General features: G+C 34.2%; 5 protein-coding genes across 9 annotated transcripts; 2 read left to right on the plus strand and 3 right to left on the minus strand.

The window, feature by feature from the left end:
- The first annotated feature begins 23,497 nt into the window (after positions 1–23,497).
- On the plus strand, positions 23,498–25,744 carry LOC140005230 (uncharacterized). The gene has a single exon (XM_072045887.1). It carries the CDS (start codon positions 23,548–23,550, stop codon positions 25,369–25,371), a length of 1,824 nt encoding a protein of 607 aa, XP_071901988.1. The 5' UTR covers positions 23,498–23,547; the 3' UTR covers positions 25,372–25,744.
- A 9,234-nt stretch (positions 25,745–34,978) lies between these two features.
- On the minus strand, positions 34,979–36,908 carry LOC140005231 (CASP-like protein 1F1). The gene is made up of 3 exons (XM_072045888.1): positions 36,435–36,908; positions 36,202–36,310; positions 34,979–35,450 (listed from the first exon to the last, which is right to left on the minus strand). Exons 1-3 carry the CDS (start codon positions 36,614–36,616, stop codon positions 35,229–35,231), a joined length of 513 nt encoding a protein of 170 aa, XP_071901989.1. The 5' UTR covers positions 36,617–36,908; the 3' UTR covers positions 34,979–35,228.
- Positions 36,909–37,587: 679 nt separating this feature from the next.
- LOC113738382 (CASP-like protein 1F1) lies at positions 37,588–38,858 on the minus strand. The gene is made up of 3 exons (XM_027265564.2): positions 38,388–38,858; positions 38,152–38,275; positions 37,588–38,003 (listed from the first exon to the last, which is right to left on the minus strand). Exons 1-3 carry the CDS (start codon positions 38,585–38,587, stop codon positions 37,782–37,784), a joined length of 546 nt encoding a protein of 181 aa, XP_027121365.1. The 5' UTR covers positions 38,588–38,858; the 3' UTR covers positions 37,588–37,781.
- Positions 38,859–41,375: 2,517 nt separating this feature from the next.
- Positions 41,376–48,481, minus strand: LOC113740084 (uncharacterized). 2 transcript variants are annotated; one of them, XM_027267595.2, is made up of 6 exons: positions 48,006–48,481; positions 45,653–47,303; positions 45,259–45,510; positions 43,854–43,934; positions 42,724–43,197; positions 41,376–41,799 (listed from the first exon to the last, which is right to left on the minus strand). In XM_027267595.2, exons 2-6 carry the CDS (start codon positions 46,901–46,903, stop codon positions 41,758–41,760), a joined length of 2,100 nt encoding a protein of 699 aa, XP_027123396.2. In that variant the 5' UTR covers positions 46,904–47,303; positions 48,006–48,481; the 3' UTR covers positions 41,376–41,757. The 2 variants fall into 2 exon arrangements, with proteins under 2 accessions (XP_027123396.2, XP_027123395.2); XM_027267594.2 differs by having other exon boundaries at positions 41,376–41,786; positions 48,006–48,478.
- A 4,836-nt stretch (positions 48,482–53,317) lies between these two features.
- On the plus strand, positions 53,318–60,032 carry LOC113739997 (uncharacterized). 4 transcript variants are annotated; one of them, XM_027267456.2, is made up of 10 exons: positions 53,318–53,536; positions 53,641–53,751; positions 54,689–55,069; positions 55,514–55,649; positions 55,749–55,818; positions 55,945–56,038; positions 56,633–56,846; positions 57,958–58,099; positions 58,827–58,997; positions 59,657–60,032. In XM_027267456.2, the coding sequence occupies exons 3-10, from the start codon at positions 54,712–54,714 to the stop codon at positions 59,846–59,848; spliced, it is 1,377 nt and encodes a 458-aa protein (XP_027123257.1). In that variant the 5' UTR covers positions 53,318–53,536; positions 53,641–53,751; positions 54,689–54,711; the 3' UTR covers positions 59,849–60,032. The 4 variants fall into 4 exon arrangements, with proteins under 4 accessions (XP_027123257.1, XP_027123255.1, XP_071901990.1 ...); XM_027267454.2 differs by having other exon boundaries at positions 53,319–53,536; positions 53,641–53,723; XM_072045889.1 differs by lacking the exons at positions 53,318–53,536; positions 53,641–53,751 and adding an exon at positions 53,754–53,809.
- Positions 60,033–61,747: the final 1,715 nt, after the last annotated feature.

Below are 61,747 nucleotides of genomic sequence, written 5' to 3' on the forward strand. Positions count from 1 at the left end.
GTTAACTTGGCCCCATAATTACTGACAGATTTTCAGCATATTGTTTGCTTTCAGACCTCGTACCACAGTTGACATTAATGCTATTATCCAATTATGCATGAGGGAATAGATTCCACTAAGCGGTAGGGACCAATCATACCCAGTCCATTTCTGGATTTGAGATTGGAAAAATAGCGTCTAAAAGCCACATGATCAATCCAACTTGTGCTGAATCTTAAGTCCATGCAAGAGCTAAGCCTGGTGCTCTTTAGTAGTAAATCTTTCATGGTAAATTGGTTAAAATGTTGTGCAGAGGTGGGAAAAAGTTACCCGTGGACTGATATCCAGCAAATTACTGGTCATACATGCCCAATTATTATTAATAGGAATCTTTGGCTCGCAAATTTTGGTCTCATCCAAAAAAAAAAACTCACCTGTGTCACTACATTGTGGAGTGGGAGGTCAATGGTTCAAATACCTTGTAATCACGAGTAAATCTTATTCAGGAAATAACGGTATAGCCTCAATAATTAAAAAAAATTTCTCGAAATGCTTATGAATGGAAATTCATGTATGGAAGCAAATTAAGTGCGTTAATCGCATTACATATTTTGATTTTGTACTACAATATTCCTCTTGATTTTGTAAGTTCACTATTCCCACTTTCATCTAAGGAAATCTATGCCATATGTCCATTGTCCAATCAACAAGTAACAATGCCAATACGCTTTAAATCTCAATAATGACCAAAAGCTTCATCTAGCTTTGTTCTGTTTGACTTTTAATTATTCAAACAGTTGGGATTGAATACGTGATTCCAAGCTTCTCCATCAAAAAAGTGATGGAAGAGATGAATTTCCATCCCCTAATTTCTTGAATAAAAGTTGTATACTTTGGTTCTGTCATGGGTTCGCCAGGGACACAAGAATTCTCCATGGAGTTGCAACGTGCCTTTGAGTTTACCCTTGATTTGTAGTCCCACTGCATTATTGATGCGACTTGTTAATTAAGAATAGGTTTGCTCCTCTTCAGAAAGTTTTTGTTGGAAATAATTTATTTTATTATTAATTTTTTTTTGCAGCGTCTGATAGGAATTGATTGAAAGAGACATAATAACAACATGATTGAAACTCCAAACCTTTTTAGAAAAGTTTAGGTTGTTGGAGTATCATATTATCCCAATGAGATAGTTCCAATAGCTTGTCTTGAATTAAAAAGGGATAATTTTAGAAACCTCTCCTAAAATTTTTAGCAATTTCACGAAGCTCCTTCAAGATTTTAAAACTATGCTCACCTCCTCTAATTTGACACTTTTAGTGACCAAACGTTAAAATAGGTCAAAAATTTAATGAATACCCTAAAATGCTCTCATCTAATAAAGTCTAATTTATAATTCTAAACAATTACTTTGTAATTTAGCACAATTACAAAGAAATGAGTTTCAAGTATTTTGTGTCCGATATTTGTTATTTGATAATAAAATACAAAGATAAATTTCATTAGGATAAGCTTCTTTTAATAGTGCATTATTAAAGATAGAGATTCTTTTTAAGATGGAGAAAAAAGTGTCGCCATACTTTTTTTTAAAGTTTGTGGATTAGTCAAGTGGTAGAACTATTATAGTTTATTAGTGATTTTGGCCCATTTATTTTTGATTTATTATTGAGTTTGATATCAAAAAAATAAATAAATAAATAAGAGCTGAAAAAGAATAAGATGATATTTAAAGTTATCAAAAAAAATATTACTATTTTGACATTTGATCATGGTGGAGGCTAGGGACTGATAATACTGTGATTTTGCTGACAGAATATAAGAATAATGAAGAAGAAGAGAAATGGGAAAAAAAAGTATAAAGCCCACCCTTTTTAATATTATTACGCATACCAACTTCTTATGAAATTGGTACCAAGAAATTACACATGACCAATTTCTTTGTCTAATAGATGTGCTTATTGGACAAATATATTCTCTAAATTGTAGATAGATCTAACATGCAATTCTATTAGGTTCTTATATTGCTTAAGACATTTCCAAAACACTTTTTTCCTTAAAATTTTTTCTCTTTTTTAGCAAAGATTCTGCTATTGCCCTTTGGCATTTAGTTACTTTTTACCTTTCAAGTTTCCAGAAGTTCTTTATTTCTAGTTTCAGAAAGAAAATGTTATATCATGAGTTTAAATGCAAACACATGTACCTCTTTAAAGTCTTGATTAAAGTTTTCTTAATACTAAAAAATTATTTTCGTTAAGAGCCCATCAAGGTGAAAATATTATAATTACTTTCTCCATATTAATTATGAACAGATTTATACAATTATCCTTTTATCAATTATTCTAGAGTAACATTTTCTTTTCCATCAATTAGGACACATATAACGAATATTAACCCTTTATTTGTTCAGTTTAAAAATTGGATAAATCTTATACACAGAGGAATCTAAATGCACGTCACATATGCAAAGAGATACGGGCATAGCATATGCAAAGTTTAATATTCAAATTCAAATTAAGATAACATGGCATATGTATAAACCTATCAACATATATTAATAACGTAGGAAAAATTAATCCTTAAAAATTACCTATGAATATCATTTCAATGGAATAGTGTAAATAACGTTTAGAAAACACTTTTTGGTACACCATCATGAACTATCTACAGTGAAAAAAAGCGAATGATTGAATCTTTTATAAGTAACCGCAGGAATATGTACAATCTTCTCATTTTATTCATAAAAGTTACATGGTGTGAACGTTATTCCCCATGTTCTACTTTCTACTCCTCAATAGATTAGAGGCTTGTAGAAAAGTCTCTTAGGAGGCAAATATCTTACTGTTTAATCTAGCGTTGCTATTTAAACTAAGTTGAAAATTCAGTTAAGCGTTGGATTTAAAATTATGGGAGCCAAGTTCATCATTTGAAGGTTAAAAATTATACCCCCGCACATATATAAAACTGTAGAGTGATAAGGTTAAGACAATTCTATATGCATCACACGGCCAAATTCTAATAAAATTGATGTCTTAAATTACTGACATAACATCCATAAAGCCTTCTTCCGAAGCACCCCTGATTTCTGACCAACCATGGGAAGAGAAGGTCTAGGATGATTGACAAGAGTCTATCAGGTTAAGCCAAGGCAAGGATGACGCCTAAGATCCACTTTTATAAGGTAATTAGACACTTCGAAATGCAAGAAATGAAACAGGTACATTTTTAGCTGAGTGGGTTTAGGCAAGTCATCCTTGGCTTACCAGCATGGTTCTTTATCTTCATACAAGACCTTCCTTCCTCTATTTCCAAATGATGCTTAGAAGTTAGAAATAATGCTAAGATAGAAGTGGAAATTTATAGGCAATAAGAAGTGAAAGAGATGAGATCCGAGAATCCACATAAGGAGCCCTCTTGGCTCCATAACCAGAAAATTTTTATCTCTTATGGTTTTCAAAATTTTCTTGTATAATTATCCCCATATGCATGGGATGAATATGTTCCCGCTCTTGAAAGGAAGAACCATGTCCAGTTGCAGTTCCAGATTGGAAAAACTTGGTGGTAAAGCAACATACTACTTTATTTGTTCCAACTTGGTTGAATCCCATTCTTGCGCATTATAGAAAGACTATCCGAGAAAAATACTTTATTAAAAAAAAGGAAAAAAAGAAGCCAAGCTTGATTAGTTATAGAAGTTGACAAATAAAATAACAAATTGTGGGATTTTGTTATTGCTCAATTTATCTATCTATAAATCCATCAATGTAACAGTTAGAGACTATAGATAATAGATTGTTGACATTCTAATCTGTTGACTTCTATCTGGTTTTCTGCTTTGACATTCGATATTCTATTCTCATATATGTTGATCAATATTCCCCAAGCAACCAAAATCCATCACAAATGTCGACTTGACTTAAAATGTCAATGCTCCAAGTAGTAAGCAAACATTGGTTAGTATTATTTTGCTTCACTTTCAAGCCTTCAACTCTTGGCTTTGAACTATTTCAGTACCGGTTTTGCCAATACATATGTCCACATCGATCGGCATGGACGCTGATGTAGAACATCCAAGAACTAAATTTTAGCACTAATCTGTTCCTGTAATTATCAGCTAAATACCCACCACCAAAAAAAAAAAATTGCAAATGAATATGGATACCATCTTACCTTGTGATGGAAACTTCTTAGGACTCTCTTGACGTTCATTACAAGGAACTCTTGGGCTTTTGAAGATATAGTATTCCCTTCTCAAGTTTTACATCAGATCTTTTGTCATTTGCTATCAAAATGTTTGTTTTCTGTAAAGCATTAACATGGAATTTGGAGAGGGAATGGATCCAGGGAAACCAGGAGGAGCCGCTCCCCCCTCCCCCCCCCCCCGGGGGTGGGGTTTTAGATTTTTCAGTTTTTATTCCTTTTAAAATTAGAAATTTTTAGAGCATTCTTTATATATTTAAAGTTTCAACCTCACAAAAACTTAAAAATTAAAAATATTTTTTGTTATGCATAAAAAGTTTAGGTATACTCTTTCGAGATGAATTTTGTGGCTCTGTCTATAATTCGGAGTGTAGTGCAGAAGAAGTTCAATCCAATATTTGAAATAAATTAAAAGCCGACGGTGTTATGACAACCCAGAATGAGTGTTATATCATCAACCAAAAAGTGACTTACATCCCGTTTGGCCTTGCAGTATCTTATAAAAAAGCACTTCTAATACAAGTTTTTTTTTTTAACAAAATTGCTTTTAAGATAACATAAACTGGACTCCTTAAATTATGAGAAATTAGTTATCAAACACCCTAAAAGTACTTTTAGTACTTAAAAGCATTTTTATTTTTGTAAATGCACCGCAACCCTAAACGGGATTTTAGTAGTGAGGATTAAATATATAACTACTTTTAACTTTCTTGCAGTACTTGGGAAAGGGACAAAAAAATGTCTGACATTAAAAATTGGGAGACATAGAGATGTGTTAATTGTGTTACGATTGTTGTCATATAAATACTTTGGACGGATGCATTTAGGCGTACTAATGCAGAATTGGGGTGCCTGTGTATGTCTAGTACGAGCATGGTTTTGTTTTGTACATGTTCTAGGTAGAAATTTACTCAACACGAAATGTTTTCTTTTCCATGCTGGCTCTTCTTTGTTGGGGATACTTCTCTATAAACTGTCCATTTAAGCAAGAACACCTGTAAAAAGCCGTGATTATAAACCAAAATTTTAGATATTCGGGTCTCAATCTTTTCTTTCTATTCTTTTTTCCATCAGGTATGATGGGTCCCTAACCACCTAAGACTACATATTTATCTAATTAGGATTTATATACATACTTTCATTTCTCTTTCCTTTTTGTTAAAAGTCGAAGAAAATGAAATATGATCATGCACAGGAATTCAAGCAGACAAAATTGGCTGATCCTGCGGTAAACAGGCATCAGATGTGGTAGTAATTTCAACTAATTAAGATCGTCAATGAACCAGACAAGAATCGGATAAGCAAATCAAAACCAGTTTTGGACTGGATGTACAATTTTTCTCAAGGGATTTTTAGCATTTTGACCTGAATGGAACCGCCGGTTCAACCTGTGATTTGGCTGTTTCCTTTCTTCTACATGTTCATGAACATTTTCCTGAAGCTCTTCACATTCTTTATTCATCCCACCTTTTAATTAATTAAGTTCGATCAAATGTTTGGTGGTTAAGAAGGAGTCGAACGTACTTCTGCTGTTAAAGATTTTTACTTGCATGATGTGTTAAAAAAAAGAAATCAACTTTCTTGATTCACCAAAGAGAAGCAAGAAAGGTGTATCAAATGAATAATATTAGGAATCAGAAATGCCCCATTTATAACATAAGTTGTATCTACATGTCATCTCTCTCGATACATACATCTATGTATTTGTGTGTACAATTTGTGAGACAACAGCAAGTTACATATCTAAGATATGCTTCTGAAATAAAAGGCGAAGTAAGACCTGTCTGTACAATCAAGATATTGTCTTCCCAGTCAGGAATCCGCATGATCCATCCATGGAAGAGAGAGCCTAGCATGGTTGATAAGATCTGGTTTGAATAGCCAAGGATGACAGGCCCTAAAAGCCCCTTAGGTCTCCAACCTTTTTTTTTTTTTTTTTTTGGTTAAGGCTTAGGGCTCCTAATTGATTGCTAATTATATTACGTTTCGATTAAATTTATGTTCCGTTTCGGCTTTTTGTAGTTTTGTGGACAATTCTAATACTGCGTTTGAGTACTAAAAGACCATTAAATTCTGATTTATACGAAAATGAAAACCTCCCTAGTCTCCTCATTACACATAAAAAAAATTTTTTTTTTTTTAAGATATAACCAAAAGAAAAAAAATTTTGAAAAGGGACACCTTGTCTTGCCAACCCAAACCCTTGAGTAAATTTAGGCAAGTCATCCTTGGATATCAGACAAGGCTCTTTATCTCCATACAAGACTTCTCTTCCTCTTTTTTCAAGCTCTGCACTCACCCTTAAAATAGTGGTATAATAAAACTGACTATATATATGGGCGAAAAGGCAAAGAAATTAGATCCGAAATGCCGCAAATTGAGCTCACTTGGCCCTGTCATTGTTTTATTTGGTTCAGTTTTCATAACACAGTTGACAATAATGCAATTATCCCATTGTGCATGGGGGAATATATTCCACTCTGCAGTAGGTGCAATCACATCCAGTCCACATCTGGATGTGAGATTGGAAAAATGGGGTCTAAAAGCCACATCGTCAATCCAAACCCAACTTGTGCTGAATCGTCGAGTCTATGCAAGAATAAGCTAGCCTGGTGATCTTCAGTTGTAAACCTTTCATGGTAAGTTGGTGAAAGTTTGCTTATCAAAAAAGAATAATGGTGAAGAATTTTTGCAGACATTGGAAAAACCCCTCAACTAATATCTTGCAAATAATCAGTGCCCAAAACTCTTATCTCAGACAATTTACACCTTGGGAGGTATGAACCGTATTTGAATTACAAACGCATCTCTCAACTATTCATTATTACTTAATGCCGCTGAACTATTTGCTTAATCCGTAAACTAAACATCTTCTCACCCCTAAACATCTTCTCATCCGATTTTCTAAATATCAGGCGATGGAGAGTAACAATTAAGAGTCATATGTGTCTTTCACTCTCAATACTATCAATCGTACGCCTTAATGCTACCCATGCATTCCAAATTGGCGAAAAATGCTAAAAATTCTGTTAATGTTTGGGTCGAAAATGTTGGTGCCATCTTTAATGTGCACCAGTAATTTTGTCCTGACCAAAAGTTGTGCACTGCCTAGGTAAAACGTACAATATATCTTGGGAGCAATAAAATAGATGTGAATTCTGTATGATGAAAAATATCACTAGCTTTGGAGGCATTATGCATGGAGTTATCTTGAAGTTGATTTTCTTGTGTATTACTTATATCTATGATTGATTTTTTTTGCCCATCATTTGGATTACTGAATAGGTCTCAAGGAGGCTATGGTTGGATTGGACCAGAGCAGTGTAATTCCCCTTACCAAAGAGAAAGGAAGATTACGTATGAATAATTGGAGAAACAAGAAGCAACATATATGGTATCAAGGGCGCTTATATACTTTTTTTGTACGTAGCTACGAGATGACACATCCCTACCTTTTACATGTAAAACATAAAGTGACAGCAGTTATACTGAAGGAATTGAGAGACTGGTTGCAGAATTTGCTATAGTGAATTTTCTTGGGAATCAGAATTCTACATGGGCAAAAACTTAGTTGGATTATTTTTTTTTCCCCTCAAATATCGGTAGGTTGAGTGGAATTTACAGATAAAATTACGTTTATACAGTTTTTTAACTCGATTGATCCGCATGAAATTCAAAGGGCAAATTATACTTTACCGCCTGTAATATAGCTAATTTTTACATAATCCTCCTATAGTTTTAAATAATCTCCGCTCATAGTTTGAATTAAAGTGTCAATGTAACGAAAATAATCATTCGTAATGGAACCTATGAAAATATCAAAATTATCTTGTTTAAAAACTAAAATGGCTGAAATAACCAAAATATATAAACATAATATGCATGACACTCTAATCTCGTATGATTTTATATTTTACCATATAATTCCCTTATGATTTAGTACTTTACCATATAGCCCCTTATAATTTTCAATATATATACATAACCTCCCTATGATTAATAAATAATTTTCAAATTTATATAATGGTATTTTTGATATTTTAGTTGACTCCATTATGGATTGCAAATTCCGTTACTTTAATACAAACCATGAAAGGGTTATATATAGCTTTTGAAACCATAAGGGGGTTATGTAAACAAACACTAAACCACAAGGGAGTAAAGTGTAATTTTCCCAATTCTAAAAGAATCAACAAAGTGCTGAAATATGAAGCGTAATACCATAGTGTAAGAACTCGCACAAAAACAAGTAGGTCAATTAATATAACCGTGTTTACGCAATTCCATTTTAATAAATTAGTCATACCCGGTTTTAATTTATGTAATATCTCCAAAAAAAAAACAGATAACTATACATGCGAAATAGCTTGGACAATGATATATTTCCATTACAAGCTGGTGTAAACTTGGGAAAAATAATAAATAAGTTGACCTCAAATACAATTTTCGAACTCATTAAAGATGAGACATACTTTTTTTTTTATATAATCATCATAATTCCACTGTATCAAATGCAGATTATTGGCAGAAATATATCAAACATGCAACAGACCAAAAGATCTTAAAAATTACCAGGTCTGAAAAATTAAAGATGACACATACTTGATCTGCATCAACTTTGCTCGGCAAATATGAATCTAGACCAGAAAAGTCAAGACTAGTTTAACTCTGCTAAGGCAGACTTTCTTATGTTTCTTTACAGGGAGAACAAAATTACAAGCCTAATTCAATTGATCGAAGTCAGATAATTTGGGATTCGAACACAATAATAATAACCTTTTAGTGAAGGGTGGATCTTATTCAGAAAATAGAAGTGCTAGAAAAGTACAACCTCGAGATTTGATATATTTTTCTTGAAAAAAAAAAAATTTTTTTTTTTTTTGGTCAACCCCCACGATGCATGGAAATTCACGTACCGAAGCTCATCCAGAATTATTCATAAACCATTTCGGATGGAATGCTTTCAGAAAGAATTCATGGAACCCTAAAACAGGATATGAAACTTCCATAATAGGATAGCTTGCATAAAACCTGTTGTTAATGGAAGTTAAACTCGAAAGAAACACACACACACACACACAAAGAACTTGAAAGACTATTCATATAAAGTTGGGAAACAGAGAGAGAGATTAACCATGTATGTAGAAAGTGTAGTATCCATTCTTTTCGTTTTAATTATGATCAAGTTAGAGCAGCAGAGATAGGGGTGATGAATATGTGAAATAAAATATATTTAACAAAACATTTCTGGACAAATATTCACTTGACAATAAACTAGGAATTTTTATGAACAATTTAGGAGTATTCAATGCGTTACATGTTTCCATTTAAAAATGATATTAATTATCATACTTTGAAATATTTGCAATCTAGAATAATATTATGTGATTCATTTCATTGTTGATACACTTTTACGAAATTGAAGATACAAAAATGTCAATTAAAAAGCTCAATTTCTCGTTTGTTTGACACAAAACGTTTGTATGCAGGAGATTCTAAATTCAAAACCTTCCACTTTATTCTTATTATAAAAAAAAAAAAAAAAAATCTTCCTGCGAAACTTGTAAACCGATTTCATTATGTGGCTGATTCAATAATATGACCAAAAAAATGGAAAACCCAAAACCAGCTCGTTGATATTCCCAGTCCCCTGACTTTGACAACCCGTACAACCAGGCCCACTTTGGCAATGGGTAATGATGCAGGCCCAAAGATAATCAAGAAGCCATTAGTCATCCATCCATTTCTGGATTTTCCTTTATATTTATTTATTTATGCATGAAATATCGTTCATGGCTTCATGCAAATATCCTGGTTGTCCAGGAAAATGCATGTTGAATTAAAAAATAAAACCAACCAACTAACAAATTTTTTTTAAAAAAAAAAAGTAAAAATCAACCCAATTAACTCTTTTTTTTTTTGGACGATCAAAAAAATTAAGGTATCTGTGCTCAGAGTTGGAGAAACTTCAAATGGGACTTACCTCTGTTGTGAGCTGCAATTTATTAAACTGCAGAGCTTAACAGAAAATTGAATGACATTAATTATGCGAAAAAGAAAATAAAAGGATGGATTAAAACCTGATTAATAAGAGCAGAATTTACATAAGAAGGTACTTGTTGCTCCATTAGTTGCTTCCATCCATGGAAGAGAGAGCCTAGCATGATCAACAAGAGCCAGTCAGGATAGCCAAAGGATGACGCCTAGAAACAACCTTAGGGCTCCTAATTCAATCATTGGATCCTACACTTCGATTCAGAGGGGCACAGCTAAAACAGTGAGATTGAGAAGTATGTACTAACAAGAAAAAAAAGGGGCATTAAACCCTTGAGTGGATTTAGGCAAGTCATCCTTGGCTACCTAACAAGACTCTTGATGACCATACAAGACATCTCTTCCACCCCATTTGAGCAATGCATTTCTGCTTACCAATGCTGAAGTACCAGATGGGTATTTATAGGCAGAAATGAGCCAACAAGATCATTACCAGGCGCAGCATGGTGGTTCGTTCCCCATTAGTCCAATTGACACTCGTTCAGCATTTGTATCTCCTCCTCATTTCTCAACATCTGTTGACCTAAAAACGTAATTTTCAAAACCACTTGTCACCGTGCGACATGGTGGAATATATTCCTCATTTTAGAATAAGGACCAACTATGTTTCTGGGGCATACAGGAAAGGCTTGGCAAAATATTGGGTCAAACCTCTTGGCCTGGGAATCTGAGGTCCCTGTAAGATTCTGAGGTTCAAGCTTAAACAGAAATTTTGGCTTAGGAGGACTTTTCGCCACTATCTCTCAATTGTATCTCTACATTTCCTTTTCTTTTTTTTCTGACTCAGATAAAAAGTGGTATACAAACTTATAGTTCTTAGATGATTTACTTCTAGATATCTATTTTAGTGATGATTTACCATTAGGTATCTATTTTAGTTTCAGATCGTGCAAGTGACAATTAAGCGGAGATTGAGCTTCTTTTTTTTTTTTTAGCGGCAAATCCTGTACACAGGGTGGGGATGCCAACCCCTAATTTTATTAACCAGTAGCATGAATACAAAGAATTTAAGAAAGAAGCAGTATAAAGCCTAGACGTAACTACCTAGCTAGATTACTCTTTGACAACTTACATGCGTACTGAACAAAACTCTCGTGCTAGATGGTATAAGCGGAGATTGAGCTGATACAAGCTTTTTGGAAACATATGGCCATCGTGCTACATGGTATTTTATGATCATATACTATACGATTTTGATCAAAATTCATCAAAAACAAAAGAAAAAATGTCGCATTGTATATTGTATAATTGTATACAAGTGTTGTCTATTGCTTGGTACTGAATCCCGATCCAGTACTGGACTCAGATTGATGCAGCAACTTTAGCCCTCTAGAATTCCATTTATAGCCAGTCTTTGTCCCTCCACTAAAGGACTTTGTGGTTACGAGACTTAAAATCTTATGGAATATGGATTGAAGCTGTCACGTCCAACATAGTTAATCCAAATCCCTTTTGACATGCCTTGAAAATTTTGACCTTACTTTGAAGACAAAAGGCGAAAAGAAGAATAAATTAAGGGCTTAAAAAGCAGAAGATTAGGCAACTTCATCATTCTAAAGAGACAAATTGACACTAGAATTTTTCCTCGTGATTTTGTGAATTCATTATTATTCCCACATTATCTTCAGACTATGCCATGTGTCCACTCAACCATGTCAATGCTGTTAATAATGACCCAAAGCTTTAGCTTTGTTCTGTTTGACTTTCAAGCATTAAACAGTTGGGATTGAACGGACGTGATTCCAAGCTTCTTCACCAAAAAAGTGATATGTAGTACAAGAAAATGAGGTTTGATCCCATTTCTTAGTGCAGTTGTAAACATTGGTTCCATCATTGGTTCATCAAGGACCCAAGAACTCTTCATGGAGTTGTGACGTGCCTAGAGTTTACTTACCCTTGTTTTCTAGTCCACCTGCATTATTGATGCCACTTGTTGATAATAGGTTTGCAACCCTTCATAAAGTTTTTGTGGGAAAGGGTTTTTTTGTGCAGCGTCGAAGAGGAATTGATTCAAAGAGTATGCATAATATCCGGGACAATAATATGTGATTCTAAGTTTTTGTTGGAGTATTGTTTAAAAAAAAAAAAAAAAAAAACCCTATGCAGATAGTTCCAATTGTTTATCTTCAATTAAAAATGCAATTGTATTAAATATGAAAAGCAATCAGCTTTGTAAAGGGCTAACTTTTTCTTTTCTTATAACGAAAAGGATTAATAGTGGTTCGCCACTTACTCCATTTATGACTCGATCTCGTATATCCCGTAAATTTCAAGTAAAGCGTCTTACCAACTAGACTGCATTTCGTTGTAAAGGGCTAAACTTTAGAGATGTCAAATTCATTGCAAAAAGAAAATTAGTACGTGAACCACATCCATAAGACTAGATTTAGCCGGCAACTTTTTTAAAAAAAAAAAAAAACAAAAAGTTGGAGAAAAAGAATAAACAATAAATGAGTAAAGCTAAATTTGGGTAGACTGACAAAAACCAGTAATGAAATTGGACCAAGATGGATCAAGTTTTCCGGAAGGATTTCTATCTAGAACAGCGCACTGTGTTTTCCGAACAAGCCACATAGTTGGCCTACAATTGCTTCATGGACAATGAATTTGCCCAACTAATTTAATAGGGTCTGGCTCTGCCTTGGCCCATTATCATTTGGTGTAACAAACTTACCTCAGCCCCTCAAATCATATGAACCCAAAACATGCTCAATCTTGGCCCATTGCAAAACATGCTCAACTTCGTGGTGTTGTTAGTTTGTTACTTTAGAGGTGGCTGAGGCAACTGCTGCTAGGGAAGCTATCTTTGTGGCAAAAGATTTGTTCATCTTCCACAATTTATTCTTGAAGGTGATGCGCTGAAAATCATTCATAATCTGCGCTCTACTGAGGATGCCTTTTCTGCAATCGGATCTTTGATTGATGATATTAGAACAGCTCTATCAGATCATATCTCTATCAATGTAAATTGGGTTCCTAGGGATGCAAACAAAGCAACTCATGAATTGGTTCTTCATACCAAATCATGTAACTATGCTAAATCCCTCTGGAATTCTTCCATAATTTTGCTCGACGATTTCCAGCAATTTTAGTAATAAAATTTATTTTTCTTATCAGAGAAAAAATAAAACCATGTCTATCATTAAATTTATTGCGATTGCAACGTAATTCCGAATGCACATATTTTAAAGATTTGCATATATAGTTACATATCGAAATGTTTAAACTTAAAAAGTTTTATGAACCTGAGGTCCCAATTCGTGGTTACGAACAGCTCACCAAATCATTCATTAGTTGGGACTTATCTATGAGTGGATCAACGGGCATGACTTGGGATGGCTACACCCGCCCCGCCGGGGGCTAACGGGGAGGTGATTGGGGCGGGGGTGTACCCCCGGTAGGGCTGCAAACGAGCCGAGTCGAGTCGAGCTTTGAGCTAATCGAGCCGAGCCTCGGCTAAATTTTATCGAGCTCGAGCTCGACGAGCTGGCAATTTTCGAGCTCGAGCTCGACTCGAATCAAGTCGAGCCGAGCTCGAACTCGAGCTCGAGCTCGAAAAAAATTAAAAAAAAATTATTTTATTTTTAAAAAAATAAATAAAATAATATTTTTTTCTGAATAAATAATAAAATATTAAGGATATATCCGTAATTTCACTATGAAAATAAAAAATAAAAAAATATATATATAATATACGTAATTTATTATTAAATAAAAATAAAAATAAAAAAAATATATATATATACTCAAGCTCGCGAGCCGGCTCGCGAGCTAACGAACTTAATATTCTGAGCTCGAGTTCGAGCTCGAGTTTGACTCGAGCTGGCTCGAGCTCGACTCGAGCTCGATTAATGTCGAGCTCGACTCGAGCTTGGCTCGAGCCGCTCGCGAGCGGCTCGCGAGCGGCTCGATTCGTTTGCAGCCCTAACCCCCGCCCTGCCACCCGCATTAAAAAAATAAATATATAAAATATATATGTATATAATTATATATAATATATAATTTAATTAGTTACAAACTTATGATAATGATATTATTAGTTATATGTATTATATAATGTCTATTAGTATATATAGTGTAATTCATATTATTAATTATACTAATAATTATATATGTGTGCTAATACAAATTATTAATTGGGTATACTAAATTTACTAATACATTTATACTAAATCTCTAATTACACTAATACAATAACATTTTTTCTTAAAAAAAGCACAAGCATAATAATGAATTAGTGATTGTATTTGTGCCAAAAGTGAAAACTTGACTACTTTAGTTATATTTATTTCATCATGTTGGATTGTATTCAAATAATTTTTATTTGATTGTTTTTATAAGTTTCAATTGTAAAATTACAATGAATAATCATTTGATGATATGTTGATATTTTAGTACTTGATTATTTGCTAAAATTTAACCATAATAAAATTATATAACAAATTTTTATTAACCTCCGCGAGGAAAATGGGGCAGGGCAGGGGACGGGGGATGGGGCGAGAGCAAGGGGAGTTTGTAGGCAGCAGGGCGGGGGATAAGGGAGGGATCCCTCGCCCCAACCCCAACCCCGCCCCGTTGCCATCCCTAGGCATGACCTGATCCAATCTATCCCACAAGTTGTGGGGCATATTGCAGAAAAAAATTGAATGTGGAATATTTTCTTCATCGTGTTTACATGGCCAGCCAGCACAAAATTTAGCAAGTGTTGCATACATTAAAAAAAAAAAAAAAAAAAGCACTTAACATAAATTTTTGGAAAAAAAAAACTTACATTAGAGGGGAAAAAAAAAAAGAAATCGTCAGAGGCAACTGTTGTATACATTACATCAATTGGTAATAACTAGCTTTTGCATTTCTTGATTTTGTTACGTAAGATTTAACTGCTCTTACCAACCTCACCAGCCTCAACATGATGAATAAGCATCAATTTTCTCCAAATTTAAAAACACTTAACGTAATTGACTGTTCCATTAATATAAGTTGAGCTAAAAAATTGGTTTAATAAACAAATCTTAAGCAAATCTTTTGGCCCTTAAAATCTTAAATCATCTTCCACACATGTGAAATAGATAATCGTTCCAAAGCCACCAATGTCAGAGAGCCTTGCCCACTAAGACGCTTTGGTATACTTGCTCTATATTAGTTAAATCTAATAATCTAATTGTAATCAATTCGCGTTGACGTGTGATAATAACTTGTACCAATCTATATATATTAAGTTTAAAAATATTGAAGTCAATGGGACTAGTATACATATAAATCAAATGAACTATGATTAGGTCATCATTGAGAATTCAATTTGTATACATTAATTAACCATCGTAATCAATTAGTTGATAGTATATGCTTTGCTTCACACCACCCAAAGTCCAAATAATCTATTGCATCATTATTGTTATCATCATGGATCTCTGATTAAATTAACTCAAGAAATAGTCAACAAAATGGGCCTGATCCTCAGCGTGTCAATCAGGCAAATTATCATCAGTTATATAAAGTGTAGATAGCCTTGTAAACAGATCTTTTGTTTCACTCTTTTGTTTCACTTTCAGTCTCGTTTTTTATTATATTGTTATTTCTTATTCATAAACATCATTTTTTAATTCTTTTTTGTTTCCTTATGTTCCAATAACTATTAACTGAATGATACACAAATTTTAACAAGCTCAAAAAAAAAATCAAAGTACATAGAAAATGAGATTTTTTTTATCAATTTTTTTGTCACATTTTTGTAATTTTTATTATATATTGCTTTTTTTTTGGAACTGTTGTATTTATTTTTTATTATATTAGTAGTTATTTAATAGTAAGAAGTACAAAAAATTAAAATATAGTTTATGAAGGAAAAGGTATTTATGTAATAAAAAATGAAACAGATAGTAAAACAGGAAGTGAGGTTATCCTACTGTGTTCAATGAATCATGAGCCTGCGGTCAGGTGTACACAGGAACATGGGAAGTAATTTCTTATGGAATTGTTAATCTCACCAGTTGGAAATTAGTAGAAACGTTTAGTGCTAAAAACAAAGTAGCTACCTAATTATACTAACAATTTTACCTGGAAGCGTGTGTAATTTATTTATTTAAGAAAACGAAGACTTCCATTTTCATTGTCTAATGAAACTTCACAATAATATCTCCCTCGAATGGACTGTAAATCCTCGCATGTGGCTAAAAAAGTTGTAGAAGCCTTTATTTTGTATTTAAGCTTTAGGATGGACTTTGACCAACTAATCTGCTTTTCTTTGTTTTTTTTTTTTTTTTGTTACTGATTCTTGATCGGTTGGGTACCTCAAGGCTCAAATTAATTTGTCAAGTTTATTGCAGAATTTGTTATTTTAATTATTTGACAACTTGAAAACAGCATTGCCTTCCTGACAAAATTGACAATTAAAAAAGCTTCCCTTGTTTCTAAACTAGTCCATAGAAGTCTTTTTATCCTCCAAGACAAAAAGGTGCCAAAGGAAACAATTACTTTATTTACGTATGAAAATTTTGATCCATCTGAATTAGGATTATTTTATGACATGCTATAAAAAAGATTCGCACGTTTTACAATTTTACAAGATTGAAAACTACTTGTGTTTTTTTTGGAGAAAATGTTGCCTGTCAGACATCCCCATGATTGAGCTAGGACATTTTATTTCTTGTGAAGAGGGCTCTCAAAGCTACATAACCGGACCATGTTTTTCAACAGATATATATATATATATATATATATATATATATATTACAGTTTTGTCTACAATAATCTTTTAAAAATATCTCCAAATTTTGAATATACACACTCTAATATACCCAAAAAATCCACAAATTTTTTCTTTATTCCTTTCTTCTTCTTTTTCTTCCTCCTCTCTCAGCATCGACACCCCCTCCCTCATTTCTCTTTTTTGGCTCCTCTCCTTTTCCTTTCCCCTCTCCTCCTCCTCTCCCCACCCCTCCTATTATAGAGAGAAGGGGTGAGAGAAAGAGGAAGTGAGAAGAAAATAGAGAAGGAGATTGGAGGGAGAGGGAGAAGAAAAAAGAGAAGAAGGTGGTGGCGTTAGTTAGCTGGCGGTTGAAAGAGAGGAGGAACGAAGACCAATAGCACTATAGAGAGGAAGGAAAAGAAAGAGAAAAAGAAATTTTTTCTTCAAACTTTGAAATACATGTTTTTCTATCTAGTAAGTTGCAATAAAATTTTACCATCCCACATCGTAGATTGTGGGGTATTTACCCTGAGCTTAAGTTTTATGGGTGCACCGTCCTGTCACCAATTGGCTGGATGTGTGTGCTACGTGGGTCTCGCTTAGGTTACCTTTGGGTCGGTTTGCTGATGCCTGCTGCGTGTATGATATTATTTGGGTGTGTGTGTTTCATTCTGATTCCGGAAAAAAAAACTACTCGCCATGGGTGGTGCATGTTGCGCGGGAGGGGGTTGGGTCACCATCCCACATCGGTAGATTGTGGGGTATTTACCCTGAGCTTAAGTTCCATGGGTGCACCGTCCTGTCACCAATTGGCTGGATGTGTGTGCTACGTGGATCCCGCTTAGGTTACCTTTGGGTCGGTTTGCTGATGCCTGCTGCGTGTCTGATATTATTTGGGTGTGTGTGTTTCATTCCGATTCCGGAAAAAACAAAAAGTTGCAATAAAATTTTATCTAAATACCCAAGAAAAAAACCTCACCAGTCAAACTAACCTTTTACTATTTGACTTTTGACCAAAAAAAAAAACAAAACGACCTTTTACTATTTGAGGTTCACCTCACCGGTGCCTCCAGCCTTGGAGCCCGACTTTCATCAAGTCAACCTACGCTCGAGTTGACCTGCGTCAAGATAGTTACGTGCCAGTTAAAAAAGTTACCAACAGTACCAGCACTTTTCTTTACCTTTTCCATATCCTCATACCAAGGACTCTTTTTTCTCACTTTCAGCAAAAGTGTCTGGCAGCCAAATCGCTCCTTTCCTTTCTCTTCCTTTTTGTATTTTAATATTCATTAACCCTTTTTTTCACTGCCGCCGCTTAAAAGAATCAGCCCGTGAAACCAGTAAACTTTTAACCTTTTAAGGGGCACTGCGAGAACAGAAAAATGCCGACAAACGTACGCTAAAATAACTATTTAACTGACTGGAATATAATACCAGTACGTACTACTTTGATAAGGTCTATAAGAAATTCACAATTACAACTGTAAAGTGTATGAATCCCATAACAACCAGATTCCTTCGCGTAAGGGGAATTTATATCACCCGCATGCCAATACCCAGTTTTAGTAGTTATTATTAATATTTTAATGCACGACCCAATTCTCTTTCATTTTTGAGTTTGGATTTGCTTAAGGTTTAGGTTATAGGCTAGCTTGCCTTGTACTTATTCGTGTTCTTAGATCAAGTATCTCAGTCCAACTAGCCAGTGACCTTATTAATTAATTGTTATCAAATTATTGATTCTTTATCAGTGAGCTACCCCACTACGATATTTTCATGTTTGTTGATGCTTTTGTAAGTTTAAATTTTGCACCCCATTAATAACATTAACCCATGATTGTTATGAAGGGGAAAAATAAATAAGTCGTTAAATTATATGTATATACATGTAACGTAATTTGAAAATTATCTGAGGCTAAAGTTATAAGCAAATTAAGTTACTTCCAAGTTATACTCGTGTAGCTATATCAAATGCTTGACAATACTCGGACTTTGATCGAAGTTGAGTTCGAGCTTGAGAGGCATTAGAGTTTAGGCTGATATTTTTAACAACTTTAAAGATTGGTTGATCTCACTTAAAACTCAATTACCATAATTCATATGAAAAATCTATAATGTCCTTAGAGAAAAGAAAATTCTCAATATCAATTAAGTTTGATAGAGCTCAACCACAAGTTAAATTGAATTTCAGTGATGATAGAATATATGCTCATTAAGCTCGAGTTTGTTAGTAACTCAATGGATTTTGAAACTCAAGCAATCCAATTATCATTGAAGTTCAACTTGGATAGAGCATCAATTCAAAATCAATTCAGCTTGTTAATATGCCATTTTATCGGTGCAAACGAAAAAAAAAATGAGTAGAAATCAACAAATTGGAGTAATTCTCTAAATTGTATAGTCCATGCAATTTGGACGATAAAATTGACAAAATCCGGAAACAAAAAGAGGTCAATTTCATTGGGAAAAATCAAAAAAGAAAAGGTCAAATTCTACCAACTCGGTTACCCACAACTGACAACTCATGCATGGCTGTTACGTTAAATGCGTAACCGTCAGTAAGGCTAAAGGGCTGACGAGGATGAACCATGAAGAGAAGGCAGAAGGAACCTGGAAACTTTACATGGTCTATCTGTCTTGTGTCCTTGAGAAAAGCATCGCTATCATTATAGTATAATTTATTGCAACAGAGTAAGGATCCCAAACCCCACTTCTTAACTACACCCTTCAGGCTTCAAAGACTCTGACCTCCTTTGGGCTCGTCTCCAAATTCTGGCACCCATTTCCTTCTTACTTCCTAGATTGAGCGCGTGCCTCCATGCCTTCATATTTTCTCTAGTTTTTTTTTTTTTTTTACTTGTCATGATGGAGTGTAATTATGTAAACACTCATCCTAACCGTTTTATTTGGATTGGTTTTTTTTTAAAAAAATTTTATGAATATATTTTGTAGTCACTCTTTTTTTTTAACTTATATCACATTTTAAAAAATATTGCATTCATAATTTCTCTAAAAATTCTTCAAAAATGTAATCCAAACAATCTATTATTTTCTCTAATATTGAAGTGTGTTCCATTGCTTTAGTGTGAATTTTATGGTCATTTATTCTTTATATTGAAATTTGACCTTATTACTACTTAAGATTATGCTTGAGAGGTCCTAAAATATTTAGTTTTCACACTAGAGTATTTCAACTGATAAAATAAGAAAAGCCAACATAATGATTTGGAAATTTCAATATTATAAAAGTCAAATGATATGTTAAGTGTGTGCTCAAATACTAAGGATGTATTTTATAAGACTGAAGTTTGAAAACTGAAATTTAAAATTTGAAATCTGAAGTATGAGTTAATTGAGTTATTGAATTGTTAAATATTAAAACTAATACATTTGAGTGCATATCACATTTAGTGATAAGTGAATAATTTATCATTTAATTTTGAGAGTAAGTTTTGACTAGAAAATTCAATGTCATTTAATTAATTCAAATTTTAATTTTTGTTATCAAACGATTTGAATATATTAAGATCTGAATCCATTAAATTTAAGTGTTGAATTGAGTTATCAATCAGAGGCTAAATTAGACAACTCACTTTTTATGGAGTTGAAGTGTTATTTTCTTGCCATAATACTTATCTCACTAGTGTGAATACTCGTATTATGCACGGTGCTGATATTATTGAAAAAATAAAAATAAAAGGGTGAATTAAAAAAGATTAAAAAATTGTACCAACACAATTAAAATATAATATCTGTCTAACAATAGTTTGAAATATGATAGAATGTGTATATTATTCAAAAATTATCTTTTTCGGAAGATAAATTATGAAAAATAATAGAAATTTATATTAGAAAATGAATGATATATGAATAAAAATGCATGTAATTAAATGTTGTTAAAATGAAATACTTATAAATATTATGCATTCGATTTGATAATTTTTGCATGAAGGTGCGAACACTCTTCACACTAATCAACTTTAGTACGAAAATCAAAATTGGTAATTGAATTAATTCTGTTGAATTTTGTGGAATGCATACTACAAATGAAAATGTACGATCTTTGTATGAATTGATTCGTTGGTTGAACAACCTATCACCATTGTCCTGAAAATTAAGTACGTGCGAAATTTCAAATTAGTGTTTTTTTTTCCATAGTTTATAAATAGCGTTATAAAAAATAAACATATATCAAGAAATTTTATCTTCCTTTGTAATTCTCTGAGATAACAAGCATCACAACCAAATACGAATTGTGCATGCCTGTCCTGTAGATTAAGATGCATGTTACTACTGGAATCTTTGATTTGTATGTTAACATTATACCTGTTTGACAAATAAAATATTATATACAATACAGAAAAATTTGTTAAAATTAAAGGTACATGAAATTAATTGTCTAACAACAGTGTCTACCACGTCATTACAATGCATGCATACTATTTTTGAAAAATGACCTTCACTAGTTGTCCACAATTTTTGCATAATTCATAGAACATATTTTTTATGTTAATGCTTTGAATGTAAGTAAGTATTCAAAAATATTTAATCTAGTAAGAATGAAAGAAGGTATAGGTTATGATTATAAATTTAAAAAATTTGTGCAGTAATTAAATTAAATAGAGTAAGTTTACCGTATGTATGATTGTATATTCGGATATCCATACTCTCTTTGAATTTGCTATCAACAATGCTTGTGATGTTGTAAAATTGCTTGACCTCAACCACATAACTAACTTTCGAGCACATGTGTCATTTTCAAATCTACAATTTTTTGAAATACATGTTGATAAGAGTATGAAACAACATTAAAAGTTTGATATAGTGTTACTGATGGAACTCACCAATTGCGCAGGTATCGAGCAAAACCTAAATTGTGATTGATGTACAATTTGCTAACTCCAATTGTACAAAGTGATGATTCTGCATAGTATGATTATATTCGTTAAAAAACTATTCAGATTATAAAGAGTATAAGTAAAAGCATTTGATTTACCTCTGAAATTTCGTACGCAAATACCACATGCTAATAAATATTATTTTTGTAGCAGATTGATATTATAAGATTTGTAGTATATTCAATAACTTGATACTCAAATCACCGATGAGACAAATTTTGCTTAAATAAACTTTACAGTGTCCTAACTTCTTGCAAAAAAAAAAATGCTAAATAGTTCTAATTGGCATCGCAAGTTACTGCAACGTGCCAGTGGCATCTAGACCTATTTTTTTTTTGAATCAAAATTTAGTCGTAATTGGTTCTACTGTTTCTTGATCATGTTGTATGCTTTCGAATTAAAATTATATTAAAATAGTATGTCAATGAGTATTTGTCTTTAATTAAGGAGTAAAAAAGATTTAAAATATAAATAACAAACTATACACGGTTTATAAAGTAGACTATAGGAAAGTTTTAAATTTTAAATTTGACTGGTGATAGGGTTGGTTATAACCCACTACTTTTTATGTATTAAAATAAATATAAAAATATATAACCTACTACTTGTTCCGTTCTTGGGATTTTTTTTAGGGTTAAATATGGTAAACCCCTTAACTTTACATTTAGCTGCACCTTACCCCTCAACTTTACATTTAATTGCACATTTGTGATTTTTTTGTAATGTAATTGTAATTTACAAAACTCATTTGTAGGGGTGGTTATAGGGTTAGTATGGTGACAAATATTTTTCTTAATTATAAAAATGTAACATTGTAGTAAAATAGCATACGAATGAGTATTTGTCTTTGATTAAGGAGTAAAAATGATTTAATGTATAAATAACAAACTATAAACGCTTTATGAAGTAGATAGTGGAGATGTTTTAAATTTTAAATTTGATTGGTGATAGAGTTGGTTATAACCCACTACTTTTTATGTATTAAAATAAATACAAAAATCTAGAAAAAAGAATGAGAAGTTTGAAAACCATTGAGAGGATTTATGCTAAAAACCCCTTCTGCAATACATATAGATATATAGATTTTTTTTTGCTCAACTTTTTACGTTGAAAAATATGCCATCTAGTTACAAAAAGGTTGCGCTTATTTCAACAATTTCCAAGTATCTCCAATAACAAATTTTTCATCTTGTAAGCAGCTGGAAAGTTTCCTTAACATATGGAATCTCTTGATTTATCTTCAATAGAAAGATAAATGAAAATAAATGAATTTAAAATCCATCTTTTTCTTTTAAATCTCCATATCTAGTAGAACTAAAATTTTTGAAACTATTTGACTTATATCATTTTTTAATGTTGTCATTACATTATATACAAAAAAAAAAAGTGTTGCAAGATAAGAATATTATCCTCACAATTACGTTTGAATAGCATTAAATCTTCCAAATAAAGATTTCCTAGATGAAAATATTATCCACACTATTATGTTTGCATAACATTAGATTTTCCAAATAAATATTTCCTGCATAATTCGCTCACGTGATGCACAAGATTTGAATTTGAAAATTGTTGTTGCTATCCCTTATTTGGCTAATACAATGTAGTAAAAAAAAAAAAAAACTTCTCAATTATCCCTAATCCAATTTCACCATTTATTTCACGCACTCTAGCTGCGTCTGCCCTTGACAGTTGACACCTCCGCCTTCCAATATTTCTCCGATTTCGTATATTCATATGCTCGTCGTTTTCCTCTTAACCATTTCCTCCTGCCACCCCTCACACAAGCACACCCCTTCCCGCCTCCATTCTCTTCTCAACCCTAATATCCCCTCCAAAAACCTTCAGACATCAGCCATGAAAGTACCTGAAAATGAAGTACAAGCTCTAACAAATTCCATAACTCAGCTCCTCAGTTCTCTTTCCAGCTCAGTCCCACAAGCCCAATGCTTCAAAAGTAAATGGTCTATCATTTCTTCGAAACTCTCCACTCTTGAATCCCTTGTTTCCGACCTTTGTAACTCATGCTCGGCTACCACAGCCAGCGCCACCGGTTCTCTCGCCGTAGACCTTCTTCAGAGTCTTGTCACTACACTCACTGACGCGCTCTCGTTGTGCATGCTCTGCCACGCGTCGACCCCGCCTCACGGGAAGCTCAAGACTCAAAACGACGTCGACTCGATCACGGCTAAGCTCGACAACCACACCAGAGACCTCGACGTTCTCATCAAAAGCGGCGTTCTCCTCCACCCCCAGAACGCCGTCGTTGCAGCAGCGCCAGCAGCAACGACTCCGACTAGAGAATCCGTCCGGGCCGAGTTCCGCAACCTCATAACTCGTCTTCAGATTGGCTCCACCGAGTCGAAGAATTCGGTTCTTGACTCGGTGCTGAATCTTCTACAAGAGGATGACAAGAACGTTCTCATCGCGGTGGCGCAGGGGATTGTTCCGGTGCTCGTCAGAACACTGGATTCCAACACCCATCATCTGGAAATGAAGGAGAAAATCGTGGCGGGGATCGCTAAAATCTCAACCGTTGATTCCATTAAGCATGTTCTGATCGCGGAAGGTCTCGGCTTGCTGAATAATCTCCTCCGGGTTCTGGAATCTGGCAGCGTTTTCGCCAAGGAAAAGTCCTGTATAGTCCTCCAAGTACTGAGCAATTCCAAGGAAAATGCGAGGGCAATTGGGTCAAGAGGAGGGGTTTCGTCTTTATTAGAGATTTGTAACGATGGTACCCCAAATTCACAAGCCATGGCTGCTGGAGTTTTACGTATTTTATCCGTTTATCGGGAAATTAAGGAGAATTTTATCGAGGAAAACGCTGTAATGATCTTACTGGGGCTGTGGAATTCAGGCACTATATTGGCACAGGAAAATGCTATAGGTTGTTTGAATAATTTGGTTGTTAAGGATGATAATCTTAAATTGTTGATTGCTCGAGAAGGCGTGATCGAGAGCTTGAAAAACTATTGGGATTCTGTTAATTCAGTTCAGAATCTCGAGGTTGCAATTGTTATGATTCAGATTTTGGCTTCTTGTCCATTGATAGTGGAAAATCTTGTGGCTGATGGGTTCCTGAATCGAGTTGCTGGGGTGTTGAGCTGCGGAGTATTGGGGTGTCGTATTGCTGCAGCTAAAGCTGTTTACGAATTGAGTTACAACACGAAAACCCGGAAAGAACTGGGCGAAATTGGATGCATTTCTGCGTTGGTGAGGATGATGGATGGAAAAGCAGTTGAGGAAAAGGAAGTAGCCGCGAAGGCATTGTCCAGGTTGATGGCATTCCCGGGGAACAGGAGGATTTTCAAGAAGGAAGAAAAGGGGATTGTTAGTGCAGTTCAACTTTTGGATCCCTTGGTCCAGAATTTGGATAAGAAGTACCCTGTTTTGATACTCATCTCCCTGGTTCATTCCAAGAAATGCCGTAAACAAATGGTGGGTTCTGGGGCTTGTTCGCATTTGCAGAAACTGGTGGAGATGGAGAACGTCGATGGCGCTAAGAAGCTGTTGGAAAGCTTAGGTCGCGGGAAGCTATGGGGAGTCTTTGGCATTCATTGATTGATGATTCAGAAGTGAAAAAACTGATTCTGGTGGATGCTGCTTAATCTGTATGTAGTGCTATACTTTGTCATTGTTCTTGTTTCTTGTAATTTCTTCTTTTTGTTTTTGTTTATAAAATTTGTGTTTAGGATTTGAAGCAGAGGAAGTAAATGTGGTTAGTCCTAGTGATGAAGATTTGGGTACAGGGATGAGTAAAGAGTAAAATCTTTGGTTGGGTGACCTAACTTGAATTAGGAGTTCATAGATTTGTGTTTTTCTACCAAAACCCAATAAGTTTATACTAGCAGTAGTACTATTGAATAAAGATGGTTATGCCTACTCAATGAAATATGTCTATGCTTTCAATTTGGGGTTCATCTGTTCCCCAATCTTTCTGCGTCAGTGTTTGAAGTTAAAAGGTTGTTGTTTTTCAAGTCAGAGATCAGAGCACTTCTATTGTTAGTTATAATTTGTTTCATGTTACTTGTGGATGAGTTGTTTGCTAAACTAAGTAAAGATGCATTCTAAAGCTACTTTTTTTTTTCTTAATGTAAAAGTACTATTTGCTTTATTAAAATTAACTTTGAGGAGCTTTATTTAATACTACAAGTAACTTTAAAGGGTTAAAGAAACAAGAATCTTTTTTTTTTTTTTTTTTTGGGTGGTTGATCAATGGAAATGGAGATAGATATGAAACTAAAACAAATACCAAGATTTATCCTTGTTTGAGACATAAATTTTCATATTAACATTTTTGTGTATCATGACGGTTTGCAGCTCTTTATGCAAGGTCCATAATGACTTAAATCACTTCATATGCTACATTATCAATAGCCACCCTGCATCAAAATAGTACATGTTATCTATGCTGTTGTTATCAATCAGGCAACCCCAATTGATGACCCTTTTTTTTTTGGGGTAGAAAATTGTTCTTGAGTGGAAATTTGTATGTGTGAATGCTAGATGTGACCCTTTACAATAATTCTCCGTTTAAGTTTGACAATTGATGATCAACACGGAAATCCAAATTCCTAAGCCCCCCCCCCCCCCCCCCCCCCCCACACACACACACAACCACAAAAACAAGTACATGCTATGATGCTAAGACCTCCAAGGTCTTATTGCTTATGTGTGATACTTTTTGGGAATCAACACGTCTAATAAATTGACAGATTCAATTGTTCTGTCTTTGATAGTAGTACTACTTTAATGTTAAGCTCCACTTGAGAACGGATGATCAAAATTAAAACAAAAACAGGCCATCAGTCTAGTTCGATTCTTCTATCAGAATTCAGAAGCCAAGCCTTCGACTTCCGACTCCGACCAATCTAGTCTGTCCGGTCTGAATTGGCATAACAACATTTGCATATAATGGAAAGAAATTCTTGGGAGGCAGATGTAACGGGCTGGTAGGTCTTCTCCCATGTGCATTTGTTCTGTTCGTTTGTCAACACCCTCACAACTGCACCGTCCCCTGCTGGTTGTTACCTAAACAATCATACAACTTCGAGATTGTGTTGTAAATCTTCCTACTGATCTTATTTTAGAGGAGCTAAATCTTTACTCCCTACCCTACCTTGAGCTCTCATGAAGGGAAGAAAAAGTAGTGTTAATAAAAATACTTAAAAATTCCATTTCACAATTCCTTGTTTCAGTGGATAATGGATATAACTGATGAACTCAGTAGGAGCTTTTGCACAGTCCATAACCAATCTTTATCGCAAAAGTATCCTCATTTCAATATTTTAGGCTTCACACGACTGATTTTCACCTGTGGTCATGATTATGGCATGGAAGATAAAGTGTTGGGGCATCGCTTGTGACAAAACACTTTTATTTCTGGATTAGAATTGTAATTCTGATGAGCACTGTGAGGTTAACGCGGTTGGGTGTGTTTAGATAGGAATTATTTGCCAAAAAAAGCACTTGCTTGCATCACAAATATATTTTTTAACATATATTTTTATCTTACATACATCAAATCGTAAAACATGTTATAATAATTATTTCAAATAATATTTTAAATAATCTCCTGTCTAAACACACCAATTTGTTCCCTCCGAAGTTTCTAAGGCACCATTTGGATTAAAGGAAAGGAAAAGAGAGAATTCTAGTGGAAAAGAAAGAAGAGGAGAGTAGAGGAGATTTGGATTCATTCATTTTGTTTGGACTACTGAAGGAAAGGAAAGGAAACTACCATGTGTTAGTTACGTTTTTATCCATAATTTAATTTATAAATACATAATCACTTTTTAATGAAAATTTAAGATTTTCATTAATTTTAGTGTCCTTTCCCTCTGTTTCCGCCCATTTTTGGACGGAAAAAATGGTGACAAAAAAAAAAAAACACTAACCTCATCCCTCTCTTGCTCTCCCAATCCTTTCCTTTCCCTCCTCAAAAACCAATCCAAACATTAAAAAATTTATCCCCCCATTTCCTTTTCTTTCCTTCCCCTCCCATTCCCTCAAAGCAAATAGTGTTTAAGATAAAAAAAAAATACTGTCCTATACTTTTGTTATTTTACGCAGGGAAAAACAAAAAATTTAAGAGGTCGTTCCCCATAGTTTTCTAAACAGTTGCACGGTCGTGGTCTTCGCCATTCATGAGTTTTGACCTGTAATCCAGAATGAGCAAATTTGGGATCTCTTATTGTGAGGAGTTGACCATGACTTTAATTGTCCTACCACCACATTCATTAATTACAAGAAGAAACTAAACAGTTGAGATTCTTCTTTCTTGAGCTTAAACTGAGCATCGCATCTTTTAGCCCATGTTCCATTTTATGCTATGTTTGATGTTTATTGGGCCATGCTGCGTCTCTTTTATCTTGAAGCCTAGCAGTCTCTGGCTCTGCAAGTTTTATCTTATTGTTGGACATCTTAATTAATTTGGTTAAGCCATATGGGCTTTTTAGATCATTATTGCCTCTTGCTTCTAAAATGCCAAACAAAACAAGTGGTATGAACTGCCATTGAGGCCATTAAAGCTAATCTTTTACTCTCATATCATTAAAACTAGTGCTCAATCGATTTCCGATTCTATTCCATTTTGTCAAGTATCTACTTTAATTGGTTAAATTAGAACAAGTATACAAAATATTCAGACTCAGTGTGCACAAAAAAAAAAAAAAAAAATACAACTTCGACTCTATACAAGCCCAATTCGTAAATGATTACAATTAGTATTTGTTTGATGTGTTTGTACATATTTTTTTATGTGTGACCACAATATATATCTTTGTACCAAATATATGCGGAAGTTTTTAGCCATGCATACTAAGGTTGTATTTGCATTTTTCTGGATTTTTTATAGAAAAATTATTATAGTAATTTGATATATGTGAGGTAAAAAGGTGATAGGGAAATGTGTTCACGGAAAACGTAGCAATTTTTCAACGAAAAATGACTGTCCAAACACAATATCGTGCAATGATACATTAAATACTGTAATAAATACAGTAAGTGTATAAAATTGCACGGAATCACACAGCCGCACTCCCCCCCCCGGTGTCGATACTTGTGAGTTCTAAGCCTATTTGAGTTTTGGTTCAGCTTCACTGAGTGTATTAGTACCATGAACTTATGTAGGTATGTGTTGGTGTTTGACTTACAATCTTGAGTGAGAATTATTATATTAATTAAAATTTAGCAAATTAAGTGATAAAAACTTATTACTCAAAAATATTTTATGCAAAAATAAATTAATCTAATATATTCAGATATTAGAGAATTTTATTATGAGAACTATTTAAATAAGATGAAGCTCTTTAAACATTAATTTTAATTACTTGATGGGCGAAGGGGGAAGGGGAGGGGAGGGGGGTGGTTGATTGCACCCTTCTTAACAACTAGTTCGGCCTTACTCAATTAGCGTTTCCAATTGGGCCAATTTTACCAGGATGATTGAATTGAGTATCTCCGTCTGTAGTTTTGGGAGGCCACAGGCCCAACGTGAAGGCCTATTTTGTTTATCAAGGAAATTTCAATATTTTTTGAGTTTCAACTTAATTGATAAGAACATTAATCAGGTGAAAAGTATTTGTCCAAAAAATTCTATTTTTCAATTGAATTCATGCATCTTGCACCACCTCTAGAAAATGGACATAAGTGCTCAAAATCAAAAGGTAGTTTAATTATGATATTTTACATGAAAATCCTCGCTTACATCTAAACTACATAAAGCCTCAAGGCTGATTTCACCCTTTTTTGTCTTTTACCAAACTCCATGCAACCACTTTGCCTGCTGTTGCTTTTTTCCTCATTTTTGTTTGAGCAAATTATCCGGTTAGCCACTAAACTTTTGCAATCCTCGAGTTTTGGTCACTCAACTATTAAAAGTCTGGCCGCTAAAATGTATAAAGTTAAAACTCGAGGTCATTCTGTTAGATTTAGTCGTTAAGTTCGTCAATCTATCTGTCCGCGTGATTTTCAAGACAAAATAAAGGGTCAATTTAGGAAGTTCAACATGCATTTTTTGGATGGCAGAAAGGGGCAACAACCAGTTCCCAAAAACTCCCAACCTCCCTGCCCCAAATTACACTGCCTCAATCGAAGGAATCTCCCCATGACTCAAAGACTCAGCAAGTGGATGGCAGAGATTCAAGAGAAGGAGAAGGAAAAAATAAAAAGGCTAGAGAAGACGAGAAGGCTTTCATATCATATGCAAAGGGTGGTGGTGCTGAAATTTGGAGAGGAGATGAGAGGGAGGTAACCAGAATGAAAGGCAGACTCGAGGGAGGAGATCCCAACCTCCCTGCCCCAAATTACACTGCCTCAATCGAAGGAATCTCCCTATGGCTAAAAGACTCAGCAAGTGGGTGGCAGAGATTCAAGAGAAGGAGAAGGAAAAAATAAAAAGGCCAAAGAAGACGAGAAGGCTTTCATATCATATGCAACGGGTGGTGGTGTTGAAATTTGGAGAGGAGATGAGAGGGAGGTAACCAAAATGAAAGGCAGACTCGAGGGAGGAGATGACTATGGATAGTCGAAGTTAAGCATAGGTCCTTCGGTTGCTTTGATCAGATATTACTGATCTGCTATTGAAGCTGTACAGAGTAGTATCAAAAGATAAAAGGGATAATTTCAGAAACCTCAAGAGGTCTACAGGGTTGTTTGTTTGCATTGAAATGAAATCATCGGCAGCAGCGTAATTGCAAAGAGGGGCAACAACCCATTCCCAAGAACTCCCAACTTCCATGCCCCAAATTACACTGGCCTCAATCCAAGGATCTTCACTACTCCCCCAAGGGATTAGCAATTTGGGGTTCATTCCAGAAAACCCCTTATGGGGAAATGGAACTTGCTGGCACGACTCTTGGTGGCGTTGAGCTTGGTCCTATTTCCTCTAATCCAAGCTGGGTTTCTTCCATTTCCTTCTCTCTTGTAGTTTCTCTGGCACTCTGCCTTCTTTAGGTTTATATAATAAGAAAAAGAAAATGCATATTGAACTTCCTAAATTAACCCTTTCTTTTGTCTTGGAAATTGCTCGGACAGACAGATCGGATAAAGTTAACGACTAAATTTAATAGAATGACCTTGAGTCTTAACTTTATATATTTTAGTGGCTAAAACCAAACTGTTAATAGTTGAGTGACCAAAACTTAACGATTGCAAAAGTTTAGTGGCCAACTAGATAATTTGCTCTTCTTGTTTTTGTTACCTTGTTCCGATTGTGCCCTTTTCTCTTGTTCCTTTGTAATTTTGTTGCCAATTTTGTCCTTTTGTTTGTTCTGTCTTCTGCTGCTGCAATTGCTATCTTTGGCCATTTTCCCTGTGTGTGTTTTTTTGATTTAAAAATGGATTCTTTTTTATGTTTATAATTTTCCCTGCTCTTTTATATTTATTCGCTTATTTATTAACTGTCTCCAAAATACAATTTTCTCTGCTCTTTTATATTTATTAACTTTCTCCAAAATGTATATATTAACAAAAATATTGATTTTCAAAAAAATATTGAAATTGATAAAAATTTTGTGTGCATCTAATATATAGAAATCAATAAAAATTCTATGTGTATCTAATCAATATAAATCAATTATGCTATTTTGTATTAACACAGATCAATGAAAATCATACTTATATCTAATATATACGAATGAACAAAATTTTTGTGTGTATCTAATACATATAAATCAATCATACCGTTTCGTATTAACATATAATAAGTGTTATCATATCAAATAATCATTCTAAACTACATAAAGTGCCGAGTGATTAGCTACAGTTGATTGTCCCGATTTCGATGCAATTCTGCGGATGATTTTGGACTTTTGTGTCTTTTAGCATCACGGGGGGCTAACTGTGGAGTTTATTGTCTGCTATTGCTTGCTGTCCTCATATTGCATTTTGTAATCTTTATTCCAATCATGCCCTTTTGTGCTGGTTTCTTTGTAACTTCGCTGTCAATTTTGTACTTTGTGGTCTTTAACTTGTCATCTCTCTTAATTATTGTTTCTTTGCTTTTGTTTGTTGAAGCTGCCCTACCTTCCATTCCCCAATGCAGAAACGAATTTTTTGGGCTATACAAATCTATAAATATTCTTGCATTCTATTTGTGTGCCTTTATATATATATATATATATATATATATATATATATTCATTTTCTCCAAAATATATATGTCGGCAAGAATAATGATTTTCTAGAATATATATATATCGACAAAAATTTTGTGTGTATCTAATAAATATAAATCAATTGTGCCACTTTGTATTAGCTTCCATTAATGCGACCAATTGTTTTGAAAAATATAGGATAATTTCCCTCTATTTCAAAAATGTTACTTCGATAATATTTGTTAACTACTGAATTATTAACTTAAAGCTTTTGCATTCTAAGATTGAGTAACATAGCATAAATGCGGTCAATACAAAGTGATGATTAATTGTGTGCCTTTTATATATATTCATTTTTTGCATAATATATATATAGTGACAGAAATATTGATTTTCTAAATATATATATATATCGATGAAAATTTTATGTGTATCTAAAAAATATAAATCAATTGTGCCACTTTGTATTAGCTTGCATTAATATGACTAATTGTTTCTAAAAATATAGGATAATTTCCCTCTATTTCAAAAATGTTACTTTGATAATATTTAAAAAATTTAAAAATTGGAAAATATACCACTGAAAACCAAAATAAAAGAAGACAAACTTTTCTCTAAAACTATAACAAAGATAACCAAACTACCAGAAATTTACGTACAAATACTTAAAACCACACCCTTATATATATAGACAAAAATATACATGATGCAGCTCAAAAAAATATATATCATATTGACAGATGAATCACAAGACAAATATGAACGCCACAAATATAACGAACAAACAAAACTAGAAAAGATAGACATGCTAAAACAATATTAAACAATCATACAAGCTCAAATAAAATATTAAATAGACATATACATATATACACACACACACATATAAATAAATAAATAAAAATATAACAAACAAACAAAACCGTAAAAAATATAAACAAAAAAAAAATTAAACCATTATATCACCTAAAATAAAATACTAAACACACACGTGCATATATATATATATATATATACACACACACACACATACATACATATTACAAAATATATCATATAAATATATCTATATATTAATACAAAATTCACTACAACTTTAAGTAACATAAAATAAGTCACATTAACATCAAACAATAAATATTTAAAAATTCTACTGCAAATTATAGTGATTAAACTCTATAATTTTCATGTACAATCATTTCTATTATACACATCACCTTACTTTCAATAATATCCATTTATCAATAAACTGTTAATATATAAAATCTCTCAGCTCCTAAAATTAATATTATCCTTTACTTATTCAGATTATATTAATTAAAAAATACAACTTCCATCTATTTCAATCAAATTCATTCATAACTAAATCAATATCATCTTTACTTATATAAAAAAAAACCTACTTAATTAATAAACACATCTTTTACCAAGGTACAATATCAAATTATTCCAAATTATTAATTTATCTCATCATACAACACCCAAACTATAACAAAATTTGTCAAAAAAAAAAGATCTAGTATCCATTTATTTTTCAACAAATTTTCCATTCTTTTATATCCTTTCCATAGACTTTTCCACTGCAACAATGCACACTTTCTCATCCTAACTATCCAAATTATGAAAATATCATCATCCTAAAATACATAAACTACCAACACCCAAAGTACAATAAATTATAACACTCTCAATGTGATTCTCCACCTAATTTTCCATCCTATCAACTTTAAAAAAATAACATATATTCCATTAATTTAAATAATATTTACTTATCACTAAATTAAAATAAAAAAACAAAATTTTTTGAAACCAATATTATCCATCAAATCTTTAGATCATATTAATTTTAAAAAACACAATACAAATCACATCAAATTTACTATATCTATTTATAAATAAATCAATCCAATATACCATTCCTCTATCCACTATTCCAACTCCATTATCATACAAAATACTCTAAATCTATATTATTAAATAAATCTTAGATTACCCTAAAACAATCAATAATGGACACCCCACAAAACCCGCGGGTCACCAAGCCTAGTTTGTTTCTGTTCGTCAATAAACAAAAGACAACTAGTATCTTTAGCTCGTCCAAAACACAAGAAATTTTATTTTTCAAGAGGGTTCATGCATCTGCCACCACCTCTAGAGAATGGAATTATCAGTTAGGCGCTTAGAATAAAAAAAAAATAGTTTAATCATGATATATATATTACATCAAAATTCTTGCTTCTCTGTGTACCTATTTGTCAATGCATGCAACGGTTTTTAACACACAATTAAATACATTTTGGTTGCCGTACACGTTTCATTTTATGTCTACATGAAAAATAGGCAAACAAATGATATTTATTGCTTTCGTAAAACTATATTAGTCCACTAAAAATTAGCCAAGGATTATCTCTTAAAAATATTATATGTTCTAAAAAATTTTGGAAGAAATATTAACACCTAGGAATGGTATACGTGTAGGTGCAAATTGGTCAAAAGATCACCAAGACTGAATGAATACAAGTCCTTGTCAAGCATCTATGTCATACCTATGTTAGGTTTATTTTTTTAAGCTTCCTTTGGTTGTTCTTTCATTGCCTTTGCTGTTTGATTTCCCTCTTCTATTCCCTTTCGGTCCAAAGGAGAATTCTGATACATAATTAACTGTTGGCTTTATCACAAGTCATATTAGGTATATGACATGTCGTGTAGGTCATTCTACTCCTCTGTTCCCTTTCACTGAAGCGATTAACGTTCCACACTTTATAAAATACTTCAAATCGCAATAAGAATTTGATGGAGACAAAGCGTACGTTCTAACTCGACTAATTGACATCACAATAAATTCATCCTCCATTTTTTTTTTTTTTTTGGGTTTTTTAACCTGCGAGAATACTTGGTTAATGCATTTTCGAGAACGAATAGATGGCTTCTCTAAGTTGGAATTAATGCTGTATCTTTCCAAATTATGGCATCAAACTAGCTTTCACTTTGAACATTTTTTTGGTAACAACAACCAAAGTTGATGCGTAAATTTTTATGAATTTTTCTACGCTTAAAATAGGGAAACAAACTGAGGAAATGAAAACTGTACAAGCAACAAAATCCTGTTTGAGACTACATATTTGCCTTTGATAATATAGGCAATGTAGGAGGCAAATTGTACAACCCAAACTCTAAAAAGTAGTTTTAACACATCAAAAGCAGTAGTGTTACCCAATTCACATTGGACAAAGAAGCACGGAATTTCTTTTTGTCCCATAAAAGTCACCAAATACCTAATTTTCTGCCATATTAATTTCTTCCATGCTACGTACAAGTAGTTCAGTCTTGGACATTTCTTGATTTTTTGGCAGAGATGATGGTGAGGAGGAGATAGAGAATGACAGCAGCGTAGGAGCAAACCACAGAATAAGCCGTTCTGTTGCAGTAATTTTTGAAATGGTCACAGACTGCAGTCCAACCGATGTGATTATTCCCATATTTCCCTACCCATCCAATAGCAGTTGCTGCTGCACATCCGGCCATCAGTAATGTGCTCATAATCTGTCCAAATCCACCACATTTGCTAATTTTTTTTAAAGTCTTTTAAATAATTAATCTTGGTAAAACCACAGACCTATCAGAATTAAAGAAATACTAACAATTGTTTCAATTGCCAAGAGCCTAACCATCAAGACATCTTTAACATTAGAAAGGCCATTTGTTTGGACTTTGCAGTATGGCACCAAAAGAATATATATATGGTTTTCTATTATGTAACCCTAGTTGTAAGGGTCAGGATAAGCACACAATATATAGATAGATGGTGTGCTCGCTTTAAAACTCAAACATATTATCATTCAACCCTAAATTGAATTGACTTTAGCCTACCAAACTCAAACTTTCGCACCAAATCCACCTCTTGAATAGAAGAGTCCAAAATCAACACCTAAACAATATTAGAGGATACAAATTTGAATTTGATTTGAGCCATGGCTTTTCCTTGCTACATATAAATACAGCAATGCATATACTTCACTAGTTTGGGTGGGCAAATTCCATGGCTAAAAGCATATCACGCAGGCACATAACATACCAAACTTATCTGAGCATATAATCCTAAACCATGAATGCTCCTCATAACATGTACACACTAGGGACAAAGGACTGCTGCATTTTCGCAGCATTATTGATGTGTATCTTCACATTTTACCAACAAGAGGTCAAAGGTATACAGAAAATACAATCGAGTATTATCAAGATTGGTAGCTAACAAGCCTAAAAATTGGTCACTGAAGAACTAAACATAACTTACCAAATCATGCAGAAACATGACGAAGTATGTCCTTGGCTTCAAGAGTAGCACAGAAAACAAGGATAAAACCGAGGATCCACACGCAGCAATGTTTGCATATGCAAAAAACCTGCCCATATTTTGCTACTTAATATTTCAATATAAAGGACTACAGATGATTATTTGCTTCAAATTTTAAAGGGTCTTAGATAGTGTTTTTGCATGTGTATGTGTAGTGTGTGAATCTTACTTACTTGAAAGCTTGAGAGTAGGTGTAACGAGCATCAAATTGCATTCCAAGAACCACAACGGTTTCCTTACTGGTGAGGATCAGCCATGCTGCAGCAAGGGTGGCTCCGATGGTTAAAAGTCTCAAGAAAACTTGGGCCCCAAAGAAACGATTACCAGTTATGTGAGGTGGGCTGTAATTTGCCATTGAAGAACTTTTGGGAACTTCCTCCTGAAGTTGAAGAAACTAACTGGTGAATTTTGAAGCTCTAGATACGGGAGAAGTGAGTCAGGAAGTTACAGTCAAGTGGAACTCATAAGCGAGAAAGAGGGGAAGTGGATTACCACAAATCAGGTTTGGGCTGATTATATTTCGGGGTACTAGTTATTTGGTAGGTTAAGGTTGGATGGTTGAAATGTTTTTTTTTTTTGGTTTTTTTTTTCAGCAGAGGAGGGGTAAATATTTAACTAGCCTTTGGTTAATTAGATTGAGGATTGGAATCTGAGATGTGCACACTAAGTGTTTAAGTTCTTCTTTTTTTTTTTTTTTGCTTTAATATTTAAGTACACATTGAATACTGAAAAAAAAAAAAAATAGTACATGTTGAATTCTTATTCTTTGGTAATATTCTTTTTGTGAATACTGAAATTTAAGTGTTGAATTCTTGTTTGTTCTTTTTATAAGATTACAAGTAACCACACCATGGAATAAAGGCCTCCAAGCACTCCTAAGTTTCAACCTTAAGGTCTCCTTGGCTTTGAATGCTTTATTTGTTGAACTCATGAAGTCATATTTTGGTCGATAAGCTAAATTTTGAGTGCTGGATTAAAAGATTTTATTTTGCATTTATTATTTAGTTTAATACTGATAATTTTTTTATTTTTATATTAGACTAGTTTTTTAAATAGGAAAAATGACACAAAATGTACCTCGCCTTTTCCAATTAAAATTTTGCGTTCCTTAAATTTGATTACAAGAAACAGAACATTTTATTCTTGAATTCCTACAGCATATATATATGACGTTTACTTTCTTTTCTTTTCAGTTAAAACAAAACTATCTACTTAGTTTTTCAAATTAATTATAAAATTCTTCCACTCTTGTATATATTCTTTGCTTTTTTTTTTTTTCTGTTCTGTTAAAACTTTCTCCAGAAGGTAAAAGGACAATGGATAGGCTGTCAGCAATTCTCTGCACCACAAGACTTCACATTTTTGTTCCCATAAGTAGAAGAGAGACAAAAGATACAGAAGCATTTTGCTGGCAAACAAACTGAAAGTACACAACTCCTACAGCATTGATCCTGGACATCAGCAAACATAAATCACACGAAACATATTATCTTCTTCAACTATTACAAGTACTAAGAACTTCAAACTTGAATCCACCTAGAATTCACAGCTGATATGATTGTGAGGAGGAGATACACCATGACACCAAAGTAGGAGAGTGCCACAGATATAGCAACTTTTCTACAGAATTTGCCAAAGTCGTCACAGATTGGCATCCAACCAGTATGGCTATTCCCATGTTGTCCAACGTATCCAATTGCAGTTGCTGCTGCACATCCGGCCATCAGTAGCGTAACCACCATCTGTCAAAAAAAATTCATCAAAATTCGAAAACCGACTCAGAGGTTCAACATGTTCAGTTTCTTTCTTTCTTTCTTTCTTTTTTCTTGGAATTACAACAGTATAGTACTGTAACATGAATGGTCACCAAAATTTTCTATCATGACATACCAAATCATGGAGGAAAAAGTAGAAAAACTTCATTCCAACCAGAGATTTGTAACTAATGACGAGGAGAAGAAGCAAGGATAAAGCCGAGACTGCACACACGATGACATTGGCATACGCGAAGAATCTGCACATTCGCGAAATAATAATTTCAGGCATATATACAAATTCATCTATGAAATCCAAATACAGCAATGCATATAGAAAATATGGTTAGAGATGGTACTAGTGTTTCTTACTTGAATGCTGGAGAGTAGCTATAACGTGCATCAACAACCATCCCAAAAACCGCAACAGTTTGCTTGCTAGTGAGGATAATCCATGCTGCAGCGAGGGTGGCTACGGTGGCCAAAAGCCTCAAGCAAATTTGGGCCATAAAGGAAAGTTTATGGGTTTTAAGAGTTGAGTTATGGATGTGCTTGGCTTCAACGTTTTCCATTTCAGAGTTTTCTTGAACTTAAGCAAGACGAACCAACAATTACTAATATGTTCTTTACCATCAGTTGCAGGATACAATTAATCTATAACTGTAGATCTAGGATATGAATTTGGGATGCCGAATTTTGGGGGGTATTTATAGGCGAACAAAGGTGTGGGATGTGGGGAACTGGATCAGTCTACCAAAACATGGGCACGAATTTAGTGCAACTAGTTCTTACGTGAAAAATGGCGTGTCATTATGATTTGAAGAAGAACTAAAAAAGTTTTGTTGGAGCTATTTCTAGAGGTGTTTGTCTGTCCCTATATATACTTGGTGTAAATTAAAAGAACAAAATAATGAGCAGTTATTAAAAAAGTTTTATTAGGTAGTGTAATGTGATTTTTTTTTATCGTTAAACAAAAAAAGAAAAAGGGAGTTATTGGCAGTTATTGGAATCTACTAATTAGCTTTTTAGTGTGAGGGTACATAGAGCGCAAATTAAAAGAAAAAAATAATGAGCAGTTAAAAGGTTTTATCAGGTTGTGTAATGTGATTTTTTTTTTTGTTAAACAAAAAAAAAAAAAAAAAGAAAGAGAAGTTATTGGCAGTTATTAGAATCTACTTTTTAGCTTGTCAGTGGAAGGATAAAAAAAAAAAAAGTGACAAAAAAAATTTTACACCGTACCCCTGTCTTCTCCCTTTATATACAGTAAGATAAGATATAAGATAATATATTCATGGGCTTCATTTAAAAGCGCTGAGCATGACCAAATCAATGCTAGACTTTTTTCTTTGTCATTTTCAAATGTTCAGACAAACAAAGATTGCAGGCTTCAAATCCTCTGTACTCAAAGTAACCTCTGTCCCTTATTTGTGGTAAAAAGGAGTTTTATTGATTTGGGGTAAAAAATAAAGAAGAGTTTTAGTTAATTTCTATGTTTATGATCAACAAGACTCTTTTTTGTTAAAAAGAAAATAAAAAAAAGTTTTGAGTTATCTATTTTAATTGATTTTGAGTAAACTTGTAAATAGATTATTATCGGTTTATTTGAGTTCGGGTTAACAAAAGACTAGAGACACGTGACAGCTGTACAAATAAGGGACAGATGCTACTTTGGGGACAGAGGATTCGAAGCCAAGGTTGCAAAAATAAAGAAGAGGGACTAACTTATCCACTTTGCAGCATTATATACAGTTTTGAAGATATTTTTGAGACATGGAGGCAATGAGTTAGCAACTTTGTTGGGATTCATAATGTCAGTTTTTGGGCCAATTACAAGAATAATACCAAACTTACATATCTATACTGTACTATGCATAAAATCTGAAGACGGGGTTTGGAGTTAACAGAAAAGCTGCATCATGTAAGCCAATACATCTTTGTTTTTGGAAATATGAATGATATAAGAAACTGAAAGAAGATAGTGATAAGATGGAATGGTTATTTTGTTTCATGCAACCATTCTGTTTCTTTATCTCATAGTGTCATGAGATTCCTTTTTGGCCTTCAGGATCATTTAGACGTTAGACAAGGGGTAACTCAGGACAAAAGTAAAAGATGATGAAGATCCATTTTCAAGCTAATTCAAGTGTTGAGGGCTTTAAACAAAATCCAATAGCACTGCAAAGATTTTAGTGTTTAATTAATTTAATTTTCTTTGGAACTGGAAAATCCCATTTCTTTTCAGCTATTAGGCCACAAAATCCAATAGCTTCCAAACTTCATTTGCATATGAAAAAGATAGAAATCAATTGATTTCTAGTTTCTACTCATAATCTAAGAGGGGAGCCTTTCATGTTATTGTTTATTAAGCCAACTGTCCCTTCAACTTCAAGAGATCTTTTACTTTTAACTAAAAATGCATTGGGAATAGATGACTGATACCAGCAAATCAATGCTTTTATAGCAATTTTGGTGCCTGCAAAAGATCTTTACTCCAACAGGTTGCATGCTTCAAAAATGGAGCTTACAAAAAGCCCATTGCCCTCCGGCATGTGCTCTCTTTTCCATTCAATACAAGCATAACAAGTTTGCATGAAAAAAAAAAAAAGGACCCATCTTTTATGAAAACAGAACCATCTTCTTTTTTTTTATTTTTCCCAAGGGTGGTAAAATGAACTTTTGAACGTTTTCATTTCTTGCTATGATCAGTTGTGTTTGTCCATTCTTTTCGAACACTTCGACTCTATTCCCATGTTTGTACTTTTCTTTGCATGCATGGGTGACCTGCATCTTGATATTCAAGTGAAAGTTGCAGAAAAAGAAAAAGACTAACTTGCAGAGTTCTTATTTTCTGCCTGTCCATTTCAAGTACAAAGAGAAAACGTCATGTATTACATTTACAAAGTAGAAAACGTCATGTATTATTCTGAATAATTATAGCCAATGAACTTCCAAATTCCAATCCTTGCTGCAAATTTATTTATTTATTTTTTGTTTAATTAACATTCTCGTATAAACGTAGGCCAAGTTTTCTAAGTAAAATTAAGAAGAATAAAAGAGAGTTCTACACCAGCTACTTGGGAGGAATGCACCATTAGCTCAATATCTAGTTTGGTTTGGATCTTTCAACAAAAATTTTTCTCACCATGCTGATGGTTCCTGCAGTTCAGTGAGGGCACTACAATCTGACAAAAGTTTGTTTCCTTTTTTTTTAAAATTGGTGGAAGACAATGGTTCTTTCTTTTGACCATTGTCAAATAGGAGTATAGAATGGGCAATTGAAAGGAATATGAGTATGAATGTGCTTAAATTTAGTATACACAAACTTAGCCAGCAAATTTGGTAAAATGTACAAAATAAGAGGGCTTTGAATGCAATGTGCAAGGATTAAAGAATCTGTGTACAATGTTGGTATGGGTACAAATTTTTCCTACACAGTAAATTGAGCAATGCACCTAAACATATCAGCCAGAAGGACTTTCACCATGATGAGAAGGTGATGAAGTGTCACTTTCTAGCTTTGATTTAGTCCTTTTTCAAAGGAGCATGAAAGCTTATCTACACTGTTTACAACTCTTTCACTAGACTGAATGATCTATTTATTCTGATGGATTTACAGGTGACATGGACTATGGCCATGTCTGTAAATGGCCAAGAAGATACATGTACTGATATTTACAAGAAAAGCTACATCAGTTGGTAACTTAACAGGAGTTTTTAGTTGTCAAGGTCAAAGTACTTTGGATCAGATGGATAATGATATTCCACATGCAACTGCAATGCCAAACTGAAAACCAGTTAGAGAGTCTTAAATATTCTCGGATGTCAAAGACTCGCATTAACTAGCAACAAAGAGTACATTGAGTAGTAGAGATCCTGTAGGTCTGGCATTTCAATCAGTAAAAACTGCTATCATACATGCTTAGTGTTCTTTTAGAGCACTACAATTCATGTTGCAGCAGAGATAATGCCCATTATCTATGAATTTGCTTGTAATTCTCTCATGCTCAACTGCTAAGTGCAAATTATAAAATTCAATTGTGCATGACAGAATCATAAACAAATCCACAGAAATTATGTGGATGATTGCATATATAAGGCTCACAGCCAATTGACAAAGGCCACACGCAGTAACTACTACTACGTCATAGATAGAAGGTATCATGCTCAAAACAGACTACGACAATATAGCTAGTCATGGCCCAGACGATGGTAAACTTGATATTTGAATGAAAAATTGAACGAGTTAGCATGTGAAAAATCAAGAAAAAGAAAAACATGAATTAAGGGGGATTTAGAACACAAAGTAATAGATAATTGAGAACAAGAGTTCAACAACAACTTGTGTATGCTTTCAGTAACATTAGAATTAGTATAATTCAGGCTATCTAGCATATTATTCAGTTTTGACCTCACCAATTATCTTGTCCTCAGGCAAGTTACAGTTACAGTCCCAATTCCTAAATATAGTTATTTATCTGCAACAAACCAAATGCTTTCAAAGCAGGTATGCATCTTCCGCTTAGACATATAAAATTTGAAAAAGAAACAGTGAGATTACTATTTTTGCTTTTCCCTACTGAATTCTTGATTCAGGTTGAAGGTCATGTGCTCTTATAGCAATTTACTTCAGTTGTGTCACCCTAATTATCGACAAAACCACCAATCAAAAGCAGAACACCACACACTAGAGATAGACTTTTAGACATACCTTCCCCTCGTCAGAATCTGAATGACGCTGAGGGAACACCACCCTCAAATCATTATACAGATAGAAGCGCCTCTCACCTTCAATGTCCATTCTGTTTCTCACAGGCAGAGCAGCAGTATCAGACTTGCACCTCTGAAATGTTCTGGAATATTTCTTTGGGTGTGGACACAGAAATCTGACATGTAGAGCATAACGGAGAACACCAGGACATGCAGTACTGTCATTGACCTTTGAAGTGCCATTTGCATATTTGCTTTCAGTAACACTAGATGGTACAGTAGGTACATTCTCCAACTCTATACTGCCCCTATGTTCTTTAATATCTGATCTTTCTACAAGATGAACTCCATCTGAACCAGAAAGCACTGTTTCACGCTGTAAAGAATCACCACTTTTTGCAGTTGACTTGCCCTCTTTTTTCAAGTCAGATCTCCTTCTGTCTAAAGCTAAAGTAGCCTTTTGGCGTAGAAATGTCTGCAAAGGTTTATTGATGAAATAGATAAACTTGGTAAATCTATGTTCTTTACTCATGACAACCACCTCCAAATATGCATGATAAAGAATCTGCTTAGTCAAAATACAGCAATTAACAAAAACCATGGAGGTAAGATCAATTCAAGATAGAACTAGTCAAGAAACCTTGTCTTTTTGTTCTTTCCTTTTTCTGACAATAAATCATGTACATGAACTAATCAAGGATAATAGAAACTGTCAAAATGCTCAGTCAGCTAATTCACAATTAACAGGAGCATGGAAGATAATCAGAAGAGCTATCTGCCAGTCTGTTCTTGACTGGAAGCAACCTACTTTTCTATTAAGAAATACAGCTTCAATCAACTGAGCATTTCGAGAACCAGTAAGTGAATTATGATGTCTACACTTCTCAATGACTAAAAGTGATATGCTCATCAGCAATAAAAGCTTCGTTTCAGAGGAGGGGAAAAAGGTAAACAAGCAGATTGATCTCAACTTAGTTTATTAAGCAAAACCTGAGTAGAAGACCAAGTAAATGATTAAACACAATTCCATCTCAACAACAAAAGCAAACATGAACAAAGGTACTGATGTAAAAAACAGAGAAGAGCATGCTAATGTTAAGTTTGCGATTAGCTTATGAAAGCCACAAGTACCTTGGTGCCAGCAGGCATGTCACTTAAATCGTAATCACAAACAAATGTGTGAATGGGTGTTCTCTCTGGATTGCTCAAAACCTGCAAATGGAAATTCAATTATTAACTTAAATAAAGAAACAGCCAAGAGCATCTACGCAAGAAGAAAACAAATAAATGTTTAGCAGCTAGCTGCACAGTCCACAAGAAACTTTTAAGTTCCAAAGACAATTCAAAATTGTGTTTTCTTATACTCAAGGATTTCATCTGAACAGAGTTCATTTCAACTCACATGGTAAGATATCAATACCTTGAAGCACGAAATTAGATCTAGATCTTAATCATGGAATGAGAAGTAACAGTAAATAGAAATGAGAGCTAAAAACTTTCTACAATGGTGAATAATGATAATCTTCATGTATTTGTATTGCTAAACCAATCACGAATCACAACAGTAGCTAGATGACGAAACAGATGCAAAGTTAAAAAGGAAAAACAAACAGAAAAAGTTAAGAAATGGTTTTATGCAACAATATATGGAGGAAGTTGAGAGACTTTTACATTGCAACCTTCACAGCACATATGCAAGGTTTTTACTATTGTTCAAGTTCTTCCTTCTATTCACTTATATCCAGGTACAAATAGGTCTGAACTGAGTGAGACCACAGAGCACAAGAAAACTCCTAGTTTGATTTCCTAGGAGAGTGGATTTTTTTAAGCAGATTGACTTATCAACTTGGAGAAATTCGCATAAGTTTATTCAATTATGTTTATGGTCAACTTCAGAATAATGTGCTAATGAATTTTTGCAAAGAATAAGGAACTAGGAAATGCTCTCATGAAGTCCATCTTCCTTATTTAGGGGTAACATGTTAATAAACGAGTACATCTATTTGAAAAAAAAATGACATTGAATACTTGGTCTCCACTTTCTCGTTTCTAGAATAATTTCACATTGCTCAGAATCCAAGTTGATTGCTAATTAACTAATAGATGTAAACAGATAGCCAGTACGAACATAAGTCATAATCAATTTAACTAGTTTATTCACTCCTGTTGAATAATCTATAAAACTAAACCAGTAGTTGCAAATTCAATTACAAGCAATAAGTATTGCAGTTATTCATTGAAATTAGGCTTTAAAGAACTATCGGACAAATCATGTTAAGACTTTAAGGTCAGAAGTCTTAACTTCACAGCTAGGAAACAATAACCACAAACTCAAAATCATGATAACATGAGTGGTCTCACAACCTTCCAATTTTATCTGTAACTCGATCTTCATAATTTATCACTTGAACTTACTGTAGGAGCATATTTGCATGTTTTAATGGTATACAATTGCTTTGCCATTGGGATGTCACCTGGTGCAGATGTATAACATATTCATCCACAAGATACAAAAACATTAAGAGACAAGAATCACCAGTTGTATACGCCCTTTCATAGGAACACGCAAGCGACTTCTTTCTGTTGGGGAGCCATTGCTGCTAAAGCTCCTCTTCATGGTTGGGGCTTTGCACTTATTAGGAGACGACTGCCCTCCTAAATCTATTGATGAATAATAAAGTAAGTAGTTATCACCATCCACACTTGTCGCAGAAAATGGAAGTTTCTGTGGGTGGGGTGAGAAGCTTCCTCCAGTAATATTAAGAACCGCAAGGAAACCATCAAATTTCTGCATAAAAAGTTCAGAGTGAGGTATAATGAGGTAGAGCATAAAAGCCCAATTGAACAAAGAACTTGCCAACTGACATTGGGAGTATATGGAAAAGTACATGAGACACAACTGACGTATGAGTTTTAACATGAAAACTTACCTGGGACGGAATCCCAGATGCTAAACGACCAGATAACAGTGATTCCTCAAATGAACCAACCAAGGATCTTTTAACAGACAATCCACTGAGATTCCTACCTAATTTGGCACATTGGTTTGTAAATGCTGAGTCACATCCCAAGTTTCCTCTAGTAGCAGTTATACTTTCAGGAGTGAATTGCTCTAAGTTCATTTGAAAAACATCAATATCTTCAAATGTTTCACATGCCATTTTAGAATCCTTTTCTGTTTGAGAAGATGGTATGGCACAGATAGTTCCTTCAAGTGACTGTCGTATGTCCTTTAAGGTTAAACAATTTTCATCAAGTTCCAACATTTCCTCATACTCTTCCAAAGTTCTCATTCTTCTAGAAGACTTGGGTCCAAGAGGTGACAGAGACAATGATGGTGACACAACTTTTTCCTGCACTATGTCTATCGCCCCATTTTGAGACTTTAATTTAGGCAATTTTCCATAAGAACTTCCTCCAGGAGAAGATGAATAAAATATTTCAGGATGACATTTCTCATCTTCAAACAGAGGGCCATCTGTAATGATGCTAGAGTTTGTCCCACTATGTTGATTGTGAGCATGAATGAATTCAAGAAACTTAGATTTGGATGAAAACAAGGTATGGTCATGATTGGAGTTGCTTACATTACTTATTTTATGTTCTTGAAAGTTGATCCCATAATTTTCACCATACAACAGAGAATCCATCCTGTTAATGTCCCTTCCAGGGTCTATGCACCTATCATTAAATTCATCTGGTAAAAGCAAGCCATTCAAAGGAGAAAACAACTGTTTCCGAACCAGAGAACCAGTTGCCTCAGTGGTACCAATGACACTGGTTGAAAAAGGAACAGCAGATTTATGTCCTTCAAAAACACCAACATTAGGATGAGTAGTATTTGGTCCAGTTGAATCGAATCCCACAATCCTTGAAGCAGGAGTCTGAGCAGTCCTTCCACCATTAAATGGCAAAAATCTAGTTTCTACTGTACCAACTCTTAATCTATGCGTGTTGGCCATTCCATCTTTATGTGCACTGCCAACATCAGCATTGTTTGAAACCTCCCTTGACAAAGTGCATGAGAGATCCCCGAGCATATGATTGCTTGGACGACCAATGTGCAATTCATTCATATCATAGCTCGCACCCGTTAATCGAGGTGGAGTTTGTGCCAATGTGCATAATGATACAGTCACCTCCTCAGCAATTTTGCTGGAAGACACTTGAGGCAATCCCATTCCTGAAACAAGAAACCCTTTTCACCACGTTCCCTAAGGTCTTTTCCTGTTCACTCAACCTACCCAATTTAACCTAATCTATCCCCAACAAATTACTATCTTATTCACGATAGACACAAGTAATTCCAACTTCACAATGCCAGCAACAACACACTTAAAAGAATCACCTCAGAATTCATAGAACACAAACCAGAGTTCATTTACATTTCAGCAACTAACACTACTGCACCAGAATACACATTCCCATTCTTACGGCAGCCCCCTCAAGCAATTGCACGGCCAAATTGATCACAAAGGTGGAAATAAATTAGAGTATGCAGCAGAATTCAAACTGCCAGCAAACCCGCATACCAAAATTAAGGAGGCATCCATGAATCCTTCCCCAATATCAAAGCCAACTCTGCAATGCATTCAGAAGAAGGGAAAAGAAAAACAAGGTTAGCTCATTAGGCAAAATTTTACACTCGGAAATAGATTGCAACAGACAGCATAAAGAAACAGTTTTTCTCCAAATTAGACATCGACATCCAAATAATTCTCGTCATAAGGGAAGTCAACCCCCTTTTCCCTCCTCTCCACACTAACATAGTATCCAAAAAAGAAAGATTGGATATCTTTTAGATTAGATGAGCTAAAACTGAGCTGGTTGGTTCACTTAATCTTGGCACAATGCTAAAAGGCAAAGCAATCTTTAGATGACCAAATGCAAAGTTTCCAAGCAAGATGCTAATCAGCTTATTTCTTTCTTAACTATTTATTTTATCAAGCGTAAGTAATATCATCTCATCTTATTCAAACAATACTAAGAAAGTAGTAAAAACCAACAAAAGAACTTCACTTAAATTACAATACTGATGATCAAAGCAAGCATTGCCATGGATTCACCATCTCAACCCACCCCACAAAAAATTCTAAAAAGAAAAATGATTCTCTAGTACAGCAATAAATGAAATTATGCATACCTATCAAAAAAAAAAAAAAGCAGGTAAAAAAAATACGATGATGAAATCTGAGCTGAAAACCAAAGCATAATAACAAAAAAAAAAAGGCAAAAGGCATAAACTTTCTATGTATCTGTACAAAGAGCAATAAAGGGACGCACCAATGAAGCTTCTGAACTTGTATAGATTTTCTCTAATTCAGTCAGATAAAGCTCAAGAATCATACAAATAATCTGGGCTAAAAATAAAAATTAATAATCAAGTTGGATTAATATATTTTTTTCTAATTTTATTCTGAGGTTTCACGCATTTCTATCTGTTTCTCTCCTCTCATCTCTCTCTATCTCCCTCTTTTCTGCCTGCAGTTAAAAGAAAGAAGAATAGTTGTTGAAAAATGGAGGCTTGTTAAGTTGTAGCCTGTTGGCCTCTCAAGTCTCAACCCATCTTGCACGCATATTTTTGTGTTAAGCTATATATATTACAATAATCGACTCTCAGCGCAATGTTTTTGTTTTTTCCCGTTCATATAAAAGATTATGGATGGTTATATGCAAGAATCTTATTGTTGGTTTTGTATACAATTCTATTTTAGGGATGATAAAGGATAGGGTAAAATTTAATACCCACGAATAGTTGATCTGATAAAATCTGGACGTTGATGGATAATTCGTCAGGGTTTAATATTTACGAGAAGCTACTAATAGATAATCCAATAAGATTTGATAGGAGAATCCTAATAATTTCATATCCGGTACCCAACATACAATATGTGTGTGAAGAGGAATTAATACCTTTGTTAAACTTGCATATTCTCTCTAGTTTGTTTTCACTTTCTATACAAATCCTTGTTGAGAAATGTGAGATAATTGTTTGAATCTTTTTTTGAAAAACTATTAAATTTACTCATCATAAAATATTGCATTTCTCTATAATTCTACTTAAGTTTAAAATTCAACATAGTGTGCTGATTTTACATGATATGTATTGATTTTAGGTTAATAAAATAAAAGCTAATTCCCTTTTTTTTTGGAAATTATTCAGATTAACGGGTAGAAGGTACCGATGAATGATCCGAACCTAAAATGAGAGGGTTTGGTAATAAGAATTAAAATCGGTAGGATAATCCTATAGTATTTGGTAAAAAGATTTAGATATATGAGTTAGGATTTGATAAGCAAGTTTTTTGAGGATATTCAACCCACTATCATCCCTAAATTTTTTTTCTTTTTTGATTTTTTAAACATTAGAGGACTGTATTTTAACAAATGGAAGCTTCAAAAGAATTTTCTTAACTACCTTAACATGACGGAAAGTTATATTTTGGTCACTACTATCATGTCATTTAATCAGACATTGAATCGAATCGAATGACATATTTGACAAGTTTCAATAAGCATTCCAACCAAATTATTTATCAAGGTTAACCTTGATTATTCCAAAATCCTGACTCATTTAGTGCCTACCTTCCCAGAAAAATAAATGACAGTGTTAAGTAGTTACCATTGTTGTAAAAAAAAAAAAAAAAAAAAATTTCATAGCGCAACAATAAATTAATGTTACAAGCAACCTTATTTGTGACAACACATTTATCAATCACTTTTTTATATCATATATATCAAATCGCTAAAATACATTTTATTACAGAAACTCCTAAAAATAGCAGTACAAAGGGTTCTAATTTTACGAGCACGAGCACATGATTTTGGTCTATATTTGGATGTAAAACTCTACCAATGTTTATTGTGTGGGACAATGAAATAAGCCGTGTAAGAGAAGTAGGATCTCTGACATTCTCATGTGCACTAGAAAAATCTTAAATAACATTCATAATATGTGTATATTTGGAAGAGAAGTCTTAATCAAATTCGTGTTAGGTTAATGTTTAAGTTCAAGCTTCTCCATGAATGCGATGTGGGACTTGTATAAGTTTAGATTTTGAACTCTATCCAACTTTTGTAGTTGTGATTGAATCATACAAATATTGACTTCCCTATATCTAGGGGTGGGCGCGGGTCGGGTACCCGCCCCATTCATCATTTGGCTGACTCGACCCGCACCTTGCGGGTCAGCCATTTTTTGATCCTTATCCGCTCCGAATATCAGCGGATACCCGTCCTATAACGGGTACCTGCTGAGATAGGGTCGGATCAGCGAGTACCCGCCCCCGCCCCCGCCCCGCTTATCATTTAATTTTTTTTTAAAAAATAATTTATACCAATTTAATTTTATATTTTACACATTCATCTAAGATTTAATAATTTTTTTTTCTAAAAAAAGGTTTCCCACCAAGAAACAAGCATATGAAAAGAATATAAGATAAAGGAAAAAAATTAAAAGAATTCAAAATCAATAAAAGTTTGAAATAAGTAGCACAATTTTTAATATATATGTTCCACATTAATTAAACTTTTTCTGTAAAATATAAGATCATGGCCTTTACAAATGAATCTTGTAAATAAACTATAGTCTCTCATATTTGTAATGCAATTTGTTCATTAAAATTACTTATTTAGTTCTAACTTATTATTTTATAGTGTGTGTATAAAAATAAAAATAAAAATAAAAAATATATATATGCGGGGCGGATCGGGTACCCGCGAATTTTTAATTATGTGACCCTAACCCGCTCCGCATCTTAGCGGATATCCGACCCTCTTTTGACCCGATCAAATAATAAAAATCAGATATTCTAATTTTCGGATCGAATCGGATCGGATATGATGGGTTTTTGGGTTAGCGGATAATTTTGCCCACCCCTACCTATATCATATTGCCACCATAGCATCTTTCACAATACTTTAGAAGCTGTGCATTTTTGCTACATGTGACCTGTTTTGAAACTTTGGTTGGGGAAGAAAATTTGGTAGAAGTTCCAGTCACCTGTGCAAGAAAATAGAAAAGTAAAATTAGGCAGAGAAGAAAAAAAACAAACCGATGCATGGCCACCATGGAAGCAGAGGAGTCCATCATTGGAGTTGCATGTGGTACAAGTCCGTGAGGAACGAGTGGCAAAACCGCCTAGGGCCGAGGTTTCCAACCAACCACGTTTTCTTCAATCTTGTCTATAAGTTTGCGGCTCTCCTTTTTCCTCCTACATTTCTAGAGGATTGGGAATGTAGAACGCTCTTTCCTTATTTTTTTTTCCTATGGGTTAGGCGGTTCAGAGAGGAGGGAGAGGTTTTTGATTCGAGTTCTTTTACTTATATTTTTAAAACATTTAATTAAAAAAGTCACATTATATTTTCTAAAATGTTGAAGACGATTTAATTTAGTGATTAAAGTTAAAAATCTAAAAATTAAAAGTTTTAGAATCAAATGCTCTCACCTTCTACCTACTTAAATTTCACCCTTCACTCACTGAAAAATATTTTTCTTTTCCGACCAGAAAGAAAAAAGCTACACCTTAGAAAAGTAGGGTTTCTCTCCTTTTTTTTCTTTTTGCTTTTCTAATTCGACGGTGACTTCGAACCTTATAAAAGGAATAAAAAAAAAAAAAACTTGATAGTCTAACAAAAACCCTAATGGTCACTTAGCTATTAGAAAATTGGAGGCCAATGAATTTTATATTATCTTCTGCAAAATTATTAATATATATTTTTAAAGAGAGTACCTAGTTTATTTTATAAAAAGTATATACATAGTGTAAAGAGCAAATAAAAAATTTAAAATTTTGTAGTGTTTGGTATTTTAGGCCGTGTCATGAGGGAACTGGATTTTGACATAAATTATTGCCACTCATCCCAGAAAGTTGGCAATAATCAAAACGAAACTAAATCAGGCCATTTACAAAACAAATAATCATCTTGATTATACTCTTAAAAAAGCTTAAACAAATAAATTTTGGCATATAAGACACTATCCAAACAAATCAGGCCATTTGCAAAATTTACCATTTACCGAGCGTTTAATGTTGTACGACTTACGGGATTTACTAAAATAAACCTTCAATCTTCTGAAGTTCGGGATTTGCCGAATGCCCAAATCCTTTTGGGATTAATTTAATTGGAGATTAGAAGGGCCGAGCGTAGGCCTGTCAACGGGTCGGGTCTAGACCCGGATCCGGACCGGATCCGTGAAATTAATGCGGGTATGGGTAGGGATTTAATTCCGTTTTCCGGATCCGGATCCGGATCCGTTTTGTCAAACAAAAAACGGGTCGGATACGGAATATAGTATTCCGGCCCGTATTAGACCCGGATCCGGATATAAATGAATTAATAATTTAAAAAATATATATTTATCAATATAATTTGATTAGGGTGATGTATTTTAATAAAGTTAATTTGATTTCTTTTCTTATTTGATTTTTTCTTTGCATTAGTTAGAAATTAATTTACAAATATATTTTTTTCTCATTTTTATTAGAAATTATAAAATTTGGTAAATTTGTTCGGGTAGACCCGGATCCGGATCCGGGACCGCCGGATCCGGATCCGGAACGTAGAATAAAGGACCCGTCGGGTAAACGGGTTGGATCCGGATCCGGCATAGTAATTCGGGTCCGGGTCCGAAATAATGAATTCCGGCCCGGACCCGACCCGTTGACAGCCCTAGCCGAGCGCGAGCCAATGCTCGAGACCACTCATTCTGGGCCAAGTTTAAGCTTGCTAATATCCAGTTTAGCAATGGACTTCAAATTGGTATGCATTGTTGCATTGGTGTTTTAAGATGTCCAAAATGGTTACTATTATTTACAAAGCCCAATATGGTAACTAGTCGTAAATTTTAGTGTGACAATTTTTTGAGTAAAGTAAGTAGGAACTGAAAATGAATTCTATGTATATTATTCTCTTGGCTTTTCTCTCTCTAGCTAAAAATAACTAAAGGATTGAATAAGACTACATGAGAATTTGGGATTTACCAATATGATTATCTCTAGATCTCTACTATGTATAAAGCCTCTACCACCATTTTGGTGTAAAAAAATGTGTCACAGTTTTTTTTTTTTTTTTTTTTTTTTGTATTTTGAGCACAAAAAGAAAAATGGGAAAAAACGGAAAGAAAACTCCAATCCAAACGAGTTTTCCACGCTTTGGGTGTCATCTTTTTGTATTTTCATTTAAAAAAAATGAAAGAACTCCATCCAAACGACGTTTACCCCTCAAACACTTAAAAATGTGTCATCCTTTGAATTTTTTCATTCTCACATATTTGAATTGCGAGTTTTGCATATCGAAATATTTGTTTAGCATGTTTCTCAATTATCTATTTACCTTATATAATCACATGGTTACAATAAATTTTTGTACGAAAACTCCAATCTAAACCGACAAATTTGTAACCTTACACATCTTTTCTCTTTCTCCCCATGACATTCAGCACAAATTTTGTAGTTAAGCACACACCTGAATTATTTTAAAAACACACTAATAATACATTAGGGAAAAAGGTCTGCATATGGGAAGTAGCCAATTAATGATGATTGTTCTATATTCTTGAAAGGAAAAAAATAGCATAACATAAATTAAGATATTAAAAGAGAACTCAAACTGAGCTAAGAAAGAGGATCCACCTCTATCATATGGGCAAACAGCGCCATCCAAAATGCTTCACCCGATGGCCAACTCGCTTAGAAATGGGTTGGTTATACAAGAGTAGAATCGGAGTTCAACTTTGGCACAGGGAGAGGCCTCTTATCCCTCCAGCCTGGTTCAAGCGTAAGCAAACGGTGCTTAGGAGTTCAAATAAACAAGTCAGTGATGCTTATCAGCTTTTTTGGACAGCAATTGAATATAATAAACCCGATAAAGTGAGGGTGGGATCATTAAATTCTTAAACAACTCCAATTTGATACAGATTGCAGGGAATAGGCCGATAAAACCCAACAAAACAGAAAAAGATAGACACAGAACCTCGTTGCTGACTCAGCATTGAACTCTGTAAGCTCTCCATAACTTCCTAATTTTAGTAAGTTTTCCCTGAAATTGTTTTCTTGAATCGTTCAGCAACATCATCTCATCTATCAGTAATCTGGGGTGGAAACACTTTGAATTAGTTTTCTGAATTTTAATGTTTGACTTCTTTCGTTCAAATCCGTCAGACGGTTGCTGAGACTGTAATTTGAGTTATAAAGTCTCAATGATCTGTCTTTTTGACTTCTTTCAAGAATATGTTCTTGATTTAAATAACGTTACTCTCTAAGTAATTGTGGTGTATAAGGTTTTCAAGTTTCCTGCGTATGCTTTAGAAAATATTAAATGCAGCTACTGCACCATGTCAAACTAAGCTGCAAGACTCGTCTTTTAAGTTTCAGATAGGGTGTCTGCAATGTGGCTTTGACTTCTTTCTAGTGATTGGCTTGCTGTACAGAAAAATAGGGTAGCCCGGATGACTGGACCTAAAGCAAAAAAAGCTGGAGCGGATGCACTTAATTTTTTGTTTTTCCACCACTGGATTGGGATTTATTTTAAACTTTTTCTCTGATGGAAATCTAACCAACACAAAGCAAAGTGGAAGACAATCATTTATAGAGTTTCTTCTGATTTTAATTGTTCGCACCTTAGATAATTGTTTCTGGCATTTAACTCCATTTTTGCTGTTAATGAGATTCAAAATCAGACTATTTGCTATTTGCAGCATGTTTGATGATTTTGTCTATTCACTATTGCACTGCTGTTTTGGGCTACGATATTTGAATGTGTTGTATACCAAATAAATATTGATTAGTGAATTAGCATTCTTGGTTCTTTGCCGGCTTCATTGTTTATCTATGCAGTATGTTTTTTCTTGGGACTCACATCGTATATGGTTTCTAATTTGTATTCACTTTTAGGTTGTGATAATATGAATTACTCCTTGAAATGCCAGTTTCTTATAGTGACTGTTTAAAACGTTTATGTTTCAGCTCCATCGTAGTGTCATCACCATATGGCGCTTTACCGCAGCTCTCACTCAATCCGCAGAGCCGTTGCCAATAGTTGGAGACTCTCACTAAAGCCAATTTCAGCAGCCTACAATTCTTGTGATTGGAGTTACTTCAATGAGAATAATGACAATAATTGGTGTCGTTTTAATTTTGTTAAGAGCCCATTTACATCTGGTTCTCCCCATGTGAAATTTTCGAACACTGATACTTCAACATCATCGTACTCAACATTACACCCCCTCCATGAAGGGCCTTCTTATATGCGTGCTGCTGTTTTTTGGGAACCAAACAAACCCCTCACAATTGAAGACTTCCAAATGCCCCGGCCAAAAGCTAATGAAATCCTCATCAAAACCAAGGGTACATCTGTTCCTCCTATACCTCTATTCCTTTTATTATACATCAGCTGTCAACATCATGAAAATAGAAAATCCAAGAATTTAGTTTCGTTTAGAAGATCACCAAACTGAAGGTGACTCTTTCCAAGAATATTTGACTATCTGGTTGCTATATATGACTTCAATCATGCATGAATAGTCAAAACCCAATAGTAACCGTAGTTTAAGTAATCTAGGTGTATATGTGTAGACAGCTGGAATTATCTTGCATAAAAACTGTATAGTGAATTAGCTGGATGCAAGCAGGCATGACACAGCCAAAAGGGAAGAAATAGGATGTGAGACTAGTAGATGATGCTTCTTGTCTTGCTTAATGAGCGTTTCCATCATTAGCTTAAAGTGTTAGTGCGCTTTATGAACACTTAATATCTTAAATGATATGTTTGCTTCAATCAACTGCGTGCAGCCTGTGGGGTGTGCCACTCGGATCTGCATGTAATAAAAGGTGAGCTTCCATTTGCAAGCCCTTGCGTCGTGGGCCATGAGATAACAGGTGAGGTCGTTGAACATGGCGCACTCACCGACTCTAAAATCGTTGAAAGGTTTAACATTTAGTTTGTGTGTCCCTTTCGTGATATGCAGTGTAGTTGCAAACATGCTCACCTTTTACTGATTCTTTGCTTTGAATTTTATTTCTTCAGATTTCCTGTAGGAGCTCAAGTTGTTGGAGCTTTCATAATGCCTTGTGGTAGTTGTTTCTTTTGCTCTAAGGTGGCTTGCATTGATACTTTACTTTTCATCTGCTTGCCATATTTGTATGTCATTCGTTTATACTTCATTTAGAGCATAATAAACAAATCAAATTATGAGCTGATGATGAATTTGGGTTGGAAATAGGGTCAAGATGACTTGTGTGAGTCATTCTTTGCTTATAACCGAGCAAAAGGAACACTTTATGATGGTGAAACACGGCTATTTCTCCGTAGCAATGGTAATCAAGTCTTTACAGCTTTTTTGTTGGGTTTCAAACTGCTTTGCTCTACTTGTAGGTTGAGTGTATAATTTTTTGCATTTGATCACCTTATGTTGCCACTTTGGTGTGGAATATTATAGATCACAACTTTTTGAAATTTTTGTAGCATCAGGAATCTTTAAACTTTGATGTTAAATCCAAATATGGATGTGTCTCCTTATTCCAAAGAAAGGGTCTTTTCCCTTATTTTTAACTGTATTACAATATTCGTAAGAAGTTGAATTTTCATTTGAGTTGTATTTGAAGATTCCCATGTTTTCTTCCATATTATGCTCCATTAAACCATTGCACAAATAGTTGTTTTCCCTAATGTCTACCAAAATTTCCAGTGTCTATTATGGATATTTTACCTCCATCAAGCTACAAGAATTAAAGCTTTGTGCAAAGTATAGCTTTGCTTTTATGGTTAAAGGTTCAAATTTGGGTTTCCTGCATAAGCTCCTGATGGATCTTCATTTTGTGGGATTTGCCAAACAATTTTTTGCTTCTTTAAGTGAAAATGATTCTTTGTAGAACAGGCTTTAAGAAGTTTGTTTGATTTTGGATGCGCAGGAAAACCAGTGTATATGTACAGTATGGGAGGTCTTGCGGAGTACTGTGTAGTGCCAGCACATGGATTGACTGTTCTACCGAATTCCTTGCCTTACACTGAATCTGCTATACTGGGTTGTGCTGTTTTTACTGCCTACGGGGCTATGGCTCATGCTGCACAGGTTCGCCCTGGCGATGCCATTGCTGTGATTGGCATAGGTGGTGTGGGCTCAAGGTATAAAACTCAGATTCCTTGGGTAGTACTGCCCATTCTATTTACAGGTTTAAATATTTCATTTGGGTTTTATGACCAAATGAGAAATGCAGGTTTCTGTGAAACCGAGAAAGTTGTTTAATTATAATGATAGAAGCATAATGTATATCCAGATATGGTGTTTGGATTTCGTTTATGAAGATTGCTTTTATGTTATGGGAGTGAAAAGTTACTCAAGGTATCAATGGAAGTACTTCTAGAATTTTTCTTCCTTTCATCTGTACTCTTCTCTTTTTATCAGTGATAAGGCCTGATGACTGACACTGTGAAGGCCTTGTTTCCGTGTTGAAAGGGCAAAAAAGACTAATTGAGATACTTCCTCTTGGAGAGATAGCCATCCATTCATACTCTCTTGATCATTGAAGTGCATGAGTATGCCTTCATATGCTTTGATTAAGCTTGGTGGATAATGCTCTAAATATAGTACAATTTTCTGGCGATTAAGATTTTTGGAGATATTCTTGGGTTTGGGCATCTCAATAGTTGTTGTTGTTATCATGGCTTATAACTCATTTTTCATGGTCTTTTTCAAAATGCACCAGTTACCCATTCTGATTCTCAAGTACTGGAAAAGGATATGGGAACTTTTGCAGATGCTTGCTTGAAATTTATGTGCCACGATTATCTTCTGGACCAATCAATCTTCACTACATTTAACTTGTTGTGCATGACTTGCAATCGTCTCATGATTACTAATTGGTGGAAGAGCAACTCTCAAGGATCTGTGTTTAGGGAAATCACATATAACGCTGGAAATAGAAGTTAACAGTTATAACTACAAGAAAGTGTTGTTGCTCATGGATCTTCATGTTTTGGATGCTGGATGAAATCAATATATACCTACACATGAACTTTTACCTTACTACATGAAAACGTAGACCATGATGGTAGCAGCCATTGTCAAAATTGTCTTTTTTTTTTTTTTTTCCTTTGCTTCTCTCTTTTTACTCTTTATTCTTGATATCTTCCTGCACAAAAATTAGAACTTTTGGCAATTTAAGCTTTAATTTAGTGAAGTACAGAATGTAAAAGTAAATACAAATCTCATTTTGTTTTTTTTTTCCTTGCTCAGTTGCCTGCAGATAGCACGGGCATTTGGGGCTTCTGAGATTATTGCTGTGGATGTCCAAGATGAGAAACTGCAGAAAGCAAAAACTCTTGGAGCTACTTATACCATAAATGCACGAAATGAAGATGCTGCTAAAAAAATTAAGGTAGTTGATCCTTTTCTTTTGTATTTAATTTCGAGATAAGAACAATTTCTTATTATAGGGTTTCTGAAACAATAATGTTTTACACTTTTTGTCATGTTAAAGTAGTTTCTTGAAAAGATTGGCTTAGGCATGTAAAGTCCTGCCAACGAAGTAATTGAGCCTTCTTTGCAGGTGGGCATGTGGTTCACATTTTGCTTTTCTTGGGTGTATGTTCTTACTTTTTTGCTAATTTAGATTATACATACATGTGTTTCAATGTGTTTCATATCTAATATTTTAATTTTCATGCTGAGTTATTGTTCTATGGATTTGCATCCTGATGAAAACATACCTAAGCTTGAATCTTTCTGATGCAAAACCTGAACTATGGCATTCTTCATGCTGCTCTATTAGATAGTTTTGACTTCATACAATTTTAATTAGCTTTCACAAGTACCCACCTTATCCATCTAGATTGAAAAGTAGCTTTCCTAGATTAATTGCTGCTGCACACCCCTCTAGTCTTGTGCAAACAGATTCAACAGTTTCTCTCTCTCGGTATCTGCTTTTCCATTTCTCTCTCCTTTTGACTTTCTATATGTGACTGCCCATAGATTTATGTCTCTGACAGAACATAATACTTGATTGGCAATCATTTGAAGCTAGAAGCTGCATACAAGTTCTTAATTAAAAATTCCTTGTAAAGAGATGATTAAAGGTTCCGCGGATAACAGGTTTATTTTAACAGGAAATAACAGGGGGAATGGGTGTAGATGTTGCTGTGGAAGCCTTGGGAAAACCACAAACCTTTAATCAGTGTGTTCAGAGTGTTCGAGATGGAGGAAAAGCAGTAATGATTGGCCTTACACTCTCTGGTGCCAAAGGCGAGGTTGACATAAATCATTTGGTTCGTAGACAGGTGTGTGAATTATTTCATAGAAATTAAAATTTCTGTTTTACATAGTGAATTTTTATTCTAAAGTAGTAGTAGTATTTTTCTTTACTCGAAAGCACAACATGGACCCGTTTAAATAAACAATTTTGTTTAGAAATTTGAATTGTTCAGGGAAGGGATAATTTAGTTGGCAGGCCCATGCTAATTGTGTTAAAGGTAAATTTCTAGATTAGACATGGTGAAAACTAGAAGGTACTAACTAGTTACTGGAATTGAGGTCGTGCTTGTAACAAGTGACATCTGAGTTCGTCTAGCTTGGTGATTAAAAAGCATCAGTATCAATCTCTATTTGGCGGTAAAAACTAAAACTGGAAATTACCGGCCTCTCTACATGGTTATTGAGGTTCCTTGCGACGAGTTGCATCTTGTATTCATTCACCTTGCAATTTAGATTGTCGGTGGCCCTCCTATTGCCAGTTACACAGTCAAAAGTTCTTGTGCTTCCCTTTCAGCAAGAGGACTGTAGGAATGTGATTCTGTCATTCAGACAATTCATTGTCAATAGCTTTTTCCTTGCTCAAGCTCTCCGATAATGCACATTAGGCTTCTAGATAATCAGATTACCTTTTCCATTTCATGCTTGTTGTGCGTAACATACTTCTTTTGGCATTTGCATGTTGCAGATAAAAGTAATTGGATCATATGGGGGTAGGGCGAGGCAAGATTTGCCCAAGTTGGTTAAACTAGCAGAAAGTGGCATATTCAATCTCAAGGCAGCTGTTTCCAGGACATTGACGTTTGAAGAGGCTGATAAAGCATATAAGGACCTTGACAAGGGAAACATTATTGGACGTGCTGTTGTGGAGATCATGTAATTTCGCACTCTGAAACTTTGAAAGAAATGGCTCTTGCCATGCCACAGTGCCGGCCTATAAGTTCTTGTTGTCTGTGAAACTAGAGTTCAGTTTGTAAAGAAACAACTCTTTCTGAGTCTGGAAAGACAAATGGAAAATACTTTTGCTTTTTAATAAGTAACATTTTAGCACTTGATTTTACTCCTTTATAACTTGCAGTGGTCTTTTTAACTTGCAGATAATGCAACTTCTGCAAAAATGCATTTAGATGTTCTCCTTTATATCTAGAAATCTTCCATTCAAGAAAAGCATTATCAAACTGCTATTATTCATGCAGAGCAGTCATTGTGCATATTGTACTGAATGGACAAATCAGGGTTTGGATTGTGGTTTTACGCAGAAAACTTTTTACGTTTTCCGTGAACACATTTTTCAATTATCTTTTTATCTTGTATATATATCAAATTATTACAACATATTTTTCCACAAAAACTTCTAAAAATAATAATTCAACCGACAGACCTGAACATTCTCTTAGGTGCAATTTGTCTTCTTAGCTTAACAACAGGCTTGTGGAGAATGAAAAGAGAAATTCCAAGATAAAAAGAATTACTAACAGGGAGGTTATCTGGAAGATTGATCAAATAAAGTAGGTAGAATTTTGTTTACAAAAATGGATTTATACTTCACGTCCCATCTATATTAAGTTTTTCCTTTTTAAATTTATTTTTCAACATATCTAGTCTATGCGGGAATGGGGAGCTTTTCAATCGAGTTCTGATTGCTGACGTGGCGAGCTTCCATTGGCCGATTGGTGGTCGTCTGCCTCGTGTGAATTCGCTCGCGTGAATTTGGTCCGTCCAGCCGATTGTTTCTTTCTTTTCTTTGTTTGCTTGGATGTCTACATTGGAGCCTGCCGCAAAATTGTGGTCCCACGTCCTTTGGTTTTTTTTCCCTTTTCTTTTTTTAAAATTGGATGGAAGTGCTTGTTAATAACCTTTTTTTGGATGCTACAGCCCCTCTCATTCCCTTGTTGGTTTAGAATTATCCCGGCAGAATTATCCAATAATTCCCTTATTGAATTGGAATTATCCCTCTTTTTAAACTATCTAATTAGCATTTTCCCCAATTGTTAGCTAAAGAATGCCTTTTGTGGTTCCTCAAAAAAACGCACATAATTATCAAATTTTTTCCAATTAATTGTTCGTTAACTGATTAATAAACTCGATTTTTACTTATTACGTAACAAATCGCATTTAGCTATCCCCCTCTTACAATTATTGACATATTTGGACTTTCCAACTAAATCGCAATTACTTATCGATTTCTTGTAATTGCCTTATATTAATTATTGGCACATGCTTTTTTTTTTTTAGAATGAGAGGGGGTTTATTTGGTATCGATTTTACGTAAACAATCAACAATGTGGTGCGCTTCCGTTGGTGTCATTTATCGTTTGTCCACGCCGCGCACCGCATTTGATTATCGATTCTCCGTTGTTAATTTTTATAACTATTTATTTATCTCTTTTTATTTGGATTCCCTTTTTTTAACCAATAAATCACGTTTAATTACCAATTATTTATTCTTAATTGTTAATGACTTATTAATGATGCCATTTTTTCCCTTTCTCAACAATAGATTGTGTTGCCAAAAAACTTGATATCCCGGTTCTTTACAATTATTACTACTTTCCCTTTGTTTCCAGATAAATTGCACTTATTAATAATTATTTTTTTTTTGCAATAATTGCTTATATATTATCTTTTTTTGCAATAATTGCTTATATATTATCTTTTTTTAAAATTGCTTTTGTTATCCTTCAATTGTGAAAATTTTACACTTCAATTGATTTTACCTGGTCACGCCACACACCATGCTTAATTATTGATTCCCGACTATTAATTGTTATAATTATTT

This window comes from Coffea arabica, chromosome 4c, assembly GCF_036785885.1.
Source record: "Coffea arabica cultivar ET-39 chromosome 4c, Coffea Arabica ET-39 HiFi, whole genome shotgun sequence".
NCBI lineage: Eukaryota > Viridiplantae > Streptophyta > Magnoliopsida > Gentianales > Rubiaceae > Coffea > Coffea arabica.

What these genes read in the sequence shown, in the direction of transcription:
- LOC140005230 (XM_072045887.1), top strand. Translation starts at nt 23,548, where the DNA reads ATGCTCGTCGTTTTCCTCTTAACCATTTCCTCCTGCCACCCCTCACAC.
- LOC113740084 (XM_027267594.2), bottom strand. Translation starts at nt 46,903, where the DNA reads ATGGGATTGCCTCAAGTGTCTTCCAGCAAAATTGCTGAGGAGGTGACT. An exon ending in CATCTGGGATTCCGTCCCAG is followed by an intron (nt 45,511 to 45,652) that starts GTAAGTTTTCAT and finishes CTTTTTATGCAG; the next exon opens with AAATTTGATGGTTTCCTTGC. An exon ending in CAGATTCTGACGAGGGGAAG is followed by an intron (nt 41,787 to 42,723) that starts GTATGTCTAAAA and finishes TTGGCATTGCAG; the next exon opens with TTGCATGTGGAATATCATTA.
- LOC140005231 (XM_072045888.1), bottom strand. Translation starts at nt 36,616, where the DNA reads ATGGCAAATTACAGCCCACCTCACATAACTGGTAATCGTTTCTTTGGG. An exon ending in ACCTACTCTCAAGCTTTCAA is followed by an intron (nt 36,311 to 36,434) that starts GTAAGTAAGATT and finishes AAATATGGGCAG; the next exon opens with GTTTTTTGCATATGCAAACA. An exon ending in TCATGTTTCTGCATGATTTG is followed by an intron (nt 35,451 to 36,201) that starts GTAAGTTATGTT and finishes GGATTTGGACAG; the next exon opens with ATTATGAGCACATTACTGAT.
- LOC113738382 (XM_027265564.2), bottom strand. Translation starts at nt 38,587, where the DNA reads ATGGAAAACGTTGAAGCCAAGCACATCCATAACTCAACTCTTAAAACC. An exon ending in AGCTACTCTCCAGCATTCAA is followed by an intron (nt 38,276 to 38,387) that starts GTAAGAAACACT and finishes GCGAATGTGCAG; the next exon opens with ATTCTTCGCGTATGCCAATG. An exon ending in ACTTTTTCCTCCATGATTTG is followed by an intron (nt 38,004 to 38,151) that starts GTATGTCATGAT and finishes TTTTTTTGACAG; the next exon opens with ATGGTGGTTACGCTACTGAT.
- LOC113739997 (XM_027267456.2), top strand. Translation starts at nt 54,712, where the DNA reads ATGGCGCTTTACCGCAGCTCTCACTCAATCCGCAGAGCCGTTGCCAAT. An exon ending in ATAGGTGGTGTGGGCTCAAG is followed by an intron (nt 56,847 to 57,957) that starts GTATAAAACTCA and finishes TTCCTTGCTCAG; the next exon opens with TTGCCTGCAGATAGCACGGG. An exon ending in ATCATTTGGTTCGTAGACAG is followed by an intron (nt 58,998 to 59,656) that starts GTGTGTGAATTA and finishes TGCATGTTGCAG; the next exon opens with ATAAAAGTAATTGGATCATA.